This window comes from Corylus avellana, chromosome 3 (assembly GCF_965113065.1).
Source record: "Corylus avellana chromosome 3, dhCorAvel1.hap1.2, whole genome shotgun sequence".
In the NCBI taxonomy this organism is placed as follows: domain Eukaryota; kingdom Viridiplantae; phylum Streptophyta; class Magnoliopsida; order Fagales; family Betulaceae; genus Corylus; species Corylus avellana.
Window position 1 is genome coordinate 20,780,725 of NC_142492.1, and position 70,793 is coordinate 20,851,517.

Consider the following 70,793-nt stretch of genomic DNA (forward strand, 5'->3'; position numbering starts at 1 on the left):
AACGGTCTAGTTGATGGAATACCACCTTCTGGCATAGCCTCCTTCAGTGGTTTCGCCTCCATCCGAGTATCGGTACCGAACTCTCATCTTTACTTATCTTGGGGCCAAAAATACTCTCCTCCATACATGTGCCCTCATTTCATAAACATTTATCTCATCTCTTGTACTTTTCTTTGTACTTCTTTTGGTGCATCTTAGGGCAACATGTAGGAGGGTTTATCATCTTTTTTCTTTCTTATAATCATCATCATTTCTCAACTTTCTTTTCTCAAAATGGAAACCTTTTCAAATATAAACTTGTTGTACTTAGAAAGCGTTTAAATAAATAGAAACTTTCTAGATAATTCTTTTAGAAATCCTTCATGCATGCAACATAACTTCATAATACATAAATAAAATAATCATTTACAATTTACTAAAGAATGAATAAATAGCATGACATGAAGTAATTTTAGAAGGGGTAGTGAATTTACTTACCTCTAGACTGAAGCTAAAAGTGGTATGAAGGAATCTAGTTGCTCCAATATGACTAACACCACTAGTATATCTTTTGAAACTAATTTCTAAAGTCCGCTATCTCTTGTGTTCTTTCTTTCTTGTAGCGCTTGGTCTCGCCCTTTCTCTCTCTGTTCTGAGTAAACACTCTTAGAAAGAAGAAAGACCGAGTAAAAAGCGGAAGAAGGAAGAATATATGCAAGAGATGGGAGAGGAGATGAGTGGTGAAAATTGTGAAGGAGAAGAGCTCTATTTATAGGAGAAAATCAAATACTATTCTACCATCAATTTACAATTATACCCTCATTTTACTATTTCACCTACCACTTACTATTTCACCTACCACTTACTATTCTACCTACCACTTACTATTCTACCTACCCTATACTATTCTACCTACCCTATACTATTCTACCTACTAATCTCCAAATACCATTCATACAATATCATAAATCCCTCAAGAATTAACATCATTGCCTAATATGAATATTAATATAATCATAGCATCAAATTAATATCTCTAAAATAAGACTTTCAAAATCTGAGGTGCTACATATTTACTATCCTATTATTTCACCAATTACCATTCTCTAATTACCACTCTCATAAATTTCCCAAGAATTAAAATCCTTAGCTACAATGGATATTAAAATAACATCATTATCAAAATAATCTATTTAAATAGCTTTGAAAATTCTGGGGCACTACATCCCCACCCACAGACAAGCATCAGTGTGCGAGCGCTACGCCACAAGAGATCCATTGCAAGCACAAGTGCGATTGAGCGCATTGGCCATGCACTCGAGCGTACTCGCACAGTCAGAGTACGGCCCAGATGCGGAAATAGTCTTTTTCCACCTAGAATTAGGTTTTCATAATCCTAATTGAACTAGGGGTCTAACCTCTGAATTTTTTAGGTTTACTAAGGCTTCTAGGACTCCCCTAAGAAATATAAATAAACCTCTAAGAATTCAAGAAAAATAGAAAAAGTTTGGAGAACAAAATTTCACAGCTTTTCCCTCTTTAGTTTAGTTTTAGTTTTTCTTTAGGGTTAGGTTTAGATTTTATTTTCTATAATGTGGAGCTAAATTCTCAACTAAGGTTGGAGATGAAGCCTCATTGATGTGGTATTTTTGTGACCAAAAATATCAATTATAAAAATAACCACTCGCAATATGACGAATCCTTGTAGGATACGGCTATATTGAGGATGTCGGACCTCAAGGACTGCAGGGGTTAATTATCAAAATTAAAAGATCAAAATTAACTTAATTAAAAGAGAGAGAATTGGGTGTGAGAATTTAAAGTGCATAAAATAAACGGAAATAAAAGGGAGTAAATTTATGAGAGAGAGAGTAGGGTATTGACTTCATTACGATCCGCACATCAATGGTTAACCATAATTAACTCTAGCAATTCATTCTATGCATGTTATAATTTCAACAAGAAGACATAAAAATAATCTCATACAATCAACGGAATAGCATAACCCATCTTCGGTTGGCACGGACCGTCTACCTAAATTACACTAAACTAGGGTGTAGTACGATCCGTCTTCTCTAGGTATGGTCTATCTAATCCTATTGATTGCATGTCAATTAAGTACCATTGCATAACCACCATTCTTATGATCACAGAAAATAAGAATGATTTGAGTTCAATAATAGAAAAATAATTTCTAAGACAAGATAAAAATTTTACTAATATTGAATTGGAATTTAAAGAACAATTGCATTTAATATGAAGAACATAAATCAATTGTAGCAATCCTCAGAGTTATACAATCACATGCATAAATTGAAATACTAAAACTTAAATACAATCAAACCATTGTGCTTGGAAAGGGTTACATCAATACCCCACAATTGGGTTTAGCTGCTCATGATCTCCTAAGCTCCACAGACTATTTTACTGAATTTTTGCTCTAGAAGCGGTGTGTCTATTTACAATGTTTAGAACCCTATTTATAGGGATTAGGAGAACCCTAAAAACCCTAGAAACCCTGAGAAAACCAGAGAGCAGTCTCCCAGTCCAATTGGGAGACTGAAATCCAAGTCCATGCTGGAGAGGAATTCTTGCCGTGCACTGTACGCTCGAGTGCACTCGATCCAAGACTTGGTGTGCTCGAGCCTAGCTGGTGTGCACGCGAGTGCAGGCATGCGCTCGATCCTTGATCACAGACGTTCGAGCGCAGTGCGCTCGATCCTAGTTCCAGAATGCTCAGCCCTTTTTTTTTTTTTTTTTTTTTTGTCTTTTTAAGCCCAATTTCCAAAGGTTTGTCAAATGAAACCTGAAACTCAAAAACAAAGCAAAATCAAACAAATAACAATGCTAAGGAATTAACATATGTAAATTAAGGGGCTTGAATGTGCAACATTTGGCGCTTATCACACCCCCCAACTTACATATTGCTAGTCCCTTAGCAATATAAAACAGAAAATAAATTGGAAAACAAAAAGATAAATCCAGCTTTCGTGGGATATACGGTTGCATTTAGCATATGAAACAAGCATTTTAAACCCCTAGGAGTTCCCTAGAGGACGAGTGAAGTCTCGTGAGGGTTTTCCAGGAATGATACTCACAAACATTATCCAACCATGTAATTCCTAAGAATGCAATCTCATGACCATCATGGTTTTCAGTCATTAACAGGCTTAATAAAACAAACACTATCTTCACAATTTCAGGCAATCACAACTTAGCTCCAATCATGGCAATTATGAGATATTACAAAATTCAATTAGTGTATGTGAACTCAACACATAATCAAGGGATTTCAAAACTAATCTCAATCATGCATGGATCAATACTCAAAATTCATTGGACTCCCCATTGAACAAACAACCAAGGCAACTTTTTTTTTTTTTTTACTTAGCTCCCTTAAGCTTTCTGATTGACCCATTTATCGAGTGTTAGGCCAATGACTCCCAAACCAGATGGTTTTAAGGCAATAGGTGTAAAGACACCCCTAAAGACTTACTAACTCGGGTCAAAAAGGCTACAAAGCTAAGCTACTTTTTTTTTGTCAACCAATCCAAACTTCTCACTTTTTGACGCGAACACTCATTGCTTAATGAGGCAAGAGGTCCGGTTACTTGGTGGAAAGTTTTAAATGATCATTTTTATTTATTTATTTATTTATTTATTTTATACTTTACGCCAAAGTTGTTTTCCCAATAAGTTGCCCAACTACATTCCGAATATTAAAACCAAACATTCTTGATTCCAGATTTTATACCCCACAGACTATATGCAAGTGTGCTTGTGAAAAATTAAATTGAAACAAGTAATATTTCATGCTGCCAATGAGAGTAACCCAGTTTTAATTTCTTAATCAAGTGATCATGTGTTCGTCATATTAAGCCCATCAATGAATTTCAAACCACAATAGGAAAATCAATTGCATGCTCAGAACTATCATGTATATACCCACACCCCCCAACTTAAAGTGCACAATGTCCTCAGTGTGTGGAAAATAACAGTAAAACAATGCAAGGGGAAAAAGAAACACCAAACCTGTCACTGTGGCGCAGAAGAAGATGCCCCTGGAGCAGGTGGCAGCTGGGCTACAATGGCACGCAGCAATTCTTGCTGGGCTTCAAATCGTTCATCTGCCTGGCGCCTGTCTTCCGCTCTCTGGTTTGCAAGCTTAGAGCGGAGGTCTTGCAATTCTTTATGTAAGGACTCATACTGTGACATGGTCAGAGTGACTGTAGCTGCTGCTCCCATGCTGTCGACCGGCGCTGCTGGAGGTGGCTCCTCGTGCACAGGCCCATCAGCGTCCCTATCGACTGTTCCTGCCGCAGGCGCCCGATGTCGTCGGGGCACGTGAGAATAACTCTGATTCCACTAGATCAGACCAAACTGAGGATGTATAGAAATAGGTCCATCAGTAGGGGTACCCTCTATGCCTCGGGTCTGAAAGATCTGGGTGAGGAGAAACGGGAATGGAAGTCCCTATGACGCCGAACCCTGCGTGCACCGCACAATTGCCCCATCCCAAAATTTGTGTATCTGGTCCCAAATGAGCTGTGGGATGGAAATCCAATAGCCTCTCTGAAAGGCGTAGAGTGCCGCAAGAAAGGGGCCTCGCCTCTGAGTTTTGTGTCCAAAGGGGCACACATTCAGCTACAGGATGAAGTCCACGAACCATAGGCGGGAAGGTAGCAGGACCTTGCTTATGGAATTGCGGAGGTCATCGGTGTAGCGGCCGTGGCACATGTCATCCACAATAAACTGCAGGGTGAGGTCATTGGTGTAGCGGCCGTGGCACATGTCATCCCCGGCAACGGCGCCAAAAATTGATGTGGTACTTTTGTGACCAAAAATATCAATTATAAAAATAACTACTCGCAATAGGACGGATCTTTGTAGGATACGGCTATATTGAGGGTGTCGAACCTCAAGGATTGCATGGGTTAATTATCAAAATTAAAAGATCAAAATTAACTTAATTAAAAGAGAGAGAATTGGTTGTGAGAATTTAAAGTGCATAAAATAAACGGAAATAAAAGAGAGTAAATTTATGAGAGAGAGAGAGTAGGGTATTGACTTCACCACGATCCGCACATCAATGGTTATCCATAATTAACTCTAGCAATTCATTCTATGCATGTTATAATTTCAACCAGAAGACATAAAAATAATCTCATACAATCAACGGAATAGCATAACCCATCTTCGGTTGGCACGGACCGTCTACCTAAATTACACTAAACTAGGGTGTAGTACAATCCGTCTTCCCTAGGAATGGTCTATCTAATTCTATTGATTGCATGTCAATTAAGTACCATTGCATAACCATCATTCTTATGATCACAGAAAATAAGAATGATTTGAGTTCAATAATAGTAAAATAATTTCTAAGACAAGATAAGAATTTTACTAATATTGAATTGGAATTTAAAGAACAATTGCATTTAATATGAAGAACATAAATCAATTGTAGCAATCCTCAGAGTTATACAATCACATGCATAAATTGAAAGACTAAAACTTAAATACAATCAAACCATTGTGGTTGGAAAGGGTTACATCAATACCCCACAATTGGGTTTAGCTGCTCATGATCTCCTAAGCTCCACAGACTATTTTACTGAATTTTTGCTCTAGAAGCGATGTGTCTATTTACAATGTTTAGAGCCCTATTTATAGGGATTAGGAGAACCCTAAAAACCCTAGAAACCCTGGGAAAACCGGAGAGCAGTCTCCCAGTCCAATTGGGAGACTGAAATCCAAGTCCATGCTGGAGAGGAATTCTTGCCGTGCACTGTACACTCGAGTGCGCTCAATCCAAGACTTGGTGCGCTCGAGCGCAGTGCGCTCGAGCCTAGCTGGTGTGCGCGCGAGCGCAGGCATGCGCTCGATCCTTGATCACAGACGTTCGAGCGCAGTGCGCTCGATCCCAGGAGTGCTGCGCTCGATCCTAGTTCCAAAATGCTCAGCTTTTTTTTTTTTTTTTTTTTTGTCTTTTTAAGCCCAATTTCCAAAGGTTTGTCAAATGAAACCTGAAACTCAAAAACAAAGCAAAATCAAACAAATAACAATGCTAATGAATTAACATATGTAAATTAAGGGGCTTGAATGTGCAACATTTGACGCTTATCACTCATCAATAAAAAAAACAATAGTACTTTCATGTAAGTCTTTATTGTTCGATTTTATGGTTTAATATTTCAATTGTTTTACTTCTTTTCAATGTGTGGAATGATTCTTGGATATCTTTTGTGATTCAAGGATATATTTGATGATTTGAAATAGTTTCACATAATTGATTGCTTGATTTTAATTGCCTAAATAATTGGATATCACTTGTGATTTGTTCTACGGATACATTAGGTGTTTCAATTAAAATTGGATATCTTTTGTGATTTACGGATACATCTGATGATTTGATTGATATTGGATTCCTTTCGTGATTTGTGCAATGAATGAATATATGAGATGGTTTTGATTAACTATTTGAAACATAGTAAAACATATCTAAGATTTTGATTGTGAGAACTTCGGATTAATATTGAAGAACATGGGGTATGTTGTTATGATTTGGTGAGTGTGGATTCTCAAACCTTAGTACTTTATCTTTTTTTTTTTTAAAAAAAAAAAAAAAAATTATTTCATTTATGTTTATGTTTTTATTTTAAAAAACCATAAAATCAAACCTCTTTTGGAACTAAGTTAGGGTTTAATTAGTTTAGATATAAATTTGCTTCCAAAAGCACAATTCCCTGTGGGTTCGACCTTACACATGCAAAACATTATATTGTAAACGATTCGTGTACTTACGAGTATATTAAAATTTGCACAACAAGTTTTTGGCGCCGTTGCCAAGGAATTGTTTGATTTTTGAAACAATTTATTTTGTAAATTGATTTTATCTTTCTACTAGTTATAGTTAAGATTTTAATTTCGCACTTTCTTTCTTTTTCCTCTTTCTAATAAATTTTTTTTTTTAAAAAAAAAAAAAGAAGAAGAGATTTTTCTTTGTTGTTTGTTTTTTATCACTGTTTTGCAGTTCTGCCGAATCTTCATCTGCACATCAACGCACATACGCTCGAGTGCAACTGCAGTACACTCGAGCGCAACTGCAGTACACTCGAGCGCACTCACAACCAAGAAAGTTGTCGATGCAGTTGAGCACACCTGCGCTTGACAACTTCATGTGTCAACTCGAGCGCACCAGCGCTAAAGGCATCACCACTGACGGATCAGCGCGCCTGCGCTCAATCCCATCCAGCCTGCGCACATCCGCATACTACACCAAGACAGATCAGTACCTGAAATTTTGCCAAATTTAATTTTGGTCCGTTTTGTGAGTTTTGTGAGTTTTAGTCTTTTAATCTGTGGTATTTTGTTTAGTTTTATGCTTCTTTATTAGTTTTAATTTTGGTTTTTATAATACTTGTTTTTATTTATTTTTCTTTTCTTAAAAAAAAATGATTAATAGTTTATGTGGGATATTTGCATGCTAAAGAGTGAGAGTGAAACATGGATTTTTCTTTTGATAATTTTATCAATTTTTCTAAACAACATGCTTCCTCTAGTTGTAGGACACCCACTCCTACCAACTACCCTCACATTTTCAACCCACATGAACCATGTTCATTTTGTTCCAATCTATATCATCATGTTAACAATTGTCCACCATTTAGACAATTTTGTGAACAAAGGAACACCAAACGTTCAAGCCCAGGGTTTGATTCAAACTCCAACTTTAACAACCCAGACCGGAGAAATCATTCTAATCTTTCATGGTATGCTCAAGCTACAAGAAATTATCTTCCTAAAGAATCAGTAGTGCAACATTTTCTAATTGCTCACATTGATGACTTAGATGGGAGAGTAGACCAACTCATGGCAGCTAAGTTTGCCTATGCTCCGTTTAAGAATGCTTACGTGCCATCTAAGTCATGTTCATATTCTTATAATCCTACTCACCACCAAAGCAAATGTCCATTCATTAGACACTATCTGAGCATGATTGATAAGCATGATGCTAGCAAGTCTTCTAATGAGCATGTCCAAACCATCACCATGTGTAGGAGTGAGGAAATTGTAGATAACAATGAGGAAGAAGAAAAAGAAGAGCGAGTTGAGCATCTAGAGAACAGTGAGTCCCCAGCAGATCCTGATCGGTCCAGCGACAAGGAAGTGAGTACTGAAGCTCCTGTCTGCATCACTGTACCTCTTAGGACACATCAAGAACCCAAAGCTTCATCTCCTGAATGTCTTAAAGAGCCATCTTATGTCAAGATATTCAAGGACTTATGCACACAAACGCACAAATCTAGGAACCACTTTCCTAAGAAGATCCTTCAAAGCAAGCAAGTCATCTACATAAGATGGCAAAACATCCTTCCAGAGTGCTATGAAGTTTTGAAGAAGAAAGGGTGGAAGAGATTGGTTGGACATCCGAATGATCAGGGGAAGCACTGTAAAGTTTTCTCTTCCAGTTTATTTTCTGCACTTCACTCCACAAGTTCTTTATTTCCCTTTTCATTACATTTTATTTTTATTTCTAACAGCAATTAATCTTTTGATGTTTGTTTCCGTGAAAAAATATTGTTGTTAGTTTTGTTAACAGGTGTTTTGGTGTTTATGTTTGGGGGATGCCCTGGCCTTGTTTAGACTCAGATTTCCTTACTTCTAGTAATATATTTATATACTAAACATTGGGGATAATGTGTAAATCAAGTTTGGGGGTATGGAAAGACACTTTGTCTTTTGTTCTAAAAAAATTTTGAAAAAAAATTAATATATATATTATGCTATATTGTTGTCAAGTTTGAGTTAAACTGTGATTGTGGTTTGTTTTTCATGGGCTTGCTTAACGATTTGTTGGATGACGTCATCATGTCATTAGGAATCTGAGTCCTTTGACTAATTTTTGGGCTAGAGAGACTTCACTTGTTTTGAGTTAAATTATCATGAGCACATTAGCATATATTCTGTGAGGTATGACATTTGAGCTTAATCATGTTTATTTTGAGATTTGTTGGATGACCTATTGATGAATAATGAATAACCATGGCTTGCCAAAAAAAACCAAAAAAACCCCAAAATATCATTTTGAGTTTTCACTGAGGACCTCTTGCCTCATTAAGCATTGAGTGTTCGCGTTAAAAAGTGTAAAGCTTAAGTTGATTGATGGTATGCCTATCTTGGCTTCGTAGCCTTACTGACTTGAGTTAATAAGACCGTATGGATGTTCTACATCTAGTGCCCTAAAGCCATATGGCTTAGGAGTCATTGGCCTAACACTCGTTACATTGGTCAATTAGAAAGCTTAAGGGAGCTAAGCATTGCACAGCCTAAAAAAAAAAAGGTGAAAGAAAAAGGAAAAAAATGCATATCTTGCCTTTGTTGTTTCATTTGATAGGAATTCCTACTAATTTTGAGATACTTGTTTGAGATTTAATTAAAGCCTCATGATGTATGCTAAATTCACTTTGCAGCTATGAGAACATATGATGTCTCAATTTTCCATTTATGAGTTCTTTGATTTTGGATGCCTAATGATTGTAATGATGTTGTTTGTCTTTTTAAGCTTACTTATGAATAAGAACCATGGTTTGTGTGAAATTTCATTCTTTTCAACAACATAGTGCTACAATGTTTGTGGGCATTATTTCTGTTAAACCCTCACGAGACTTCACTCGTCCACTATGGATGGCTAGGGGTTTAAAAAGCTTGTTGCATATACTATATGCAAATGTCTCTCCCACAAAAGAGGATTTATGTTTCTTGATTTCTTTTTATTTTTAGTTTCGTTTTGCTAAAGGACTAGCAAAATGTAAGTTTGGAGGTATTTGATGAGTGCCAAAATTGCATATTTGAGCCCCTTAATTTACATTTGTTAATCATTTAGCTGTGTTGTAATCTAATGTTTTGTGTTAGTTCTTTGTTTTTAGTGTTTTGTAGCTTGTTGAAGTAAAATTGTAGCATTAAAGAGAAAAATTGCAAAGTTTTGAAGAAAGTTGGAAAAAGAGCAATCTGGAGGCTTAGGATCCACCGCACAGCCCTGTGCTCGAGCGTAGAAGGGTTGCGCTCGAGCGCATCCCCACCCACGGACAAGCATCAATGCGCGAGCGCTGCGCCACAAGAGATCCATCGCAGGCACGAGTGCGATCGAGCACACTGGCCATGCACTCGAGCGCACTCGGGCAGTCAGAGTACGACCCAGATGCGGAAAGAGTCTTTTTCCACCTAGAATTAGGTTTTCATAATCCTAATTGGACTAGGGGTCTAACCTCCGAATTTTCTAGGTTTACTAGGGCTTCTAGGACTCTCATAAGCCCTATAAATATACCTATAAGAATTCAAGAAAAATAGAAAAAGTTTGGAGAACAAAATTGTAACAATCTGATCTCATATAGCGGAAAAACTGTAATTATCAATACAAAAAAAATACTGTTAAAATACTTTTCTTTACACAAAAATACCTAAAGCTATGTCGTACAAGGCATTTATACAAATCTATCCGACAGTCTAAACTCTAGACAAAACTTAACCAACTTGGAATCTCTGTACATCTCAATATGAATCTCTAATCACAACTGCATAATTACCTTGATTTTTCCATTCCTGCAAGCACTACAAAAAACTGTGAAGTAGTGAGTCAATTGATTTCCGACAATATAAATCATTGTTGAATCATATATATAGCAAAATGCTAGACAAGTTATAAAACCACAAAAATCCGTATTATTGGATATCAATATCATACTCAGTAAGTAAGAATACTTACAGTGGATTACATGAATGGATCATCAAAGGTAATTACTTGAAACCCGTTCTGCTGCAGTTGGTTCATACCCATAACAATCCCTTCACTGACTTTCTCTCTCTCTCTCTCTCTCTCTCTCGCCTAAACTCTCTTTCTTCCTCTTCAGCTCTCTGTCTTAAATTTCCCATCTCACTCTCGGTTTCTCTTGTGTTCTTTCTTTCTTGTAGCGCTTGGTCTCGCCCTTTCTCTCTCTGTTCTGAGTAAACACTCTTAGAAAGAAGAAAGACCGAGTAAAAAGCGGAAGAAGGAAGAATATATGCAAGAGATGGGAGAGGAGATGAGTGGTGAAAATACTGAAGGAGAAGAGCTCTATTTATAGGAGAAAATCAAATACTATTTCACCAACCCTATACTATTTCACCAACCTTATACTATTCCACCAACCCTATACTATTCTACCAACCCTATACTATTTCACCAACCCTATACTATTCCACCAACCCTATACTATTCTACCAACCCTATACTATTTCACCAACTCTATACATTTCTACCTTCTTATTCTACCATCCTTATACCTACCATTTACTATCCTATTATATCACCAATTATTACAATCATACTCCAAATTATACCAATCAATCATCAATTATCATATCTCTTAAATCTCCCAATAAAATAATTAATATAAAATCATCATCATGATATAATAACCTCAAATCAATATTCATTCCAATAATATTCATAAGATCTAATAAATTCCTCAAGAATAAATATTATTACCTAATATCATCAATAAATATCTCAACCTCAAAGTAAATGCCATTACCTAATATGAATATTAATATAATCATAGCATCAATTTAATATCTCTAAAATAAGACTTTAAAAATCTGGGGTGCTACAAAAATTCCACAGCTTTTCCCTCTTTAGTTTAGTTTTAGTTTTTCTTTAGGGTTAGGTTTATGTTTTATTTTCTATAATGTGGAGCTAAATTCTCAAGTAAGGTTGGAGATAAACCCTCATCAATGAAGAACAACAGTACTTTGATGTAAGTCTTTATTGTCCAATTTTATGGTTTAATATTTCAATTGTTTTACTGCTTTTCAATGCGTGGAATGATTCTTGGATATCTTTTGTGATTCAATGATATATTTGATGATTTGGGATAGTTTCACATAATTGATTACTTGCTTTTGATTGCCTAAATAATTGGATATCCCTTATGATTTGTTCTACGAATACATTAGGTGTTTCAATTAAAATTGGATATCTTTTGTGATTTACGGATACATGTAATAATTTGAATGATATTGGATTCCTTTTGTGATTTATGCAATGAATGGATATATTGGATGATTTTGAATAACTGTTTGAAGCATAGTAAAACATATCTAAGATTTTAATTGTGATAACTTCGGATTAATATTGATGAAAATGGGGTATGTTGTTATGATTCGGTGAGTGTGGATTCCCAAACCTTAGTACTTTATCTTTTATTTTCTTTTGAGTTTATGTTTATGTTTTTATTTTCAAAAACCCCCAAATCAAACCTCTTTTAGAACTAAGTTAGGGTTTAATTAGTTTATATATAAATTTGCTTTCTAAAGCACAATTCCCTATGGGTTCGACCTCGCACTTGCAAAACATTATATTGCAAACGATTCGTGCACTTGCAAGTATATTGAAATTTACACAATAGCAATGAACAAACTCATTAATAGCAAATAAAGAGTTCCCAGTGACAATGATGCCATCAACATAAATTAAAAGAAATAGATGCACATTGGATTTGTGAAGAATAAAGAGAGAATAATCCACTTTGGAATCTAGACAACCAAGACCAGACCCTGGGGGTCTGCTTGAGGCAATAGATGGACTTCTGAAGTTTGAATACATGCCCAGGGAATCTGATGTCAACAATGCCTGGTGGCTATTCCATAAAGACCTAATCTCATAAAGTGCCATGAAGAAAAGCATTAAAGACATCTAGCTATCTTGTAGGCCACTGAAAGTCTACTGTCATAGCAAGTATAGCTCAAATGGTTGTGGACTTAACTACAAGACTGAAAGTGTCAGTGTTGTCAATACCGTCTTGTTGTTGAAACCCCTTAGCCACTATTCGAGCCTTAAATCTGTCAAGAGTACCATCAGCTTTCTGTTTCACTTTGAAAACCTATTTATTGGTGATGACATTTTTGTGAGGTGGTCGAGAGCAAAGGATCCATGTATGATTAGCTTGGAGGGTAGTGAATTCTTCATGCATGGCTTGTTGCTAGTGAGGTGATTTGGCTACTTGAGAGAACCTAGTGGGAGCAGGAGGTAAATCAAATAAGGTAACATAAGAGTGCAAGGCCATCAAGGGATGCTTGGTAGAGTAGTAAAGTTTGTAGTTGGGAAAGGATTTAGGTCTTCTAGTGCCATCCTAAAGTCTAGTAGTCATACAATGATGAGTGATTAGGGCAAAGACATGGAGAGTTGGAGGAGTAGAGGAGAAGGTTGGTGGCTCTGCACCTACTGCAGCTACTGGGAATGTTGTTGAAGGAGACTCGGGATAGGACATGTTGGAAGCAATAGATGAATTGGTGGTTTCAGAGGTTGAAAAGGAGCATTAGGGTTGCTGATGGAATGAATAAGACTGGACACATGTTTAGTAGTTGATGCAGTGTGCACAGGATGAGGAGAATCTGCTACAGTAGCAACAGTAAGTTGTGTAGATTCATGGGCAACAGTAATAGAATTGACAAGCACAGTGGCATGACTTACCTTGGAGAGAGTAGAATCATTTGTAGTTGGCAGTGGCATGGTGGATATCCAATCTTGGACTAGGAATGTGTTCTCATCAAATACAACATGTCTGCTGATAAGGGCCTCTTGGAGAAAGAGGATCATAGCACTTGTAACCTTTGTAATTGGAACAATAACCTAGAAAGATGCACTTCTTGGATCGATACATCAGCTTGTGATTATTGTAATGTCAAAGAAGCATGTAGCAAGCACAGCCAAAAACTTCGAGAAGTGAGTAGTAAGGATTTTTATGGAGTAATTTGACATAAAGAGATTGATGTTTCAACACACTTGTGAGAAGTCTATTGATGAGATACACTGCAGTGTTAAAGGCATCAATCCAATAAGGGATAGGGAGTTTAGAGTGAGCTAAGAGAGCTAATCATGTTTCAACTATGTGCCTATGTTTCCTTTCTACAAGACCATTTTGCTAAGCAATGTAAGGGCAGGTGATTCTATGCAAAATTCCATTAGAATTGAGGAATTGATTGAATTGATTTGATGTGAATTTCCCTCCTCCATCAAATTGAAAAGATTTGATTTTCTTAGATAATAGGTTCTCCATTAGGCATTTAAACTTAACAAAGCATGCAAAGGTGTACGATTTGTTATGCAAAGGATAAATCCAAGAGAACCTTGAATAATTATCAATGAAAATTACATAGTAACGACATCCATTAAGAGAGGGAACTGGGAAACTCTATAAATGATAATGTATTATTTCAAATGGCTCAATAGTTACATTATTAGAAGCAATAAAAGGAAGACACTTGGATTTGGTTACTTGACAAGGTTCACAAAGAGACTCATGTGAAAGAGAACCAAGTACAGGGAGTTTTGCAAGATGCTTGATTTTATTGAAAATAGAAGATGCAGGATGCCCTAACCGACTATGTCATATCTTGGAGAAAGTAGTAACACCAAGGAATGCAGCAAACTTTCTAACTTTATTGGTGGAATTGGACAAAAGATTGGACATAGACCATCCCTACTTTGCCCTTGCAAAAGAGTTTGCCCCGTGAGGTTGTCATTCACAAATAAATGAGCATCTATTAGGATAAACCACTGCAAAATTTGTAGTAAATATTGATGGTCAGAATTGTTTCAATCTTCGACACTTATAGATGAGGGCTTTGTTCCTAAAATAAGGCTTGGCGATGATTTTGGATGGTGAGGTGCCATAACCATCATCAAAAATTGCAGAACTTGAAGAAAAAGCCCATGGTACAATTTTGTTATTTGTTTCAAATGGAGTTTTGAAATAATCGTTGATGAAGAATTTGCCTCTGGACTTCGGAAGAAGCTAGAGAGCTTATACACAAAGAAGTCCCCCACTGACCTTTTGTATTTGAAGTAACGATTACATACCCTCAAGATGATGTATGCCTCTTTGTAATCATCTTGATGACTTTAATATAAGTATTTTGGATTTGAAAAATATTGATATTAAAGTTGATGATGATGATCATTGATTTTGTTGTGCTCACTATTGGATTTCTTTGATAATTTTATTAATTCAATGTTGTATGGTGAAGATATCATCTTTTTAGTAGACGTTAACTCTGCTTTCAAATTCTATGGAGTTGAGGGCAAGATTGAATAGGAAATGTAGTGACAATCAGGTAGACATTTTATTTGTTAAGAGTCGTTTGGAAAATTTCTCAAATTTTAGGGGTTGATCTAGTTAGAACGATCTGGGTAAAGGTAAACCAAGAGGTCGATCTCAGTCCAAGTCAAAGAAGAAAGTTACATGTTACTATTGCAAAAAGTATAGACATTACAAATCATGCTTTTGAAGTTGAAAATGTTTTTGAAGGTTTAGAACTTGTTCTTGCAGTTACCGTTTATGATGGTTGTTTTAACAATAAGTGTAGTCTCCAAGGGGTAGTGATAAGTGCCAAATATTGCATATTTGGACCCCTTTATTTACATTAGTTAATCATTTAGCTGTGTCGTTATTTAATATTTTGTGTTAGTTTTGTGTTTTTAGTGTTTTGTAGGTCATTGAAGAAAAACTGCAGCTTTAAAGGGAAAATGCGAAGTTTGGAAGAAAGCATACTTTGAGAAGACCTAGATTGTGTGGTTAAGTCTAACCAAATCTAAGGAAAAGTTAAATCAGATTAAAGTTCAGATTGGATAAGATTTCGGATCGGATTCAAATTCAGATTCTGCACACGTCTTAGTATTTTGACCATAACTCTCCGCTCAAACGGCATTAGAAAGCTAGCTCAAAATACTACAATTTGTTGTGAAATAGGATTTTCGTAATTCGGATGGTTTCTATGTCAAAATCGCCCCGCAATTAAGAGACACAAATTTGGACGAATCCTATTCCGATTTCAGACTTCTATTTTAACTGGGAGACAGACCTCCGAATTATTTAGGTTTACTTGGGCTTCTAGGACTTCCCTAAGCCTATAAATAGACTTCTTTGCATTCAAGAAAAGACACACAATCCTAGAGAGCAAAATTCTTTTGTTTAGTTTTTTCTTTAGGTTTAGGTTTAGGTTTAGATTTTATTTTTATGTGGAGCTAAATTCCCAACTAAGGTTGGGGATGAAGCCTCACCGATGAAGAACATCAATACTTTTATATAAGTTTTTATTATTCTGATTTTATTGGGTTTTATATTTCAATTGTTTTACTTCTAATCAATTGTATGGAGTGATTCTTGGATATCTCTTGTGATTCAAGGATACATGTGATGATTTGAAATAATTTCATATGATTGATTGCTTGGCTTTTAACTCATAAAAATTGGATATCCCTTGTGATTTGTTCTACGGATACATCTGGTGTTTCAATTTAATTTGGATTCCTTTTGTGATTTGGTCAATGAATGGATACATGGGATGGTTTTGATTAATTCTTTGAAATATAGTAAAACATATCTATGATTTAATTTGTGAGAACTTCGGATTAATATTGATGAACATAAAATATGTTGTTATGATTTGGTGAGTGTGAATTCCCAAACCTTAGTACCTTTATCCTTAGATTTACTTATTTTATTTAGTTTATGTTTATCCTTTAATTTTCAAAACTCAAAAATCAAAACCCTTTTGGAACTAGATTAGGATTTAATTAGTTTAGATATAAATTGCTCTTTCAAAAATACAATTCTCTGTGGGATCGACCTCGCACTTGCAATCCATTAAACTACAATCAATTCGTGCACTTGCGAGTTAAATAAATTTGCACAACAAGTAGCTCAATCGGCTATATACCACGCCTTATGAAGCGGAGGTCACTAATTCGAATCCCCCCTCCCCCTTCCTTTGTGTGGACATGTCAAAAAAAAAAAAAGTGTGTCTTTGATAATGATTGTACATTTCATATTCCTTTAAAAGGAATTGATTTACTACTGCCTATGATTCAATCCATGGTGGTTCAATCTTGATGGGAAATGACATTGCCTACAAGATTGTAGGCATTGGTACAATTAAAAATGCATAATTAGGATTTTGACAAGTCTTCAACATATACCAAATTTGAAGAAGAATTTTATTTCTTTGGGCACTTTCGACTCCCTTGAATATAAGTATTCCGGTGAAGGTAGAGTCATTAGGGTTAGTAAAGGCTCATTCGTTGAGATAAAAGGTAACAAGATTGATGGCCTCTATTTTCTTTAGGGTAGTACAATGATATGTTCAGTTGATATATCTTCTTTAGATAATTTGGTTTCAGCCACTACCTGATTATGACATATGTGGTTGGGTAATGTGAGTGAGAAGGGTATTGTAACACTCCACCTCAATAACATACAATATTGTTTGCTTCTAGCTCCTTCGAACCAGACTTTCTAGAAGGTTACCCATCCTGGTACTACTCTCGCAGAAGCACGCTTAACTGCGTAATTCTGATGGGATCATAATCATCACAACTTTAAAACGCGTTGTTGTCATAAAGGGTGTAAGTATACATATAAGCACATCCCATCACAATACCCAGGCGATGTGGGATGCCACAATCACCCCCTCTTAGGATCCAGCATCCCCACTGGCGACCCTCATGGGATTAGCTCATTCTTAGCGTCCATCCCAGCGAGTGCCCGCTAGCGACCTTCATGGGCTTGTGCTCACTCCCCCTATCTCAGGCTAGGCAATGACTCTAATACTATTTGTAATACTCCACCCCAATGACATACAATATTGTCTGCTTTTGGCTTTCCTGAACCAGACTTCACAGGAGGTCACCCATCCTCCCATCCTGATACTACTCTTGCAGAAGCACGCTTAACTGCGAAGTTCTGATGGGATCATAATCATCACAGCTTTAAAATGCTTTGTTGTCGTGAAGGGTGTAAGTATACATATAAGCACATCCTCATCTTCATACCCAGGCGATGTGGGACACCACTGGTATGACAATCATAAACAAAGAGGGGGCCTGCTTTGTGACTATAAAACATGATCACTTGATATTTGTGAGCATTGTGTATTCAAAAAGCAATGTAGAGTTAAGTTCAATACAAGTATTCACAGAACTAGTGGTACAGTGGATTATATCCATTTAGATCTTTAGGATCTCTCTCAAGTTCCATCAAAGGGTGGTGCTCGCTATTTTGTGATGTTTATCGATGACTATTCAAGAAAAGTCTAAGTGTATTTTATGAAGAAGCAAAGTGTTGTGTTGGTCACTTTCAAGCAATGGAAGGCATTAATAGAGAATCATGCTAGGAAGAAAATCAAGCGACTCAAAATCAACAATGGCACGAAATTTTGTGATGGTGAATTTAATAAATTGAAATATTAGGGGGGGCATTGCACATTAGTCGGTCTCTCGCACTTAACTATCACCTTAGCCTTTCTTGGATCCACTGATACCCCTCCCCCAAACACCACACTTTCAAGGAATGACACTATTTTCCAACCAAAACTTGCATTTCTTGAGCATACCATATAATCTATTCTCCCCAAGTATCTACAATATTGTTTGTATGTGTGCTCTTCGTGACTCTTGAAGTAGACAAAATGTATCAATGAAAACTATCACAAATTTATCCAAGTACTCAATGAACACGCTATTCATCTCGTCCATAAATATTGTTGGAGCGTTAGTCAACCCAAAATGCATGACTAAGAACTCATAGTGGTCGTACCAAATTCTAAACATTGTCTTCATTACACCCTCGCTCCTAATCTCAATTGATGGTACCCAACCAAATATCCATCTTGAAGAAAACTTGGGCACCCTGTAGTTTGTCGAACAAATCATCAATTTGAGTTGAAGGATACTTGTTCCTCACGTTCACCTTATTCAACTCTTGATATTCAAGATACATCCTCAGTGTATCGTTCTTCTTCTTCACAAATAACACTGCCGCTCCATCAATATATTATAGAACAGATAAAGCCATTATCCAGTAGTTCTTATAGTTGGACCATAAGTTTCTTCAACTCTACCGACGTCATTCATTATGGTGCCTTATACGCTCTAAGAACAGTTTGTACAAGTCATTGTTTTCTCTTTGTCAACTTTTCAATAGTGAGGAGTGACATGCGACCATTAGGTTACGTCATGTCCAATAAAGAGAAAATATGTGTCCAGACCTTTCAATTAATTAATTAGTTTACATTAGACACACTATAGTACTAACCTTACAAAGTGGTTTTGGTAACTTATTAACCTTAACCAGCAATTTGATAGGGTTAAACCTCATGGACCAATAGAGCATGTTTCCTTTTCTTTTATTAGTTTTACTTTTCACCTTGGAAATAAATTTGAGGAAGTCCCAGAGCAAACTGTTACGGGTCTACAGTCCCATGGAATGAGGACTTCATGTTGAAAAGAGAGATGGCTTTGCTAGAGGAAGGAATTATGCAGTAGCAAGACTCTGTTTTCTGCAGAATAAGAGATATATTCTCATCAAGTCTCTGTCTAGTAGTAATACTCAGCTACTTTGTATCCGTTAATTCTATTCCATCTCTACTACTACCATGTAATCATTTATATTTAAACTGATAAGTTGATTAATTAAGGATCTATTAAGGGTTTGTGATTTTAAAAATAGTAATTTTAAAATGTAAGATATAAAATTACGCAATTCACCATTTAGCTTAATTTAAGCTTTAAAATTCTACATTTTCAAAAACATAGATTCTTATTTGCAATTTGAAAACTAAGATATTTTTGTGCTTTTAAATCGAAATTTTTAAAAAATGCAATCCCAAATAATCTATTTCTTGCAATTTAATTTAAAATCACACATTTTGACAATTTTATTCAGCAATCGCCCATGATAAGTTTCATCCATTGTAATTGTTTTTAAAAGATAAATGTTAAGGATTAATAAGTTTTTCATATTTAACCTATATTTTCTTACAAATTTAATAAATCAACTATTAGATTTGTGAAGTTTACTTACGTAGGATTTATATAAGTTTAAAAATCTAATTGTTAATTTGTAAAATGCGAAGAACCAAATATGAAAAGAATATATATATATATATATTATCCAAAAGAGATCAAATCTCAAAAATTTTGAAATCGCAAATTCAATCCAACACTTATAAAACTTAGCCTCTCGCATGGTAATTTTGGTGTTCTAGCACACCCATGCTTCTTTCAGGCCAAAAATCAAACACCTTGAACGCATATAAACCACAGCAAATGGCAAGGACAAAAGCAAAAAGCAAGAATTTAGGGCAGTTTCCCTCGAATTTAAAAACATGATTGGTGAAACATGTAAAAACCCCATGAGGCTGCCCCATTATCAGATTCAAATATTGGCCGGGTGAAATAGAGCCCTCGCACGAATCAATTCTGGTCTTACGCGAGAACCCATTGGAACGGCCTACAACAAAGAGACAAAATCCAACATAAATCGAAAATAAATGTACAAACACCTTTCTTCTTGCTGCAAGAGACTTGCAATGAATATATGAAAGAAAGGAATTGGAATTTTTCTATATGCCCGCAACGGAACACGAGCGCCATCAGAGGCTGCCCGGTTCTCTCAAGGCACTCTGCGTGTTAGGGTTCCTCTTCTTTCACTTTTATAGCGAGATGGGTTGCTGCGAATTCTCTATCTTGCCCTTCTCGTTTTACTATAATGCCGGCCAAGTCCGAACGGGCTTCACTAGTCTCTCTACCTCATGCTCCAGCAACAAATGGATCATTTAAATGTCAAACCACATGTAAATATTTTTTCCTTTTTTGTTTTTCATTCACTTATTATTATTATATTTTTTTCTTTGAGGAGAACTCAGAACCCCTCTCCTAAAATATATATATATATCATTTTTTTCATTTTTTTTGTTTACTTTTGCATGTGTTTTAAAAGTTCTTTAGATTTATAACAACGAGGCACATCAAAAACATCTTCCGGCTCAGGGGGAGGGAGAGAAACCCCATTTTCCTTGATCTATTTCCCCCACTCTTTTCCCCTCTCTTTCCTTGATCTGTTCCCCCCTCCCTTCCCCATTTTCCTTCCCCCCCTCTCTTCCCCGATCTGTGTTTCTTTTCTTTTTTGTGTTTGTTTTTGGATTTCGCTTCTTTTCTCTGTTGTTGTTCTTTATCTGCTTATTTATTTTTTCTTGCTAAGTATTTGTTTGGGCACACTTTGTGGGTACCGCTCATGGGGTATTCACTCAAACTTCCCCCCAATTTCTTTGAGTACGCCACCAATCTCCTCCGCACCAGCTTTGCCGCTTACTGTCTTCTGCTGGGTCTTTTCACGCGTCCCCTTCGCGATGTGCTTCCAAAGCCATCTACGCATCAATTTCCGGCAAGCACGCGATCAGCTTTTCTTCCGGCTGCTGTCATCCGCCTAGTGTGCTCATATTTTAAAATTTTTAGTTGTATTGCTTTGATTTTCCCTGTACTTTTCTTGTTTTTATTGATGCTTGTAATAAGGCCATGTCCTCTTTCTTGAGCTACTCGCTTGTTATTTTGGTCCAGACCCCTGGGGTTGTGGATGTGAACGATATTCTGACTTTCGGGTTCAGGAGTATGTGTGTCGGCATGGGGTTCTTTTGATCCCAGGGTCGAGGAATAAGAGCTACCTATGCATTAGTTTGTGTCTGCCTAGCGCAAATCTGTTATTCCAACTGAAGATTAATTATAGGTTAGCGGATGTTTATTGTCTTTGCTACGCATCAATTTCCGGCAAGCACGCGATCAGCTTTTCTTCCGGCTGCTGTCATCCGCCTAATGTGCTCATATTTTAAAATTTTTAGTTGTATTGCTTTGATTTTCCCTGTACTTTTCTTGTTTTTATTGATGCTTGTAATAAGGCCATGTCCTCTTTCTTGAGCTACTCGCTTGTTATTTTGGTCAAGACCCCTGAGGTTGTGGATGTGAACGATATCCTGACTTTCGGGTTCAGGAGTATGTGTGTCGGCATGGGGTTCTTTTGATCCCAGGGTCGAGGAATAAGAGCTACCTATGCATTAGTTTGTGTCTGCCTAGCGCAAATCTGTTATTCCAACTGAAGATTAATTATAGGTTAGCGGATGTTTGTTGTCTTTGATGTGTAATATTTTAGTTACGACTTTGATCTTTTAGCTTCGGCTAGGATCTTTCAGAACGTTATGTTCTGTGATTGTAAGAGTTTTAATGCTCTTGATTCCTCTATTAATGAGATAAGAATGATTTTCCAAAACATCTTTATTTATTTATTTTTTTTTTTTTTGAGAAATCAAATTTAATCTTTAGATTTTCCCATGATTTCAAGTTTAGTCTTTAAATTTTTAAGGGTAAAGTCTATATCCCCTCAAATTACTAACCAATTGACAATGTCTCTCGAAACTTTTAACTGCAATAATGTCCTCCCAAACTACCAAAACATTGTCAATGTCAACTCAAGGCTATCAAAAAAATAAAAATGTCCTTATATATTTCTTAATAAGACAAAAATATTCCTATAAATTCAATAATAATAATAATAATAATAATAATAATAATAATTAAAAAAAAAAAAAAAAAAAAAACGAAAATTTTAATAAAAAACAATTTATTATTTTTTTAAAACAAAAAAATTTTAATTTTGTTTAAACGAATTTATTTTTTTCAAACAGAAATTTTTATTTTTAAAAAACGATTTTTTTATTTTGTTTTAAAAAACAAAAAAAAAATCACGAAAATTTTTAATTTTTTAAAAAACGAAAATTTGTATTTAAAATTTATAAAAGAAAAATAAATAAATAAAAATCAATTTTTATATTAAAAAAATCAAAATTTTTATTTTTTATTATAAAAAAGATTTTTTTTTTTTTTTTTTTTTTAGGCTTTTTCTAGAAGTTTTAGTATTTTTTGTTTTTAATTTACTAAGGGTAGTTTCGCCATTATGAGGACATTGACAATACTTTGGTAGTTTGAAGAGGACATTGTCACAATTGAAAGTTTAAAAAAATATTATCATTTGGATAGTAGTTTGAACTTTCCCTAATTTTTAATTTCAACAATTTGATCCTTAGTTTTTTCCAAATTTTAAATAGATCTCTCTCTATCAATTTATTGTCAAATTTAACTATATTTTATTTGTCACGTGCTAGATTGATCAAATCGTGCGAATGGTGTTCACACCGTATTAACATTTAGGACTAGATATCAATTAAATCGGTGACAATAAGAGTATTTTTTTTCTTCGAATTGAGAAAGTCAATTAAATCGGTTAATTGACCAACTTCATACTTACATGAATAAATTTTGATTATTTCAATTAAGTTAGTTAACTCAAAGTCAATTAAATGCAGATCGTTAAGTCAATAAGTTGAAGAATTTTGATATTGGGTCAAGCCCATTTTTATGGGCAAAAATTATTTTTCGGCCAATATGGTTGCTTTTTGGGTTGAACAAATGTTTATGAGACATGTTTTTGGGCTAAAGAAGTTATATAAAAAACTATTGACGGCAAAAGTCAGTTCCGCTTTGTTTTGATAAACGTTTTTCTATGATTTTGGCACTACACTATTCATCTCACTTTTTCATTTTTTTAATATTCTCTTATTTTTTTACATCACATCAATCATTTTTTTATTACTATTCAAATAAAAAAAATCACTACAAAAAAAAAAAAAAAAAATTATTTTTCCATACTAAACATTCTTACTTGTTTTTTCACATCAATTACTTTTTGCTACAGTATCGAACCAAAACAAAAACAAAATCGTCTATCAAATGAACCCTTAAGTCGATTCGCTTAACCAATGAAATAAAAATTACCGCCTACCAAATGTCAAAACAATTCAATGCTAGAATAATTGAAGGTCTAATTTTAAGACGCAATTTGATCCATCTCCCTTCATCTCTATAACATGAATTTTGACAATTTGAGCTCTAAAAGGGTTTGTACTTTTTCTTTCATTCATTGTAGGCGGCCTTTGTTTTAAGGGGTGGATGACATGTCATTGATTGACGTTGCAAAGTTTGTTGACCTGGCATTGATCTGGCACACAAAAAATGTAATCAACAGTTCTCAAGTTAAATACACAAAAAATGTTACACACTGCTACCATGCCTTACAACAATTTAAACTGATATCATCCGAATATAATTCCTACTTAATCAAGATTATCATCAGCTGATTCATCCATCTACCCAGATGTACTCCAATTTATTTCTTTGTTGGATTATTAGAATTTTGAAATTCCTCTTCACATGGCTCAAGAGGAAGGCCAAGGAGAGTGGTTGACCACTCTCTAATCTTTCTTATGAGCTTAGAAGGATAGGCCACTGGTGTGAATACTACTCATTCGGACAGATTTGGTAGGCTATGTTTTCCATGGCTTTTATCTCAATATCTAGGCCAAGACACACTTCCTAGTTCTAATGTTTTTCTTCCATAGCTCTTCCATTAACGGAATTGAGCCACTTTCAACGTTAGTCTCGCCCTGAAGAGTGTCTATGCTTTTCAGCCTAGCCAAAAGGCAATAACAGTTCCTTATAAATCACATTAACAAGATTTCCTTCAGATGGCACACATGGAGAATTCAAAGTAATGCATGCCAGCTATACCTTCATGTATAATCTTCATCATTCTCATTGCTCCAATAATCCAAAGCCATTGGGTGGCCATACCTGAGGATCAAAAAAGGGGGAAAAAACTTTTAAGTGGATAAAATACTAAACCAGTAAATAAGGAAAAAGAAAAGAAGTTACTACAGATTGCTTGTTAGTTACCCAGTTACCCTATGACAAGTGGATTGTAGTAAATACCCCACGATGATCTAAAACCGCATTCATTCAAGTTTTTTTTTTTTTTAAGCAAGCAAGGGAAAGGGGGATTCATTCAAGTTATTAAATCTTAATACTGATTCAAAATCTTGTAAAATATCAAATCATTAGACTCCTAGAACAAATAAATGAGACCGTCTTTAACCACATTATTATTTAAGCAAACAATGTAGTACACGCCTCTCATTTTAAGTATTGACGCAAATTTATTCGATACCTTGATGTTTCTTAGGAGAAGTAATAGTGAACTAAATCAGAACAAGGGTCAAAATAATTGCAAAAGCCCAAAGATTGACTTGAAACATTTCCGTGAGGCCATCAATACCAACAAAGTAAATAAAACCACACATTCACCAAAAAAATTCTATGAAGAAAGTTCTTTCAAAACTGAAAGTAAAATTAGAAGCAATGCTTATCACAAATATTACCGGGCTGAGGGGGAACAGATTACAAAATCACTAAATTCTGAAAATAAGCAGCGTGAAAAACACTTACCCGGAAAAACACTTTTCCTTGAATAAGACCATAAGGAACAGGCCCAAAATGGCGTGAATCACTTGAGGCATACATGTTATCACCCTGAATCCAAACGTGCCCCTTTGGGACCTATTTGTTCAACCCATATAAATAAAGCAACCGATTAATCATCTTAGAATTGGTAAAAAAAAAAAAAAGATGAAAATAACTAACAAGGAGAAGATGATCCAGCCATAGGAAAAAGGTCAAGTTGCTGCCTTTAGATTGAATTTCAGTTTTGGCAACTTAAGAGCTTTTCATGTGTTGGGCCATCATGCAACATCTGATCGAAGCAAGATCTATATGCTTTTGAAACTTATAATATAAGTGTCTACAGGGACAAAAAAAAGTTTTTAAATGCAGTCAATAGCTTATGAGCTATGGTCATTTTTATGTGTAGGGGCAGATATGAAACTTCATAAAATTCCGAAGCATAATTATAATTTTGGTATTAACTTATTAATTATGTTTTAACTTCTAGATTATTTTTAATAGTACTTGAGTCTTTTATTGGGTTTTACTAAGAATATGCTTACAAGTTAAACCACGAGTCTTAGTTTCAGTAGATTAAGAGTCAATGAGTACTTATCAAAAAAAAAGAGTCAATGAGTAATAGGTGTTTTGAGGATTTTGAGTGGACCTTGGAGGAAATTTTATTGTATTGTTTTCATACTTTGTATCTTTGGACTGTAGCACATTTATCCTCGATGTCGATTAGTTATGATGATTTCCTTACTCGTTTTTCCTTTTCTAGTTAAGTGATCATTTTGTATACTACCTGTGTACTTTGGGGCGCCTTACGCTTTTAATAAAACTGGTTATTACTTATCAAGAAAAAAGAGTCAACGAGTTTCTATAAATATGCTTCATTGTATTCAAGGAATTCAAACTTCGATTAATGGAATATCAAGTATTTTGAGTCAATCAGTCACATTGGCCTTAGTGCTAGGGGTGGGAATTGGCTCCCTTGGGTAATTGCTGATAGTTTCCGATGACCAAATGACAAGTGCCAGCGGTTCGAAATGCCCCCTTGAACCAACCAACCATGTTAGGGCTCTCTAACTACAGTGACACCAATGGTGCAGCCAGCTTATCAGTATGAGTGGTGCCATGAACCCACCACCAGAATTTAGTGGCAGAGAGTGAGATCTAATCTCACATCCCACCACCATATAAGGCAGCGGTTGGTCAGGCTGGGGGAGAGTCGGTTCCCAACACCCATCACTTGATAGCCAACCCTCCAATTAACTGGTAGGTGAGCCCCTTTCAAGCAATGTTCGAAATTGACCATCTTCAATTGAGTTGGTCGAATTGGGAAGGGTTGGTGTTTTGACCAGCATCACTTAATAACATACAATAATATGTACCTTTCAACCATACTAAATTTTACCTTATCCCTTACTGATGTTCAGGGCACCAAGTCAAAGCCCCTATCTTAGTACTGCTTTCTATTCCTGTGGATAGGTACCATTCCTTGTTTCTTTCTAAATAGAATTTAGAAGTGGAAGAATAAGTCCACGACTTAATAAGTAAACACTTGAAAAATCCTAATAAGTTGTAAATATGCTTTCAGCCAAATTAATGATTTTTGAAACGTGTCAGAAAATTTTATAACTGATGCTTGTATTGTTAATACTTCCTTCCATATTTTAAAGCCACGATTAATGATGGGAACAGCATAAGAGCATTGCATTGGTAAAGGTTTTGTGGGGAAATCATGAAGTAGAGGAGGCATCTTGGGAGCTGGAAGACGAGATGTGCAAGAGATACTCAACCCTGTTTAGTTAAGAAAACTAAATTGCAATGTACAGTTGTATAAATCAGTTTGAAATCAAAGTTTTAGTTGTGATAGGGTTGTGTCAGAGCGATCACCCCTGCAGACCCTAGTAGTAAATTTACTATCAGAGCAGCAAAAATGAATTTAGTGGATTCTAGGAATTGATTTACACCAGAGCAATAAGTTAAGATTGATGGAATTTTGTGGATAGCCTGATAAAGGGATTTCGATATAAGAACCCAATTTTAGTCACAATCCTTTGTGCACCATATAATTGTTATTTAAGTCTGTATAGAAATACGTTAAGAGTTTAACCAAATCATTATTCAACAATCTTAGGGTTTTTGAATCAATGGTTAGGCCCTTAACAATTGGTACCATTGCAGGCACCATGTCACAAGTTCAAGTCACGAAGGAAGCGGCCTAGAAGTTGGATTAAAATGTCTTGGTACTATGTATGGATATAGTGTTAAGTAATTGAGTATCGATAAGTGAGTGGCACTGTCAAAAGAAAAATGGCTACTAACGTGTTAGTATCGATAGAGTGGGCCGCTTGGACGTCAAATCCAAAAGCATAGTGAAATGTTATGATCTTAAGGGTTAAAAGTTTAACCAAATTAGCATCCAACAATGTTAAGTCATGAGAATGGGTATTCCAAGTGTTAAGAGTATATGTATACTTTAACATCAAGCTATTTTATTCCACCTTCTTCCATTCTTATTAAAGGCATTTCATTTTTCCTAATGTAATAGCCATTCAGCGTTCCAAACGAACCCTAAGTGTTCATCAACTTCCGCGTATTCATAAAAGCTGCAAATATGGCTGTTGGGCATTCAGGACTGTCTAAGTGAAGCTTATTAGCCCAAAAACCAGTATGCAAAGGGTCAAGGGGTGGCAGTCAAATTCAAGATTACAAATCCTAGCATCCCAAATGGAGCAAAGTAGAATAGTTTGAGGATCATACCACAGCGGATTGACACCTGTCAGTGTGCAGGGGATCCACAAAGAAGGTGACCCTATCACCCTCCATGCCCACAACCCGCTTGGTGAGCGTCTTTCTGGGGTCCACAGGGGAGCGAACGAGCACGACATCTCCGGAGCCGACCTTCCCAAGCCTGGGCGACAGGTGCTCGGTTAACAGCACGTCACCGGTAAGATTCAAGGTCGGGAGCATACTAGGACCGTACACCTGCAGCCACATGATAAGTGCCCTGTTCTTCACAAAATCAACAACAACAACAACAACAACAAAAAAAAAAAAAAAAAGGGAGAGATTGAAAAAAAGGATAGGGTAACAGACGAGAGTAGGGGAGCAGAGGTAGTTGTTGGTGACGTGAAGCAAGCAGAGGAATTTGGCTACGATGGCGGTACGATCCAACGCCTCCTTCGCTACGCTTCTCCATTGTCTCATGTAATTCACTAATCTCATCTCTCTCTCTCTCTCTCTCTCTCTCTCTCAAGCTGTGTCCCTCGCCAAAGCATATAGATATTGTGAAAAGAAAGGGCTCGATAAATTTACCATAGAACCCACGTGTCAAATCCAATGGTGAATTTAAAAATGGTTAAATACTAAATTAATCTATGTGGTTCCATTATTTTTTTTTTTTTTTTTTTTCATAGGGTTTTATTTTTATCACAGGAGGTCTTTTTGTGGTTTTGATAATAAACTAGTCTTTCGTCAGTTGACCGTTAGTTGACTTAACTGAATTCCACGTGACCAATCAAATGTTGACACGTGGCACCTACTTAATTTTTAAAAAAAAAAAAATTTGGGGGTGGGTTTCGGCCACCCCCTAGGCTCCATGGGGGTGGCTCGGCCACCCCCTTGGCTCCAAGGGGGTGGAAGCCACCCCTTCCACCCCCAATTTTTTTTTATTTTTTATTATTATTATTTTTTAATGTTTTTGAAAAATATATATATATTTTTTTTAATTTAAAAAAAAAAAATTAAGTAGGTGTCACATGTCAACATTTGATTGGTCTACATGGAATTCTATTAAGTCAACTGACGAAGGACGACTAATTTAGTCTATTATCAAAACCACATGGACCTCCTGTGATAAAAATAAAACCCTAAGAAGAAAAAAATAAAATAATAAAACTCTATGGACTAATTTAGTATTTAACCCATTTAAAAAAGGTTAAATATTTTTTTGCTTCTTAGGATTGCAACTCTTTATTTTGTTCTCCTTATGATTTAATTTTCATCATTAGTAGCTCCGTTAAAATTTGATATAAAACTTAATAGAAAGTTACGTTAACACCAATCAATTGTTGACACGTGTCATATATTTAATTTTTTTGAATATTTTTAAAAAATTAAAAAATTATATTTAAAAAAAAATATATTTTTTAGGGTGGTTTAAGGCTATGGAGGTAACCGGGCCACCCCATCTGGCCGGTTTGGGAGTGGCCAGCCAACCCACGGATCATAAGGATCAAAAGTTCTCACATCGCTATTTAACAAGGCTATGTGGATACCCACCTCCGCAACAAACAAACAGCTGTTGCAGACAAATGGATGCCCACCTCCGCAGTAAATAAAAAATCTTATTAAAAATTTTGAGCAAGAAGTTGAGGGAGGAAAAACGATTCTTCACCTGGGTTGCCTCTGGGTTGTCGGAAGAGGCTGGCGTTGGTGGACTCATAGAGCTCGAAGAGACACGAGTTTTGGCTAGAGAGGGAGGTTTGGGCTCCTTGGGGGTCACTTGGGCTTCTTGGCCACCCCAAAAAAAAAAAAAAAAAAAATCTTTTTTTTTAAAAAATAATAATTAATTAATTAATTATATGACACGTGACGACATTTGATTAGTGTTGACGTGGTGCTCTGTTAAGTTTTGAATGAAATTTTAACGAATGCATCATCTTAGTGTTAATGAAAACCACAGATACCTTCTGTAATAAAAATAAAACCCTAAGAGTGAAAAAATAAAGTGTTAAAATCATAAGAAATAAAAGAGTATTAAACCCTTTTAAAAAAAGAGTGAAAATGAACGCCAAATGAAAATAATAATAATAATAATAATAGCATTTCACTACTTAATTTTGAATTAACACTACTTCCTTAGAAAAGTCACTCTCTGAGTTTTTTTTTTCCTGTATGTTTCCAATAAATAAAATGTTTTTAGTTATTTATTAGAAACTACTTAAACATTGGTAAACGTGTGTGATACTTAATTTAGCATGTTATTTGGCTAAATATGAGCATTTATGTTGACGTAGTTTGTGATTATTATGAATATGAAATTCCTTAGTAGGAAAGAGCTCACAAGAGAATAAGCTGTCACTGACATCCGCACAAAATTTTTTTTTTTTTACTTGAAATGAAAAAAAAAAAAAATTATATATATATATATATAAGAATTTAAGAATGTTACATCTAACGGTATAAATGATATCATATCCTCTAAGGAAATTGATCATCTCCAGTTTATTTAAACCGAAAAGAAGCCGGTCCATGTTAATGGGAGGATAGAATTGTAATTTCACATTTACATGGATTGGCTCTTCCCCAATTAAAATAAACTAAAGATGATCCAAATACGTCCTCTAACCTCTAATCGTTGATAAAAATGGTTAATAAATTTGCCTCAGCTCATAGTAATAATTGAATTTAAAATGGTTCTTGAATGACAGATGTATGGAGTAAAATCATTTTTTAAACCCGAGATGATCCAAATACATCAACTAACATTTTCAAGAAGGAACTCAATCAACTGAAAACCATGCCTTATGAAGCAAAAGTCACTAGTTCTAATCTCTTTCCCTTCTTTCATTCCCCTTATGCGGACATGTCAAAATATATATATAATATACATCCTCTAGCCTCTAGGCACTGTTAAAGCTGTAATATAAACTCGATTTCACTCATCATTCAAACACAAAATCAAATATCTGTGTTCGTTCTTGTGCAAAAGCACGCACGTATGCTTGCATGACAGTGTCTTGTGTATTTGCAAGAGCATACAATGGTAATTTTCACTATTACATCAGGAAATGTAATTTTGGAAGTGCCAAAAAATAAATAAAAAATATACTGCTCAACATCATAATTGGTTACCTCCAAGTATATATTGTACGACTAAGACGTATTGTTATTTTATTATTAGGCCATTTTCCAATAGAGCTGTAATTTGAATAAACAATATAACGAGCTCAAGTGAAAGCTCGATTGCCTATAAAGAATATACAACCAGTCACAGGCAACTTGTTTATGGTGAAGCAGGGACTGATGTGCAGAAAATGGTGGTCCTACTGGCAGGGGGTTGAAGACAAAACCTTTCTCCTCATGCTCCAGGACCCATCATCAACAATGGATATTCTATCAAGCACTAGCTTGTTTGTCAAAACATATCCAACTAATCAATCCGCTCAAGATTGTACATCACCATCTCCTCAAGAGCTACTCTAAAGGCACTTTGAGGAAGACATTGGAGATTTTGGATAGCAAGATCAGCCTTCTCTTCAGCTAATTGTTGTGCTCTCTCAATGCCCCCACTACTTTTAATCAATCCAATGGCTTCATCAAGGGAACCAGGCTCACTAAATTCAGATTCAATTATTTCTCTCAGTTTTGGCTCTTTCTCCAGAGCAAAAATTACAGGTGCAGTCAGGTTCCCTTTAACAAGGTCACTGCCTGCTGGCTTCCCCAGCTGCTCTGCTGACTGCGTGAAATCCAATATGTCATCTATGACTTGGAATGACAGACCAAGATTCTTACCATATTCATACATTTTCTGACTAATACTGCTGTCAACCCCACTAAAAATACCAGCTCCTTTGGTACTAGCAGCTATTAAGGAGGCTGTTTTGTAGTAGCTCTTGAGCAAATATTCTTCGAGTTCGGTGTCACAATCGAACAAGCTAGATGCCTGCTTTATTTCGCCACTTGCAAAATCTTTAATAACCTGCGATTGCAGTAGTAAAAGGACAAATAAACTACAGGTTGCAAGTTTCTAACCTCTATGCCCTCCTAATTGTGAATTGAAAAGGCATTTAGAGAACACTTTTTAAGGTGGTTTGCAAAGGTTTCTGATATATGAAAATTGATGGAATTTACCTGGCTGATGAGCTTAATGACTTCCAGGTTTTCAAGATTTGCAAGATACCATGATGATTGTGCAAACATGAAGTCCCCAGCCAGCACCGCCACTCTTGTACCATACAGTTGATGAACAGTTTCCTTCCCTGCAAATAAGCATCTTCAAATTGATAGGGGAAAATGTAAAGGAACAAGGAGGGATGACAAAGAGAAACAGCAAATTTGTCACAAATTCAACTGTGGCAGCCCAGATGGGGTGCAGCACCCTGGCTGTTCACCACATTTATCCTTGAAACGGCATGATCATGCTACTCCACATGTGGTGGTTTAACTTATTTAGTTTTTTAACTTGCATTTATGGAAAGATTGGGCAGTCTTTATTTCTTGGCCCAACATAATAAGCTGCCTGCTCATACAGAGTGTAATAGATAGATGTCCCTTGGGAACCCAATCGCCCCATTTTGTCTTGAGAAAAGCTTAATTTTGAGTTTTGTAGCACATTGAAATTAATCTTCTTTGTCAAATGTAGTAGGATCATTGTAAAATATTATGAATTCATCCCATTCAATTTTCCATTATCATCGTGATGATTGTCTCAATTTTCAGTCATGGCTCTCACCAACTGAACATGTTGCAAAACAACCAATAACTGCAACCACAAAGAGGAGTGTATGTAGATTCAAGATGAAAGAATTTTGAAGATGTAATTTCCATGGATTAAGAGAGTGAGTAGAGATATGACAGCATATGAGCTTAAGCGCTGGGGAATACTCCATTCTGCACAGATGCCTTTACAGCACTATCTAAGACATTTCTTCAAGAAGACAATGCTTTAGGGAGGAGGGAACTGCAAGTTCATATAGCAATGTTAAAACTTTTCATGCAGTAGATTGCATGGAAATGTTCAGCTGGATCTCAACAGGTAAGTCCCCATTAACCCACAGAGAGAGAGAGAGAGAGAGAGAGAGAGGATATAGATGCAGAAGAACATAGGAATCTGAAGAAAAAAAAAAATTCACGTCAAGTATTTTTTGACTGGTTGAATAGCATGAATATCTGTGCAATAGTTATCTATGAAGGTTGATACATGTGTTGTCACATGAAACATTTTCTCTGTCTCTCTTTTGTAGTATCATTAAAAAGCAAACACAACGCAAAACTAGAAACAGGAAGCTATATGAGAATTACCAAATATCTATAGGTTTTTTTGGTAAGATCAGCTACACCCTTTTTGCTCTTTCGGGACTCAGTCTAACTATATGCATTTGACCACCTATAGAACCCTTCTTCCTTTCCACCTGGGAACAGATATTACGAAAGATAGTTTTCTAATCACAACAAACACTGGTAACCTTTATTCTTATAAGGATGTCTTTCAGTGAACTTATCAAAAAAAAAGGATGTCTTTCAGTGAAGTACAGAGAAGAGCCTCACATAATTACGAAACATTTGTTCTTCAGATTCCACAATTAGGAGTACAATGCCAAAACGTAGATCTGGAAACTAACAATACTTTTGGCACGACATACAAAGAATGATTATGAACATTATAATGCTCTTTACCGGATTGAAACTTCTCTCACAGCACATTTTAGATAAAATATTTGTTAACCAGAAAACACCCACTAAGGTAACTGTCAATGGCCAATGTTTTGAAAAAAAAAATAAGGGGTATGGAAGTTCCAAAAACATGGGTGTGCTTGAAGCAGCATGCAATATAATAAGTGTTGGAATAGCTAAACTAGCCCAGCTCTTATGGACAGGTGTAAGTGTTGGAATAGCTAAACTAGCCCAGCTCTTATGGACAGGTGCTCGTTTCACAAAAATGTGGTGTCGATATGATTTAAGATGTGACTTTCACGTAAAGAGTCAAAGTTTACCTCTCCGTATGTCGCTATCATCTAGTACATCATCATGAATTAAGCTTGCAGTATGGATCATCTCAATTATCTCTGCCAAACGCCTATGCTCCACGGTAAGTTCCCTGGAGTAAAGCAGTATTAAATGAAACTTGTGTTTGTTCAAAATGATATAGAACAGAGTGTTTTGAGGACATTGGATAATACTCACTTTAAACCAACTAGTTCTGCTGTTGCTCTTGACACTAGGAACACCAAAGCTGGTCTCATCCTCTTCCCACCAGCACCAAATATCTGCTCTGCAGCAGACATCAGAACTGGGTTTTCTGCACCAACAATCTACCATAAAATATTTCATCAGATACAATACTAAGAATAGATATTCAAATGATTGCAGACATGGGTAGCTCCACATAAGTGAAAATTGGACAAATATAGGACAAAGCGATGGCTCCAGTATTTTTTAAATTACTAAGTAAATGGATGAGGAACATCATCAAGCAAGCTTTAAATTCTTACCCTTTTTTTGAGGACATAGGAAGCAAGATTTTTGAACTAATGTGTAGAGTATCTCCGCCAAGATACAATTTTAGGAGAGAATCAAACAGTCCTATGACAGGATTAAAACCTTCAACTCTCAAGGTGTTACAATCCAATAAAGCATAAATAACGATGCATATTTGTCATGGTAGAGGGGCAGCACCATAGAGATAGCCATCGTAAGATGAGTTAAAAGGTTTTAGAAAACCCATATGATGGAACTTGTGCGATTTGAATTTTTCCTATGTGCTATATCGTGTAATTCTTTGCTTTTATATCTTCTCTGATAAGCATAAATGGCTGCTTAACTGGAAATAATATCATGTTCATAATTTGATCATAACCTAATAAATTGCGAAGACGGGAAAAATGATCAGAATTATTCTTTACTACTTAATTACGTTTTTAGATAAAAGTTCAGTTCTTTCATGGTAAAGAACTTCTAAAACTTATAAATATTGATATAATAGACAGTTCCATAGAATCACGCCAAATAATGGTATACGAAACACCAAAATACATATGACCATCACCATCTCTGCCAATGACCAACCACAACAACCACAGAGTACTTGGGGGCATCACTGCACAACCATAAAAACCGATCTCCATTGCCACCTCGTCTATGGTAACATTACACAGAACAATGCTATCACTACCTCTTCTACGCTGCCTCCACCATCATTACCCGCTTCAAACTTGACCTTTACCATTACCAATACCAACAAAAGTGGCTCAAGAATACTTTCTTGCTCCTTAGTGGAGTATTGCTTTCTCACATGAGCACATATATACAACTTTCACTTCTTGGGAGAAAAAAGAAAAGGTTGAAAAAGCAATCTCATACGCCAAAATAATGTAATAAACAGTTAACCGCCCATTATTTTCACGCCCTAACTAGTTGCAACAAATAGAATATAATCAAACTCAGCACGCGTTAATCAACCAACCACCAACAAAAATTAGAGTCATGACAGCATTCCTAGGAAAAAGTATACGGTATAACCACACTCTAAACCATAAAATACCTAAAATTAGAAGGCCATCCAACTCAAGAAATTTCAGGAGTACTCACTGACTGAAGATTTTGGTTGAGAATCTGGAGGTCCTCCGCGACCACTTCAAACAAATTTGTCAGTGAAACAGGACTTCTCGACTCTTTCTTGAACCCCAACACTGGTGGAGGACCTTGAGCTACCCCTGTATCTTTGCAGCATAAACGAAAGCTATCATCCATATTATTAGCACATATAAGACAATAACACAAGCAGCAATACCGTGTCCAAACCAAATCCAAACTATGGTTTAAAACAAAATTTAGTACCATTAAGCAGAATCTCGGGGGTCTTCGTGGAAGACACTCTACACTGAGCGATGCCCCGCCGTCTACCAAGCAGTTTCCTAGCCCCATAGCCTCTACAACTTCTCTTCCGACTGGACTGCGCATAATTCCTCACTGAAGACCGGTTAAACGAAGCACTGGAAGAGCAGCCAGAAGCAAACAAATCAAGCACAGTCCTGGCGGAATCAAGGTTGTGGCATGTCATTGACATCATTCTGAGCCAGACCCAGAAAGGAAAACCACAAAATCTCACTCTCAAATCAAAAACCCAGATGCAAAATATGCTCAAACTTCCGGCAGCAAGAGGGTCGCCATTAAAAGGCAGAAACTTTGAATGAGATTTCAAATGGGTCTTCGGCTCACAAAGCTTCTCTCTTCAGAGAGGGAACACAAGTGGGATTTATATTGAGTGGATCCAGGAAACCCACATGGCGTACGTCGAATTTTAGTTACGTTTGTGTTGGGAGGTATGAGTGAGAGGCAACGAACGGCCTTATCTGTGGGTCAGCTTCATGTAATAGCAGTTGGTGGTCAAATGGGAGCCAAGCAATCTACTCCTTTTTTAAGTATTTGGGGAAGATCTTTGGAATCAGGTTTTGCCATGTCATGCGTGTTGCCTAGTGATCTTTTTAATTCAACAGCATCTCTGATTAGTACTTAGTATATGCTCCAAATCTCAGATATTGTGTATATTTAATTCAGGAAAAAATGCACAATCAGTACGAGTGGTTTACCGATTTACAATTAACTCTCCTTCCGTGGTATTAAAATGAACTCAAAGATCTTTGAAATATATCAAAAAAATAATTTAGTCTCTACAACCAAATTTCATTCACTCACTTAACAGATTATGATAGCATAAAATGTTAAAGCCAACAAAATTGTGATACTTATTATATTTAAGTCAGTGTCACACTAACAGAATCTATTAAATTAATTAACGAAATTTGACTTTAGGGACTAAATTATTTTTTTTTACATATCTTAGGAATATTTGAGTTCATTTTAATACTATAGGGATCTAATTATAAATCAAGTAAACCACAATGACTAACTTTACATTTTTCCTTTTAATTAATACCAATTAAAAATTAGGAAAAATTATACCTATCTTTTTCAAACATTCTCGTACTTGCCGCTTTGTTGGTGTCTCTTCAAGTAATCAATTATGTCATGTCTCCTAAGATTAGTGAGACAAAAATAAGCTTAAAAATTATCAATAAAACTAAAATATCATTATACTATACGTTCGAAAAAAAAAATTAAAAATTAAAGAACAAATTAAAAAATAATTGTTTTGAAAAAATTAAAATGACCGCCTTGATTTTTCTCAGTTTTTGTTTATTTTTTAGATTTTTTTTTAAATAGTTTTTTATAGTTTTAATAATTTTGGGATGAACCCCGCAGATCCAATCGTGATTTTCAAAAGTGGGAGGATGGGAAAAGAACCAAAAGAGAAAATGTAGCGTTTTCCATTTTCTTTTTTTTTTATTTTATGAAATGTAATTTTGTTATCGGGGAGACATTGACATTATTTTAGTAGTTTAGGGAAAGACATTGACATAATTGGTAGTTTGAATTTCACATTAATAATGAGATGGTAATTTAAGAAAAGTATATGTGTTTTTCCCTCAAAATTAAGAATAATTTATTTTTATAAAAAAGCTACCATCCAATTAATAATATTTCTTAAACTTTAGATTGTCACAATGTCTCTTCAAACACTAAAGAATATCAATGTTTCCTCTAAGGCCAAGAAAAAGAAAAAACAACCTTAAAACTTTTTAAATAAGATAAAAATACCCCTCTAATTTTATTAAACAACCCTAAATTTTTTTAAAATAAGAAAAAACCCTCGGTATTTGCCAATGGACTCCAAAAAAGTCTCATACTATTCATCTCAAGTTGATACTTTTTTATATCAAATATTCCTACGTTTTTTTACACGTCAATCAAATGTTATTAGAGTCTTGGACCACTTTTCTTTTCCCAAGCCATTGACAAAGAGAGCCCAGAGATTCATTGTATCTCCTGCAAATCATTTGAAAGATAATAAATGGGTTTGTGGACCGAAGAGCCTTTGGTACAATTTATTCCCCATGATTTATTAAATTTCCGGTCGGCTCATTAGGGGATGAATCATATGGAACACGTGGTGGAACACTGTGGACCAAAAATAAATGATATACATACTCTTACTCATCAAGATTGGTGGCGAGAGACCGATAGATCATGACGACAGCATAGATAAGTGGCAGCAAAAGGGAATTGCAAGGAGAGGGAAAGCAAAGTATGGCTTGGGGAGGGATTTTTCTGTTTTTTAGGGTTGTTGTTCGAACGAGGAAGCAAATGAATATCCTTTCTCTAGAAATAGTGTCGTTTTGATATGAAATTTTTTTTATTTTATTTTTTCATATATAGGCAGAGGAGGTGAATAATATTTGTTACGCTTACATTGAATCCAATATCCGCTCGCATATGGGAGGATAGTGGGTTGGACATTCACGCGCAACCCATGCGAGTGGGCGGATGTCGGAGGCAAGCATATTAAAAACCGGTCCGCAGTCTTAATAATAATAATAATAAATAATAGAGGAAAAAATAAAAAGCGGTAGAAGATGAATTATTGAATTTGGGTGACAACCAAATCCCATGAAGGAGTCAATGACCTATTGTCTGACATATATAGTACAATTGAATCCAGTGTGCAGTTTTTCCCTTTCTTTTTCTTCCTTGGGGGGACCAGGATCCTGAAATTAGGGGTCAGATCTCTTGAAAGAGAACCAACGCCTACCGTAAAACCACATGCCCCGTTAAATAAATAATGATCAACTTTTTTAAAAAATAAATAAATAATAAAATAATAAAAAAATATATTTTTTTTTTCATTATTATTTGACCCTTGAGACTAGCAGAACCGAACCATCCTAAGGGCTACTGTTTGGTCATGAAGGCTCTGTTTGCCTAAGGAACGAAACAGTACTGTAGTTGTACTGAAAAGCCACTCTCCTATTTTCAAAAACACTGAAAAGCCCCTCACACACCCCAAATAAGCTTTATTCCTATATAACCAAACCACCGGAAAAGCCCCTCTCCTATTTTCTTTTTCTTTTTCTTTTTCGTTGAAAGAGAAAGAGGAGTTTTGGAACACTGTTGGAGAAGAAGTTGTAGATGCAATTTTTTTTTTTTTTTTCTTTTTCGTTGAAAGAGAAAGTGGAGTTGTGGGAGAAGCCTACTAGAAGAAGAAGCTGTAGATGCATTTTTTTTTTTTTTTCGTTGAAAGAGGAGAGAAAGAGGAGTTGTGGGAGAAGCCTACCGGAAGAAGAAGCTATAGATGCAGTTTTTTATTTTATTTATTTTTTAATTTTTCGTTGAAAGAGGAGCCGTGGGAGAAGCGTTCTAGAAGAAGAAACTGTAGATGCAGTTTGTTTGTTTGTTTTTTTTTTTTTCTCTTTCGTTGAAAGAGAAAGAGGAGTTGTGGGAGAAGCCTACTAGAAGAAGAAGCTGTAGATGCAGTTTTGTTTTGTTTTTTCTGAATTTTTCGTTGAAAGAGGAGGAGGAGTTAGGGGGGGTGGTTCGGTGGTTTGGTTAGATAGGAATAAATTTCTGCAGCTTATTGGGGTGCGTGAGGGGCTTTTTAGTACATTTACAGTACCGCTCCGTTCCTTAGGCAAACTGGGCCGAAGTCACCTCAGATCAATAATCCATTTGGCAAACTTTTTTGCCTGAGAAATTGTAGCTGATGTGGTAAATAAAGGAATTTACCGATTAATAGATTTTTGAAATTAGTTATAATGTTGGGTTAGGAATTCCTCAAGGCCCATGAGAAGCCCAACAACTTAATTCGAGCTCAATGAAAGCCCTGCAGCTACAAAGGCCCAGGAGGGGCCCAACATGACCTCTCTTTCACATTCAGGTAATAGATTTCTGTTCTTCCTCTGCACTCAAGAGAGCTTCTTCTCTAAAAAGGGGTTCTTTCCTATAACATTTCTCCATTTTCTCCCGTTATAGGTTAGGAGCACTAACTTGGGCGTGGAATACCTACAGTCTGAGGACTAGTAGCCTGCTAACGACCCCTCTTTTGTTTTTTTGCAGGTATTGAAGAAGGCTAAGTTCATAGGACAGAGTTTTCTTCCAAACTGAGTTGGAGAAATTTCCTCCAACTCAATCTATAAAAATAACATATATCATTTGAATATGTAAGATGTACATATTTTTTTAATAGCAGGGACAAAGTTGAAATAAAATTTACTAAAAACTCATGGACACAAATTTCCTCCAAACCAGTCTAAAGGAAATATCTCCTCAAACCCATTTAAAATAGTTCCAAGTATCTATAAATATTTAAAAAGCACATTAAATTTAGTGTAAGTTAGTAAACTGCTATTAATGACGTTAAGAATTTAATGTGTCTTTTAAATGTTTATAGACACTTGACACTATTATCAATGAGTTTGAGGATATTTCGTTCAGACTAGTTTAGAAAAAACTTATGTCCAAAACTCATTTGCACCTCACGTGTTTATTAAAAAATGGATACATCATTTTTATAGATTGAGAAGAATTCATACACCCCAATTTAAAAGTTTAGCGGATCCAACAAGTATAAAGTGTAAAGTTAGTAAAGCTTCAATGAAGAAGACAATAAAGTAGAGCATATTTTCATGATGTTTTATGTCTTTGCCTTTTCAACCTATTTGATAACAAAATCAAAATCAACAAGGCATGCAGGCAGTTTAAGTTAATTGATCATTCATATTTGGAAGTCCAAGCCATTATGTCTCTCTAATTAAAAGCTTGTCCCACATCGAAGCTTTTTTGTATGATTTTCTCAGTAATATATATATATATATAAAGACACAAACATCATTTGTTATATAGAGAATCTAAATCAAAACATTCACAGCTTTTGCTAATTCTCTGCTTCATTAACATATTTCATATCCACGTGGCTACATACTCTTAGAAAACTACAGGCTAATTTCATGAAAAGTTCATCTTCCACACAACACAACAACTTTCTTACTCCGACCAACTATGCATAAATGCAGTTCACATAACCTGCAATTCGACAAAAGATAAAACTTTTCAGTATTAATTATTCATCGTGGAAAAAATGCTTATCAGTTAAATTTGTTTTGTTTTGGAAAATTTCTGGGTCTTACTTGGATCAGTGATGACAGTGAGAGCAGAGCCCCTGAAATCACAATTCCAGTGGTTTCTTCCCTTGGATTGATAGTAGAGATTCATGGCTATAGAGGCATGGTTTAGCAGGTTGTCGGGATAGTAACAGGGACAACCTCTCTGTAGAATCCGGCAATCCACCTGAGAGCATGCGTAATTTATGTTTGCCAAAAGAGTTGCCTGGTCAGATGATGGCTTCGCCACACACCAAGTTTTCTGCACTCAACAATATAAATGTTAAAAAAATAAAATAAAATAATCACTAATTATGTCTTTTTATATATATATATATATATAAAAAATAAAAAAAAAGTGTGATATAAAGGTGAAATAAAATTTGAATTTTTGTGAGAAAAAAAGTAAAAAAGTTAAAAGGTAAAAAAAAAAAAAAAAAAAAGCTTATTTTTTCATATTACCTGTTCATTTGCCGAAGTCAAAGTTCCCTCTGCAAAATAATAAGCAGGAATTTGTCAAGTTTCCACTTGGATGCATTGAAAAGTAAAAATACTGTACTAGGAGCCACACTTACTGGATTATTTTAATCAAAAAAGTTTAAATTACACATTTACAATTACCCTCTTGCTGTAAAAAATTAATAAAATAAAAAAGTTTGCACATTATTTTAATGGATGAATCATTAGTAATTTTTTTTTTAATCTAATAATAATTTTCATCGTTACTTAAGGAAATGTGAAAGTGCATGTACCATTTCAAAATATAAATAAATAAATAAAGTTAGAAAAGTAGGGCCTAGCTCAGATCTAAATATTGGGTACTAAACTAGATTTAAGAAATTTATTTCCAGTAATTTCAAAGGAAAAAGGGTTTGTGTCTTCTAGTAAAGAAAAAAAAAAAAAAAAAAGAAAGATAAAAGGTAGGTGCCTTTTGGAATTCTCATAGGTTAATGACTTATTTGGGATTGTGTTTGAGAGGTTTAAAAGTGCTTTTAACACTCAAAAAATGCGTTTGAAGAAAAAATTATTCATTTGGTAAAAAATTTAAAAACGCTTTTAATTGTTCAAAAAGCCTAAAAATTGCCAAAAAACACTTTTGGCAAAAGCTTTAAAATGAAGCTTTTGCCCAAAAGCTCCTTTTGACTTAAAAACTCTATTTTTTAAACGCAATTCCAAACAGGCTCTAAGTAAAGATGTGACTTGTGTGTCTTTTCTTCATGTGGGGGGTTATATGTAATTTACTTTTCATTTTGGAGTTATATATGATCCAAATGGGGTGAATTGAATATTGAAATCTAAAAACATTTATTGTAGCATATAAAAGATCCCATGTACTCAAGTAATTATTTTCAAGAAAATTAAATAAAAAAAACAATAATTTAGTTTAGGGTTTAATTAATACTCCTCCTTCCCATTTATCTTCTCTTGATTTTCATACACTAAACAAACTTAAAACATCTGAACCAAATCCTGGATTTTTTTTTCAAAAAAAAAAAAAAAAGATATAAAATGATACTAGAATGAAATCACTAAGATATAATAAAATAAAAAAACTCCAAAAAATTTCCTCTTATTTTGAAATCATCACCAAAATTCCTGATCTCCTTGGAGACCATGAAAAGCCATCGCCATTTTCTCCACAAAAAACGAAAACGCAAACAAAAAATGCCGGATTTCCCTTGAAATCATCGAGAAAACATGAAAGTTGAAGGGAGAAAGCAAGTGTAAATGGATGGGAGGAAAACCTAGGAGAAGTGGGATTATTTGTAATATATACCTGAAATGAAGGACAAGAGCAGAAGGAAGAGAGAGAGAATCGTCAGCTTAGGCATCATCATCGTATGGTGTACTAGGATGCTCTGCTGCTGCTGCCAAGAGTACTCACTGTGATGAAAGTAGAATGATGGGGAGAAAGTGCTGAGTTGACAGATGGGAAAAGTGTTTGGGTTTTATTTATTTATAAATTGATCGAAAAGGCAAAGCTGTAACGGCTATAAATTATATCGTCATCATTCCATGGGTTGAGCCGTTACAGAACGGAGAGAGAGCGGGCAAATGATGTGACTTCGTGTCTTCTTTCTCACCATCATTGTCCTATTGACTATTGTGCTTCCTTTGCCTCTTGGCCCTGTTTGCCCCGAGAATGGTAACTTTACCAAGATTTGATTGATATGTTAAATAAAAAGGAGAATTGAGAGAGAGAAGCCACAACACTTCCTTGAAACTGTCGGCGGACATCACCCCAAGGGGCAAGCAAGATTGATGCTTCGGCTACTTTCATTTTGATTTTGTCAAGGGTGGCTCGGTTACTCTACTATTGCTATAAGTTTTTTTTTTTAGTTTTTAGTTTTCTATAAAAAAAAAATAAAAAAAATTGATTCATATTACATATTATTTTTCATCCCACCTCCTATTCATATTGTTTTTACAAAAATTTATTATTAAATTTGTGAGATTTATATGTGAATTTTAGAAATTCAATGATGGATTCATTTATTCATTGTACGGAAATGAGATGGAAATATTTTTTTTTAGTATTTCTCAAAAAAAAAATAAAATTATTAAGAGTACTTTTGAAAAAAAAAAAAAAAATTGTCAATTAGATAATAGTTTGATAAATAGGATCATCAAATGAAATGACGTGGAGCTGATTAGTGTTAAAAGATGGATAAAATTGTCTCAACATTAAAATTATGACACTTTTCCCCCTCATAGGCTCATATTTTATACTAATGGGCTCATCTCCATCTCAAATTTGTAGTTTAAAGGGAATGTAGACTTTTTTTTTTTTTTTAAAAAAAAAAAACATTTTTTTTTACAATTTTTTTTTTTTTAATTTTTTTAAAAAATCAGTTCAGTCTCATTCATTGATAAATAAGTATAAAACTCAAATAACACAGAGCAAAAACTCTAAAGCAACTATAGCCGAAGCTACGAGGTTACAAGCGTCAAAGATGACGTATTACATTCTAGACTCAAACAAAATTCGTTAACTTATGACTAATTTTCAAATTAAACAGCAGATTTGCACCAAACATACTCAAACCAAAGTAGCTCTTATTCCTCAGCACTGAGGATAGAGAACCCCAAGCCAAAGCTTATCGTTCTCAACCCGAAAGTTAAGATAACGTTTACATCCACAACTCAAAGGTCTGAACCAAAACAACTTTTTATGTTATCATGTAACTAGAGAATGTTAAAACTTTTTTTTAAAACTATTATTTTTGGCGGCATACCAATTTGGCCACTAAACATTGATTAATAATTTGGCCAAACAAAATAGAGATGGAAATAGAATAAGACAGCTACTGAATTGCCAAGCACCGACGAGTAAAAGAACATGAATTCACTTTGGTCCTCATATTAGCAAATAGAATCCTACATTGTTATTGTTGTTGTGCCCCTTGTAAGGATTCCGAAAGGATTGCCTCTTTCGGATCCATTTTGCTTTGCCTTTGATTATAGCTTTTTTTTTTTTTTTGGTTATCTTTTATGGGCCAAATCATTTATCTGACTCATTTCTATCAGTTTATTTGTTTGAGGAATTTCTTTTAATTTAGTCTATAAAAATAACATGTGTCCATTTTTTTAATAAGATGTGAGATGTACATGAATTTTTAATAACATTTATTTTAACTTTATCTATACTATTAAAAAAAATATGTGCATCTCACATGTTCAAGGGACACATGTCACTTTTATAGATTAGGTTGAAATAAATTTTTCTAATCAAATTTGGAAGAAACCTATGTCCATAATTAAACGTATACATTTTCCATGTTAATGCATTTATCACACAATAATCAGGTGAAAGGGATAGATACATGACCAAATGATACTTTACTGGCTACTAATATCACAACCAAACACAATTTAAGAACTCTATTCAAATGCCTTAAGAGAACTCAACTACTCAAAAAAAAAAAAAAAAAAAAAAAAAAAAAGGAAAAAAAAAATGGACTCAACTAGATTTGCTCAAGCCATCAATTTGAAGAAAATACAACCCAAAAAAAAAAAATTCCCTAAATTAATTGTTAATGCCTAAAACCCTAACCTCAATATTCCTTCATTCCGCAGCAATATAGTTGAAATCAAGCAAAATTAGTACAAGGAAACGAAAGATTCAAGCTTGGTAAGATATGTACGTGGGGTGATTCAATTTGATGAAGAACTCCAAAATAAGGGTGCTCAACAGTCAAAATCAAAATCATTAAGCATCATTAATGCTTTCCTCTGTAATTTCGCCCTTTTTTTGTCATCTAGCCTCTAGGATATCCTTATCCTGACAATACCCAAACAGAATTTTCATTCAACAATTTTCGCCGTTTCTTTGTTTAGAACGAGATTTGTTTTTTGGGTAATTAAAAGAGATGCAGGTTAAACCAATAAATAAATAAATATAGACCCTTATGCTACAACTGGATGATATTGTAACCAATTCGATTGTAACAAGAATCCAATAAACAATTGGAAAATTGTTTCCCAGAAATTCCAATTCACAATGCTCGGAGCAGTAGCAGTCTCCACTCCATTATGGCTTTCAGCTCCAGCTCCAGCTCCTTCGATAACCTGCGATTCCATTCCCAGAATTTGCTTTCTGAGAAGAATTCCGAATCCAACAGTGTCATTGTGCCAAACCCAGATTTTTTCTCTCTTTTCCACATACCCTCTCCATTTTTCTACCTACAGAGACGGTGTAACACAGACCCAGTTCTCTCCAAATGCTTCTTCTTCATCTTCAGGTAAATTCATTCCATTAACTTCTTCGGTTGCATAAGCTGTTTCATATTGTCATTTGTTATTTTCACTGAAGAAACAGCTATTTCTTTTTCTTGAAATTTAGTTGCTATGTGGAGAAATAGCTGATTATGGATTATATTGTCACTTTTCTTCCTCATTTTCCAAATGGGTTTTACCCTATTTGCATGTGAAAGAACTGATAGTGCTATGTTAGATAGTTATCAAGGGATAACTCTCTCCATGTTATCAAGAATTCAAACCTACATTCAAGTGAAGATAAGGATAGCATTAGTTGTGATAAAGATAATATTAGCTAGCTATCTTACCTGTAGACCATTTGTAATTTGAATTTATATTTGTAATCTCTATGTATCTCCTGTAACAGTTCTATCTATATATACAAAGCCTTAACCACAATTGATGGTAAGGTAGTATAACCCAAACACTAGAGTTATATTTCTATCACTTAATATTAGAGCATTCCTAGACTAACGTCATTTTTTTTTTCTCTCTCTCTGTTTTTGTGGCTGCTTCATCCTCTTCCGCCAACCCAATGACTTGTCTCACCATTCCCTCTTCTTTCCCTCACAAACTCATGCAGGCTAATTATTATCTCGTTTGGAAGCTTGCTATCTTGCCTATCATCAAAAGCCAAGATCTTCAAGGCTATATTGATGGTTCTATTAAGAGCCCTCCTCCAACCATTACCTCCAAAGATGATGCCGGTGAAATTTCGTCCCAAAACCTAGCTTGGTTTCAATGGCACATGCGTGATCAACTTGTGCTCATCATCTTGATCTCCTCTCTCACTGACAACATTGTTGTTCATGTTGTTAAGTGCCTCACTACATGGGAATTATGGCTCATTTTGGAAACTATGTTCATTTCCAAAACCCGTGCTCGCTTGATGACAAAAAAAAAAAAAAAAAAAAAAAAAAAACACACCATTACATTTAGAGGTTGCCATTCTCCGCTTCCGGTGACCTTTCTTCACGTCACCCATTACCAGCCTAGCCCCGACACACCTCTTCTGATTTTTCACGGCCCAACTCAGCGCCACTGCGCCTCCTATAGTCTCTCACGAGCACTTCCCAGCCGAGTCATATTCATTGTTGAGTCCTGCAAGGAGAAAGGACATAATATCATCATCATCCATTGGCTTATCAAGGGCAGTCAAGGTATCAACCAGCTTGGTGAATTTCTGAAAATTGTCGGTGATTGACATGCTTCCCTTCTTGAGAGTGGTACGCTGAAGGTGAAGTGTCATCGAGCGAGCACAGGCTTTGGAAATGAACATAGTTTCCAAAGTGAGCCATAATTCCCGTGCAGTGAGACACTTAACAACATGAACAACAATGTTGTCAGTGAGAGAGGTGATCAAGATGCTAAGCATAAGTTGATCACGCATGTGCCATTGAAGCCCAGCTAGGTTCTGGGACGAAATTTCTCCGGCATCATCTTTGGAGGTAATGATTGGAGAAGGGCTCTTAATAGAACCATCAATATAGCCTTGAAGATCTTGGCTTTTGTTGATAGGCAAGATAGCAAGATTCCAAACTAGATAATTGGTTTGCATTAGTTTGTGAGGGAAGGAAGAGGGAATGGTGAAATAAGTCATTGGGTTGGCGAAAGAGGATGAAGCAGCCATAAAAATAGAGAGAGAAAAAAAATGATGTTAGTCTAGGAATGCTCTGATATCATGGGATAGAAATATAACTCTACTGTTTGGGTTATACTGCCTTACCATCAATTGTGGTTAAGGCTTTGTATATATATATAGATAGAACTGTTACAGGAGATGACATAGAGATTACAAATATGAATTCAAATTACAAATATGAATTCAAATTACAAATGGTTTACAGATAAGATAAGCTAGCTAATATTATATTGATCACAACCAATGCTATCCTTATCTTCACTTGAATGTATGTTTGAATTCTTGATAACATGGAGAGAGTTAACTGATAACTCTAAACAGGCTGGAAATGTAATCATATAAGCAACCCACATTTTTTGTGCAAGGAAAATACAAAAAGTGGATGCCGAAATCTTCTGCTTTTGGGTGGTACTATCCAATATTTTGGCAATTAGTGATTTGAAATAGACATTAAATGGAATTTATGGAAATGTGAGGCAGTTCCAAGTAGTTGAGGGTAAAAGTTAGGTAACAGCCCGTTGAGTACTGTGCCCAATTTAGTTGAGAATTAGACCAATGAATCTGAGGATTATTTTTGTAGAAGTTGTCTTGAGGAAAAAGATTACAAAGGCTTTCAATTAGTCCGGATAATTTGTTTCATCCATGAACTTTGCTTGATCATGGTATTTAGCTCTAGTTTATCACCCTTGGTTCTGATATAGTTACAAATATTTTTGGTTCCTGATTTATTTTTAGGTAGAATGAAATCAGCACTGATTTATTTATAGCTTAATATGCGGTAAGAAAGTGATTCTCTACCGTTAATATCATATTTGATGAAATCTTAGCATGTTGGAAACCCTATACTATTTCCATGGGTTATGACAATTCGAGAAAATTAGAAGAAGAAAAAAAGTGTCATGGCTTACTTCTAATTTTCTCAAATCGTCATGGCTTACTTAAAGAGTGTTTTGTTTTCTGTGAATTCTGATCGCCAAGGCTATATCAGGTACAATTGGGTGTCATCAGGAAGATGTTTGACTTTCAGTCTAATGTTACATTGGAGGGAGAAAATGATGGTAGCTGGATTGATATGGAGAAACTTGATACCAAATCAGTGTTAACTTGTGAAACCTAAGTAATGAAGAATCGCCTTCCTAAGAAGGCCAATGCAAGGGTTGAGTGAAAAGCTAACAGAAATGATGAAGATTCAAGGGGAGATATTGGTAACAATTTTTCATTTTGCATTTTGATGAAATAAAAGAATTGTCTTGTCTCAGACTCTCAATGAAGAAGGTTCCATAAACTTTGTCAATCTTTAGGACTATGCACTAGTTTCATTCCTTGATAACTCAGTTTCAAGAAGGTGGAATTGTAGGCATTTGACAAACGAATGTCTACTATTACCTGGACTGTCATCATGAAATTCCTCTCGATTGACCAATTAAATACCATGCTCATTTAAGCTAATTGAGTGGCAGTACCAAGATCAACTGTCACGAGAAGCAATAATATACTAAGTTTGGACATACGAGTTTTACTTTGCCATGTCTTTCAAAACCATATTTTTTGGTCGTATCTTCTATATTTCATTGTATATTCTGAGACATTTAAAAAAAAAAAAAAAAAATTAATAATTTAATGCTATTAGACAGTTGTTTATGTGACCAACTCTGAGTCCTTGCATAAGCTACCAAGAACTGTGGTAGATCATATTTAAGCTAATGCATGCACTTTAAGGTTTAAGCGTTAATTACTTTTAATTAAACATGAAATTTGCATGCCATGGTTCTCATTATGCCAGTTTGATTAAAGAAAACTTAGAGAATGTTTCCACTAAAAGTAAAAGATAATCCATCTTTGGCCTTAAAATTGACATGAATTTGGAAGTTGGGTATATTCTTGTATTAGAAAATTTTGATGATAGCCCTGCAGCCAGCAGAAAAAGGACCTTGATTTCTTTGAAAATGTCATGTTTGATAGATTTTAGATGGCATATTTTTCCAGGTTTCTATTTTAGAGGACGGATTTTCCATATTTCAATTATTTACTTTTTATCTTATAGCATCTGATCACTTGTTAAGCTGAGAATCTGGTTGCATGAAAACTTAACTTTTCCTTTCTAGAGAAATGGTCAAACTCTTAAATAAAATTTTAAGATGGAAGGATGAAAGAACTCAGCTTATGAAGGATTGGATTCCGATCGTTTTGCTAACCATATTAGTGAAGTAGAGGCTGATGTTATTTAAATGAAAAGATTGGAAGCTTTTGAGAGAACAGAAGTATATGCTAATGCTATCACATTCTCTATTTCTCCTCTTTTTTTTTTTTTTTTTTTTTTTTTTTTTTCTCAACTCTTAAATTGTATTCTAACAAAATTATGACATCTTTTACTCTTTAAATTCTTGGCTGCAGTTGGAACTGCAGAATACACCGAGGAACCAACAACAAATGTGAAGTTTCAAAGGTCTCTCAGTTTGCCAGGATGCTCAGGTTCATTGTCGTTGCTTGGAACTGGTCAGTTTCCTTAGTATCATACAGCATTCATTTTAAGAAAAAATAAAGCTCATTCGTAGAACCTATGAAACATACATAAAATGTTAGAATATTGGCTATTATTGTTACTGTTTTTATATACTTGCAATGGCTTATAAGAGAAAAAACAGAACAACAAAATATTGAAGAAGTTGGAGCTCTTCCTGTTCTTGTGTACTTGTGTATGGGAGCAGGATTATAGATATTTTATTTGAGGCAATTTTCGTTTGCTCTCCAAATGCAGGATATGACTGAGTTGTTCAAACCTGTTTTGAGAGATAGGCTATTGGTATTGACCGCATATATCTTATATATCTCGTACAAGGCATCTTGTTATTCTTTCCATTGTAATTCATAATACTTGCTGAAAGAATGAAGGGACAATTACTTTGGAAAATGCCACTCGTTAGAAAACTTATGACACCACTGCATGAGCTGCAGTGTTGGTGGCTTTTATAATTACATTAAGAAAATCAATGGTTATTGGGGATCAAAAATATGATGAAACCTTTTTATCCATCATTCAACTTTGATTTCATGAAGTACTGTGGTAGTGCTAACCCTAAGGATTAGCATGATTGGTTGGGGCTCATTCCTTATAAAATGGAGGTCATTGGTTCGAAGTTCCCCTTTCTCCCCTAGGGGTCATACTCACTCATTAGAAAACGCGTGGCAATGATATTCTTAGCTGTTACATTTTATTCTTTCAATAGCTTTGAGCAATCAAAAGACTACTAAACAAGGAACTTGCTCTCTTCATAGAACTCTGTATGAAGAGAGCAATTGGTAAGTGTTTTAGTTCACCTTGAATACCAATGTGCAGCTGTAAGAAGTCTTTAGATTTTAGTAACTTTTTCTTGAAATGCTTTTTTTTTTTTTTTTTTTTAACTCAAGTAACCCTACCGTTGTCTAGAGGGGTTCGAAGATAATTTTGATTGTCTGGCTGTGGAATAATTTCAGGATACAGGGAGAAAGTTTTTGCGATCATTGGTGTTAAGGTCTATGCTGCGGGACTGTATGTAAATCTGTCTATTTTAAATCAATTGAATGCTTGGAAAGGGAAATCAACAGCTGAGATTCAGGGGAGTCCTTCCTTGTTCAACTCAATTTTTAATTGTAAGGACAAAAAAATATATATGTTCATGCTTTCTTGCTCTATGAGAGAGAGATGTCGCAAAAGTAACTTTTGAAAGTTGATAGTGTCATTTTTCTTAATCACAGCTCCTTTTGAGAAATCATTACAGATTGTTCTGGTCAGAGATGTTGATGGTAAAACTTTTTGGGATGCCTTAGACGATGCCATCTCCCCACGAATCAAAGCACCCGCTGCCATTGATGAATCTGCTCTGTCCACATTCCGTAGCATCTTCCAAGGGCGACCCCTTAAGAAAGGAACTTTCATATTTTTGAGTTGGCTGGATCCATCGAAAATGCTTGTAAGTATGACTTATATATGCAACATTGCTACAAGCATGCGTTGTACATAGATGTTTGCGCACTTAAGGCATCTTCTTCCGCCGCGCCCCCCCCTCGCGAAATTCTTTACACATTCATTCACATGGTTTTATAGTGATTTTGTTATGAACTGATCCATCAAGATTTATTGTCATTTTCAGGTTTGTGTCTCATCAAATGGGCTTCCATCTAGTGTTGATGCTGAGATTGAGTCAGGGAATGTGACTTGCGCTCTTTTTGATGTATTTTTTGGAGATGCACCCGTTTCTCCCTCCTTGAAAGATTCAGTTTCCAAGGGGTTGGCAACAATCCTCAAGTAGATGCGATGAGCTCGTTTCTTAAATTACTTGTTTTTCAGATATACTGTATGTAATTCTTGATTACTTGAGCTCCTGTCAATCTAATCAGCATATGTTTACCTGGCTGGGAAATTGTTGTAGAATTTGAAAGAAAAGGTACATTTCTGAACCATCAGAGTAACGCTCACTAGATTTTGGTATTGGTTTCTTAATAAAGTTTAATCTCTGGATTCCTTGCATATTCCCTCATACTTTTGCATGCTAAATTTTGCAAGCGGTTGAGCAGCAGTTGTTTCCCTAGTTGACCAAGCTACAAGTTTTTGTTTTTAGACCTTTTTTTCCCCTGTTCTGCCTAGTGCCAGGTAATTGCTCATGAGAAAAAACTTTTGCCGTCTGAGTCTCTTAAATCAATCTCTGAAATGCTGTATCACTATGTCAATGTATGGCATTTTGTTGGTCTAGTGGCTTCATTAGGTACTGGTGCAGAAGGTATTGGGGGTGGTGCAAGGTAGGCCCATTAGTTTGGGTTTGGAAATAGGTTGAGGTCTGTCCTCGCTTTGCAGAAGCAAGAAGACTCTCAATGTGAATCCATCTCTCTTTTTTTATTTTTTTAATGGAACTAGAGAAACAACAAAAACAGCTGAGACAACTAAAACAGTTGAGGCTGGGGGATCCTTTCCATTGTCAATGAGGATAAATAGCCCAAGTTGATGGGAGATGGATGCTACCATAGTGTCTTCTGGAGGTACCCCATTTTACCACATGGTGGATGTAAAGTTGGCACTTCTGTTGACTTTTCTAACTTTCCAATTTGAGGAAGTAGGAATGGTGAGGAGGGTATCTGAAATGATGGCGGAAATGTTCTAGTTAGAAATGAGATCAGGGTTGAGGATCAGAATGATTGTAGAAGAGTCTCATTTTGAGATGAAAGATTTAAGCCTTAGAGAGACTATCAGTTGAGTGGCCAGCAGGGCTGCAAGGGCTTCTCCTATGCTGGGATCACAAGAGGGTCCCGAACCAGAACATACCTGAATGATTTGCTTGTAAGAGTAAAAACAAATGGCTGCTTGCATGGACAAGCCTTCATGGATGACAGTGTCAAAAATGATCTTAAACACAGGTTGGAGTGATAACGATAAACCTACGTCACCTCATCCTTCTCTCGATTTTATGGTATCAGAGCTTTATTGCTCACGCAGATTTATTTTGATCTCTACATGGAGTAGGCTCCCATTTTTGAACAGGAGGGTTGGTAGACTTATTTTTCGGAGTGGAGAAGTGCTCCAAAGAGACTTTTTTGGTTTGTCTTGCTATTGTATCATGAAGTTAGCTGAGAAAGCTTTGTCGCAAACCTGACCGGTAGAAAAGCTTGATATTATGTCTAAACCATGTCTTATATTCTAAGTTACGGAGATGCTTGAACTTGAGAGGTACTTGTAGATTGCGACTGTACTTAGGGGCTTTGGCAGAGACTTCTTAAGAAGATTTGTATTGTGACTTGATATGATTTAAGTCAAGATGGATACTTGTGGACATGTGACTTGGAACATATCAAGTCAGTGAGTCTATTTAAGTTTCTTTTCCTTTCTTGTTTTTGGTTGGCACGCATGGGTATTTTTTAGCCAACTTTCATAACCGACTTTGGTTCTTTTGAAAGGAGTGATATCAGAGAGCGTGCTGTACATGGAGAGAAACTAAGAGCTTTTTTTTTCCTTTTTATTTTTTTATTTTTTTTATTTTAATTTTATTTTTCCACTCGTTGCGGGATTGCACAAGCGAGAATTTTTTCTTTCTTGTTGGAGGCACTACAACAGGAGAAAAACGTAAGAAATAAATGAGAGAGAAAAACAGAGAGACCAACTGCTACTTGTTTCTAGAAAAAGAGAAGGTCGTACTTTTGTTTTCTCATTTGGAGATCTTATATGTGATAATGAGATATGGGTGTAGTAAGGCTTTTGGGTTCTGAGTGATTTTCTATTCCATTTTTCTTTTTTAAAAGATAACTAGGGTATATAAGGCTTTCCCTCAATTAAATTTCTAAGTCATCGTGCAATGCACCCCTTTCACACAGGTCAAGTAAAGCTCAAGCTTTCGCTCATGGGCATGACCCAAGAAATTATTTGTACTAAAAGGGAGTTGAATCTTTGACTTGATACTTCATGAAGCACCAAAGCCAAATGACTTATCACTTTAGCCAACTCATTAGGGTTAACTGTATTCCATCTTTGATAGTGATTTTCTTCGTAATTGATTCCGTCTATGTACTTACATCATGTTAACGAAACAACCTAAATCTATAACAATGCAATAGAATTGCAGAAGCTGCTTAGGTCACTTGGGCAATCAGGACAGATGTCTTACACTAATAGCTTTGCTTGTAGAAATTGTCATTAAGAGAAGATTAGCAATCTGTTACAACTGTGTCTGATTTTATCTTCTCAAGCATCTTGACAACCTCAGCCATTGTAGGCCTCATGGAGGGCTCTGGTTCAAGACACATCAAGGCAATGTTGAATACGTTGTTAATCTCATCCTCTGGACAATTTTCTAAACTACTGTCGAGTACATGCTCCTCCCTCTTATGTTCAACAACTGCCTTCACCTGCTCAAACATTAACAGAACAATTTCAAACAAAGTGAATCACCATATCAATCCTTTAGAGAGGTGCAACATTCAAGCACTTTGCAACAAATAAATGCTTTAGACATTTTTAATTTAATTAAGCGGGTCAGACCTCTTAACCATAACTCTCTAATTTTGTATTAGGTTCGTGTCGAGTTCGCGGGTCATGTCAAAATTTGTCAGCCCTACTTTTAGCCAAACCTTTTGGGATAAATGATGATTTAACATAATATTAGAGCCCGAAATTCTAAGTTCAAACTCTTAATCCACAATTTAATTCCCATTAAAATTATATATTTTACATGCTTAAGCAATCTGATAAGCGGGAATTTAACAGTAACTTACCCATGACACAAGCTTAGTTCCCTCCTCCATAAATGCTTCATCAGTCGGTTTTTTCCCTGTCAAAAGCTCCAGCAAGACAACCCCAAAACTGTAAACATCCCCTTTTGCCGTGGCTCTTCCAGTATCAAAATATTCTGCAGAACATAAGTGATGAGAAATTAGTATTACTAGGCACACAAGATCCAAGATCAGGGGAGACTAACTATAAAGGCTTGGTGGTTGATACCAGGAGGCAAATATCCAAAAGTTCCAGCAACAAATGTAGAAACATGAGTCTTGTCTGGTTCCATCAATGTTGCCAGGCCAAAATCAGACACCCGAGCCTCCATGTTCTGATCCAACAATATATTGCTTGACTTAATATCTCTGTGAATAATGTGAGGGATGCAATCATGATGAAGGTATGATATTCCTCTTGCAGCACCTACTGCTATTTTGTATCTGGTTGCCCAATCCAAACCCTTCTTGTTCACAGCTCTTCCTGCAGTACCATAGTCTACTGTTAGAGCAAAGGAAAACAGAACATAAATGGAAAATTTAAAACAAACTGGGTTTATGTACGTGTGTGTGTGTGTATATATATATGTGTGTATTTTGTGTTAATATGAGTGGGTTTATGTGTGTGAAATGAATGTATATAAACTCGATATCTGTTTAAGATTCGAGTTAATTTAACTAAAAACTCAAATAATAAATCTTAACAACAATTAAATAATTAATAATTACTATGAATTTATAAATAAATTAAACAATCGCGACATTTACTTCATATATGAAATCAATAAGTTAATTGAGTTGAGCTTGAGTTTGTTTGACAAATAAATGAACATAGCTTGAACAAATTATTTAGCACGGTGATAAGCTCGAGCTCGGCTCGTGTCTGAAAAAAAAAAATAGAACAAACCCAACTTGAACATTCAATACTCGATTCGATTACAGCCTTACAAACAAGTTTCCATGTCAATGAACATAAGAAAGAAAGATATTAATTCAGAAAAATATAAACAGAAAAAAAAAAAGCTTGGGTTTGAAGCTAGAAAAGCATACCATGCAGGAAACTGTCAAGGCTTCCATTAGGCATGAGCTCGTAAATGAGAAGATTATAGTGAGAAGCAGTGTAATATCCATGAAGAGTTACAATATTGCGGTGCTTTATGTCTCCCATTGCTTCCAACTCTCTCTCAAAACCTCGATCTCTTTCTGCAGTTCCCCTACTCAGTCTTTTGACAGCAAATGCTGTTGATTCATTCACAGCTAATCTGTAAACTGTGCCATATCCTCCACGCCCAATGATGTCCTTGTTGCTCAGTTTCAGTGTCTTCTTCAACAACACTTCAGATTTCAGAGACTGCATCATTGGAGACCTGAACATCACCATCTTCCCACCTGCATATGCCACGGAGACAAGATTCCAACTCAGAATCTCCGCTCTGATATCGTGTTAATTCTGTATATAGATGTATATACCTGAGAAGCCATCTTCATAAACCATGTGCCTTCTTTTCCATCGCCTATAGAGGAGGACTGAAATGATGATCTTTGATATAACAAAAGCAACGCAGCATATTGTTATGTACAGTGCTAAGACCACAGCATTTCCCATTTACAAATTAATAGAGCTTCAAGGCTAGATGAAGTATTGCAGAGACTTGGAAAATGTCTCAAAATTTGATATGGAAAATATCCAAATAAAATGTTAATTGGAATCAAAATATATATATAATCAAGTTGAGGGGTGAATGAAGGGAAAGTTTATGAAGGAAGCAGCTAGAATGGTTTTGATAAATGATCATTTGAGACAGATGGGGGGCTCTTAGCTTTATTATCACGTGAGGAAGGGACAGCTTTATTTTTGTCCGTGTACCTTTCTTGACATTTTCATTTATGTACGTATCCGGGCATGCCGACTCCATGAAACGTGCTACATTTTAATTTGGTGAGTACGGACCAGAATCTCTAGCAATTTTTTATCTGAGTAGAAAATATGAGAGAGTTTCTATGAGATTTATGTGTCCCAACAAGTGAATGGGTTGTGTGAAATTTATTGGAACAGATAGGGTTTATAGAGACTTGTTCACATTTACTGTCTGAATTGAGAGAACTCGTATGAAATGAGATTTTTGGCAATTTTTTAGTTGAATTGTTAGTAATCTATGTAGAAAATGTGAGAGAGCTTGATGAGGTCTACCTGTTCCAACAAGTGAGTGAGCTGACCAAAACTTATCGAGGCAAATGAATTTTATAAAAATTCTTGTATATTTATTGTCTAAATTGCTATCAATCTAAACTAAGTTCGTAGTATACTTTATTGGGTGAATGTATAATATAATATAATATAATGTAGGTGATAATCACATGTAGACAATAAGTACAATGGAAGGTACTTTTATGGATAATGTCATGTGGCCGCAAAAGTTGAATGCCTGGAACACGGTGGGCATGATGAGAGTGGTGAAAATGGAGCAAAATTCAAAGAAGGGTGACAGCACATCCCACCAAAAGGTGAAGGGCAGCAAGAATGCAATCATGTGAGATTCTACGCTGTAACCATTTATTCTTTACCACCTGTCTGGCTGTCCTTGCCCTTTGTGTCAGTTGAGAATTCACGAACCCGAAACAACATCCTCTTTTAGGGATAAGAACACAACATCATCAGTTTGGGCAAGTAAAAGCTTTTATAAAACTTCAATTCGAGCAGTAAATTGTTGGGGTTTGGGCTTGGTAGGTTCGGACTTGGATCTCAAAGAACACATGTCATTTTATAATACTGAGTTAGAGAAATTTCTTTCAACTTAATAATTTGAAAGAAAACTTTATTGGTCCAAATCCGAATCCCTTATTTTCCGGACTTTTCATATTTGACCCCGCCAACACTTTCCGCTCCACCACCAGATCAGCACCCATCCCACCCACAACACTCACCACACTCCTTAATTCTCGCACAAGATTGTATAACTATCTCTCGTGGAAGGCTCAGGTAAGTCCCACAAGTTCACAAATTTTTTGGATTACTTGTCCGCCGTTTATCAACCATTAAATGTAACTGCTTCTCCTTTGCCTTTTTGTTATGAAGTTCTTATTTCTTGTCCTCAGCTCGAGTAGAAGCTCGCAACTACGTTCACACAAACTGTTGTCATATCATTCAAAAAAATTTCAGAAATTTAGAATGAAAGAAGATTGCCCACAGAAAAATGAGGACAATGTGATATTTATACTCTAAGATAGTGAAATATTTTTGCTAGGGAAAAGAAATCAGAAATGCAATTCACAGCCTCACAGGTGAAATTGGTGTACAAGGACTCACAGGTGAGTGGCTTCTCTGTCAAATGGAGAGGATATTGGTTGGATTAAATCGTTGACTAGTCAACACTTGGTTTGGGAAATGGGGGGAGTCGTTAAACGCACAGTGTTGGCTTCAGCACTCCAGATCTGTCAAGACATCGAAAAGATTTTAGATGGGCGGCCGATATTCCATTGAAGAACCTTTTCCATTGTGTGCACGCAAGGCAGTAAACTTTGAATGGGTATTACTTAGAAAAATAAAAGGGAAAACTTTAGAAACCTCTGATATGAACTTTCTTTTTATACCACCATTCTAGAGTTTTTAAACTCTAACAAACTTTAAATTTCTTTTAATTACACTATTATGTTAGGATTTTCTGTTAATGTTTTTATCAAAATGCTCAAAATACCCTTGTTTTTGTTTAATTAAAAAAATTCTGAAAAGAAGTTGCAAAAAGCACGTTTTCATTTATTTGTTTTTATTTTTATTTTTTTTTGTGTCTGCAAACAAGGCATAAGATGAACACCAAGATGACATCTCTGAGACGTGTTAAGAAATATCTATTTTATTACTAGCTTCAAGAATGAGATATATGTACTTACATGTACATGATAAAAAAAAAAACAAGTAGAAGTAGATAAAACCTAGAGAAACCTCCCCTTTCCGGGAAGAGATCCTAACTATCCCACAGTCCAGGCCACTTAAGATAATCCATATTGAACAGCTCCTGCATTCCTGTGAGCAGCTACAGCAACAGCTGCAGCGCCAGCTGCACCAAATTGTGACTGTGCCTGCAGCAGTTTTGCATCGATGGTAATTCGATCATTCAACTGATCTCCCTTGGTTTGCGGTTGGATATATGGATTAGTGTTGACATCCATTGCCATGCCCGAGGCTGGTTTGGCTGTAACATTGCATTGTTGGGGTTTGGCTTGTGACAAATCTCTCTCCTCCTCAAACCCAGATTTCTCTTGATTCGCCGTGTGAGTCTTTAGAAACCACTGTTGAGTTACTGCCTGAGGAGTAAGAACTGCATTTCTATCATACATCCTTGAACCATATTCATCTTTCATACTTCTCAAATCCTCATAAGGCAGTACTGGTCCCACAACTCTACCAGGCTTTGCTGTTCATAGAAAACAAAAAAAAAAACATCACAATCACACTAGAGAATCTGGGCAGATTTCAGAACTCCCTCAAGCATGGCATTATTGTTGCTTAACAAAGACAGGAAGCAGAGAAACAAACATAGAGAATGCCACACCTATTGGAACCCTTGGTGGAGGCCGTGAAACTTTAGATGGATTTCCAGAACTTGCATCCATTGACCTAAAATTCGATGAAGCCTGCTCTGCAATTTGCCGGTTCTGATGCGAAGTCAAATTTTTCTGTGTGCTAGGAGGAATTGTATTTGAGTGAACAGTGGACCTGCAAATAAAGTTCAGTAAACCACACTTATCAGGATATCCTATAGCAAAATCACAATATTCCTGTAGCGGTAAAATCATTCCAAATTTAACCCTTCCATTACTGAGTTAACAATTAGACTCGTTTGTAGTTCCACTCTTCCAAAAGGCATAATTTGCCCTAATGTGAGGGAGCCCAGGAAGCATGGGTGTGTGTGCACACGAGCACACACAGAAAGGCCATCTATGATGGCCTGTTGAGGGTTCCACTCACATACTTTCCATGTATGGGGGAAAAGCCTAGGCAACACAAACACTCGCTGAAGTTAGATTGAACTTGTGCCTTTACCGTGGGAGAGAGACATGCTTCCTCTCTAAAGGATAAACCGGTGAACTTTTACCACCATTTTCCTCAAGATGTGCAAACTGCTTTCTGAACTGACATATACCACTGCAATGAAGTAACATGCAACAAATCATCATAAAAGTATAAAAAAAAAATACATTTAGAAGAAGAAAAAAAAACACGCAACAGTTCTCAGTGAAAATAATTTTTAAAACCTAGGATATAGGAAATTTGAGCCTTCAGTTCCATTCACGTAGTCTTTGAGCAGCTGAGGATGGTATTCTAGTATCTCTCGGTATATTAGTTCTCTGATGTCCTCCTTTATCACCCTTCTTCTCTCAAACTCGAACTCCAACTTTGAGATTGGCTGAGCAGAAGGTTCTCTCTCAACTTTGGCAAGTCCCTTAAAGTAAGGATCAGCCAATGCCTAAGAAGATAAAAAGAAAGAAAAGGACTATGATATTATTTTGGGCAAGAAAAGGCTTTAGAAAAAAAAAAAAAAAAAAAAATCATTAAGAGGCTTCATAGATATGCTGGCTAGATGAATCTCAGACAGTACTCAAACAAGAAGAAAAATATTGAACACAGACCTCTTCGGCAGTTGGCCGATCCTTCGGATCAAATGCTAACAGCCTCTGCAATAAACGGAGTGCAAGAGGATCTGCATTTGGAAATTTCTGTTGAAAGGGCACAGGAGGTTTTTTCCTCATTTCTATCAAATATTTTCGCGACTTCTCATTTCGAACCTGGATATGCTCAACACAAATCTAATATCAAGAGCATCAAAAAGCAATACTATAACTTGCATAACAACAGAGATAAAGAGACAGAGAGATGTATCTTACCGCTGAAATGGTTTCTGGTGAAGGTGTCCCAAGAAGATCAGTGATCAAATCTAATTGATGAATAATACTTTTACCAGGAAATAAGGGCTTCCCCGTCAGTATCTCAGCGAAGATGCAGCCAATACTCCATATATCAATTGCAGGTGTATACTGTAAAAAAGATATAAGAACAAGTCAGACTAACAATTTATTTTTACCAACTAAGAAAGTTGACACTGCAATTGAACTGTTTCAGAGAAACTGGCATAACCTGACACAATTACCTGAATGACAGATATGTAAACTTCCAAGACAGTTCAACAGTCCTCCCTGAACAAGAATTATTATAATCTAGGCATTACTGCTTACTATAAGCACTTAGGAGACATTCTAAAAATGTGATTTTCAATGTTTATACCCATCTTTTCTGGATAGAGGATAAACTACGTAGAGATGCTAAAAGGGATGGGATAAATAAAGAACAAATATACCATACTGCTTATATCATACCCATTCAAACCCTGGTCTAAAATCTTTCCGCTCATAGGTGCTCGATACGCATGTATAAAGTCCTAAATAACTTCCAAATACAAGATTGGAGTGAAGTTGCAATTCAACCAGCAATCAATTGAACTTCAATGAGTCCAGTACATTATAACATCCAATATGAGTTTCCACTTCAAACTTCATGCCACATCACCAAAATTAGGTTTAAGTTTTCCACTGTTTTCAATGGTACTAAACAAATAACTGATATTTAAATCTCTAATATGACTCGTTTGAGATAATATGGTGAATGATGTAAGAAAAGTGCTCCTGGATACATACCCATCAAACTCAGTAAAAACTATTCTAATGTGCCTCTGAAAAACGCTTTACTAAAAATTGAAGAGTGGTAAAGATCTCTGCAAAATGAATTAACCAGAAACAATCATGCAAGATGATGAATTCTGGAAACCGAGAGAATGTCAAGACTATACAAAACAGCATGCATAACAAATTAAATCCATCAACATAAATGACATGAATTTGGGAGATGCTATCCATCTGCTAACATAGGGGTAGTAAAGCAAACGAGGAAACTGCACATAAGCTGTGCATGGAAGACAAGCCATATACCTTTGAGAAAAATGATCCACACAATTCCGGAGCCCTATACCATCTTGTGGCAACATAGTCCTGCAAAGTAAATTGAAAGAAACAGCATAAAAGATGACGCTTCACTCACTACTGGGAATATATATATCAGCCAATGCCTGCCATAAAGCTAAATATGTAAGAGTATAGGAAAACAATGTACCGTCCAAAATATTGTTGTTGGCATATCACTAAATGCAACTCTTGCTAATCCAAAGTCACAAACTTTGAGTTTGCAATTTGCATTTGCCAATATATTTTTCGGCTTAAGATCTCGGTGATAAACATTTGCTGCAACCAATCAACCTAAAACATGTCAATGCCCACAACAGATTCCAGACAACCCCCCCCCCCCCCCCCCCCCCCCCCAACAAACATTAAAAATAAAACTAAAGGGAAAAGCAACAACCACAGAAGGAAGCACATAGAGCAAGAGCGCACACACATGCCAAGGAAATTACCAGTATGCATATATTTCAATGCACGTAGCATCTGATAAAGAAAAAACTGATGGTGTTCATGCGTCAAGTCATCATTAGCTTTAATCACTTGGTGAAGATCAGATTCCATTAGCTCAAAAACAACATAAATGTCTTTGAACTCTCTCTTTGATGGTGGCAACATGATGCGCTTAATTTCAACAATATCAGGATGCCGTAAGAGCCTGAGCAACTTTATTTCACGCAGGATCCGTATAGAATCAGAGATGTGCTCAAAAACATCATGTATTTTTTTTATTGCGACTTTTTCGCCAGTATGTGTGTCAATTGCTGCACAAACAACTCCATAGCTTCCCTTCCCTATAACTTCAAGAATTCTATATCGATTTGCATCACCATAGTCAGTAAAAAAATCAATCTCCTTCAGGTCCTGAAAAATGAAAAACCTAAGTCAAATTTGTGTGTATTATTTGGATCTTAAGTCAGATGATTTAGTCCAGACAACAAATAACTATCAAAGAATTAACGCTATATACAGTGTAAACAGGGAATTAACCCTTTCTCACTAACCATACAAAACTAAGAGTATAAGGCTAGCAGTGCACAAAATTCATACATGCACTACAGGTCCCCTAAACTAACCATACCCACAAGAAAATAGCCTGAGATCAACAAAATCCAAACATTGTTCTAAACAATAATTTTCAAGTATTTCAGTGTTTCATGATCCTTGTCGCAAATCCAAGTTTCCAACCTCATCGGTCAATCACATAGCCAAAATGGGCAACTTTCAATGATCCATAAAATTTTAACTCAAAGCATTAATTTTGTTTTAAAAAAAAAATACAGAATATATGAGCTCCCAACAAAAAAAAATAATAATAAGGGAATAGAATCTGGCACTAGAGAGAAATAAAGCATAACAATTTGCGGTAATGAAGTATCAACCAGTAATATAAGAGACCAGATCCGTTTCTTGGAATTGAATTACAGAACCGTATATATAAAAAGAATAAGAAAGCCCATAAAGAAATCCACATAAGACAGAATCAATAGTTTGCTTTTAGGTCCTAGCAAAAGCACAATTGTTTATCCAAATCAACTGAATAATTGTTTATCCAAACCCATCAAAATCAAATTCTTACGGCCGACACACATCAATCCAACACCCACATGTTCATTTAAAGATCATACTGTTCTTTTAAGTTTGACCATAATTTTGTTTTTTTTAATAAAATAAAAAAACAACAAAAGAAAAGAAACAGAATCAACACCCTGTAAAGCTATATTTGGCACAGGTTATGCTTCACAATATCCAGTAATTCAATTTTCTATTTTTATTTCTCTTTCTTTTACTTAGGTCTGCTCAATTTACATCCTACGTTTTATTCATCGTCTTCGATCACAAGTATAAGCTTACCTAACAACAACAACCCCCCCCCCCCCCCCCCCCCCCCCCCTCAAAAAAACAAAAAAAAAAAATCAGTCTTTCACATTTCCCAGCATGCACTTTCTCAGCAACCAAACAGATCACAACCCCAAATCAACCAAATGGCGAGAGACAGAGAAAGAAAGAAAGAAAGAACGAGAGGGAGAGGGAGATAGAGAGACCTTCTTTGGCTGATTTTGCAGCATATTCTTTGTTCTTGCTTTTTCTTTCAGATCAAATTGGAAAATTTCAATAATTGAGAGCAAAACTTAACCGCATTTGCCCCAGCAAGACCAAATCCGGATCACGAGCCCACAGTCCGCCCTCAGATTTCGCCCGAAACGCTTCTTAACGCTTCTTTACACACATACACCACATCCAAATCTCAATCCCCCACCACTGAAATCCCAGATCCACCAGAAACCTCCCCAATTACCAATAAACTAGTTCAAACTCGACCGAGAATCGTCGAATTTGAGTTGAGAGCCACGAAATTGGGACAATTTGGGGATTTTGAGTGCCGCACAAACCCTAGTTTAAATAAAGAAACTGGAGTAGCAGTGACACAAAGAGAGAGAGAGAGAGAGAGAGAAAATGAAAGGAAGGTGTGGTTTATATACGTGGGAAGTCTCATGGAGTTCTTCCTTATCCACTCATTTTCAAGCGCATTTTGTAAGAGGATCTCGCTTGGATGCTGCACTGCCTTTTCTAGCGTTTTTTAATGCTTCATATTTTAATTTAATTTTAATTTAATTTTTATTTTATCAAAAAATAAAAAGCGAAAATGAAATTAAATTTGACTCGGTTTAATACTACGTTTTATACTTTTATGTTACCTCGTTTTACTAGGCTGATGTGATAATTAAAACGCTAAAAAGTATTGTCACATTAATTCAGTAAAATTGAATGAGACGTGTAGCATTTAGCGTTTCTCTTTTTAAAATTTTTCTTCTTGGTCTTAAAATTTTCCATCAACTATTTTTTTTTTCAAGAATTATTTTTAAAAAAAAATTAAATAATAAATATTTAATCATATTCGTATTTATTATCTTATTTTTATTTTTCAAGAAAAATAAATTTATTTTAAATATTTTGTATAACAGTTTAATTGTAAATTTACAAAAGGTTTAAACTCTATGCGCGTGAGAGTAAGGCCGTCAATTTTTGACACCATTTATAAACTCAACACAAAATTAAGGAGTTCAAGTTTATGTGTTTAGCCTATTTCATTAAATAGATCAAATTATGATGGATGTATTTTTACCCTAAATTAAAACTTACAAGAACAATGTAAACAGTTAGCAATCCTAAATGTTGTCGGTCGGTTTCGAATCATCTTATATTCATTACTCGACATGATATTTAGGACTGTCAATTTTTTACACGACTTACGAATTTAACATGAATAAAATACAAAATTAGTGGGTTAAGATCGAGAGTCTTACCCGTTTAACTAAATAAGTTATAGGGTAAAGTCCACTTAACCTCTTTAAACTATCACTCCAATGACAATTTACCTCTCAAACTATCAGTTACGACAATTTACCCTCCAAATTGCCAAAACAATGACAATGTATTCCCAATGCTAGCAAAATGATGAAATTACCCATATAGAATTTTCAATAAGACAAAAATGCCCTTAAAATTTTGAAAAAAAATTAAATTAAATTTTAGTATTTTTGTTTTTATTTTAATAAGGGCAATTTCATCATTTTTTAAAAAATTAGAGATACATTGTCATTGTTTTTATAGTTTGTGGAGTAGATTGTCATTATGGTGATAGTTTGAGAGGGTTGAATGGAGTTTACCATAAATTATATTAAAATTTACCTATAGAATCTTATACTTATTTTTCAACACGATCAAAACACAATACACGAACACGAATTGCTACCCTTCCACAAAAGCCTAAAGGAAATGTGAAAATCATCTGTAATTTTTGGTTTTGGTAAAGGCAAAAGTTTTTAGTTGTATTTTAAAGTGATGAGTATCCCTTAGTTGTTTATAGGGGTGGGACCTACTCGTTGCTCTTGGGAAACGAATATCCCTCCAAAATTTTAAAATATATACTTTTTTTTATAAAATGTCGGGGGTATTTCGTTTCCCCACAGCATCGTATGCGGCAAAAATACCTCTTTAGTTAGTTTTTTAAGGTTTATTTTTTATTTTTGTCATAATATATGAGTTAAGAATTATTCTCATAGGAAACAATTTAAATATAACCAATTTGCCATGACATAAGTTTCTGGAGGGATTATATATATTTATTTACTTGTTTATTTATATAAAGAAAAATAATAAAAGCACAACTTTGACCCAACTTTTATTTTAGTTTAAAAAAAAAAAAAAAAAAAAAAAAAAAACTACGTGTGGAGGAGAGAGAACCTTAATCTAAAGAGCAAGAAAGATTTGGTCTATAAGTTGGGCCAAAGTTGAGTTTAAATTGTGGCTGTATCACACCTCTTATATAAATATAAGTTCACCCCTCACACTAAAAATCCTAAATCCGCCCCTAGTAGTTTAAAAAGTAACCATTTCTTTTTAATTTTCGAAGTCGTAATCCGCTCATCAATTCGTTTGTAATTTACTAAAATGTAGAAATTGGCTTAAGAGTGTTTCTTATCGCTACCCATTTGAGTATAATCCAATTGAATGGCAATATATTTTGCCTAATTGGCTATAGGTTAGTGTCATTCCAAAAGATTACGATTACATAAATGATTTTAATTTTTATTTATCGTTTTCAGATTGCCTAAGATGAAAATAGCTTTTGAAAGTACATCCCTTCCTTCGATAATATATAATTCAATCAAACTATATATATATATATATATATATATATATATATATATATATAAAACGGCCTTGTGGGTGAATTTAAAGGTGATAATTCGCCCCTAAATCTTGATGGTTCTAAAGGTTTTTTTAGTTCTAAGAGCGTATTTAGAAATGTGATTTTACAGGTTGAAAGTGTGATTTCAAATTAAATTAGATAAAATATCTCGTTAAATAATGTATTTTGCAAAAATTATGATTTAAAAACACACAAAAAAAAAAAAATTATATTCTCAAATTAGAGGTAAGAGTTGTGTTTTAAAAAAAGCAGGATAGTGAACATACAACATCCTCATGTCGAACAGGGTAGTACACTAGTACATTTGAAAGGCCAAGGGAAACGACTAGTTCATGATTAACAAGACGTTTTCAATATTCTAATTTTATATTGGTTTTTATGGATTATCTGCCTACAAATGATTTGAAAATATCAACATGTACATGTGTTGAGAAGTTTTGAAAAGTAGAATAGGAAAAGTAACTTTTACAATAACAAAAGAGAGAAATTCAAAAAAGGGGCTCAAGTATACATTTACAACATGTTGATTGCATTTGCTTATGGTCCACTTACGTTTGTAATTTTAAAAAATGCGATTTGAAAATAACGATTTTAAAATATGTGATTTGAAAACGTAATTTTTAAAAACGCAATTAAACACTTGACAAAATTGCAGCTAAAATCGCAGTTTAGCTTTTTAAAATTCTGTATTTTTAAAAAGGCAAGTTATTACCTGCGATTTAAAAACATAGAAAATATACGTTTTTAAATCACAATTTTTTTAAAAATGCAATTCCAAACAGTTTACTTTCTATGATTTGGTTTAAAATCGGATTTTTTATCTATGAAATCGCAATGCCGAATGCACCGTTAGTGACTCGGAATTCTACTTGTAAAATTATCAAATTCTATAGTTTTGGTAACCCAAAGAAAACTTTGACCAAAGACTCATCAGGTTTGGATTTAGTTACCAATATTAATTGGATTTAGTTCAATTAATCTTTTGCTGCAATTTTAATGTCAAGTCATAGTTGCAGCATCTCATGAATTTTACAGATATATAAAAGAAAAAGGTAAAAATGTTGGGGTATTATACAGATCCTCTTATAGGTGTATAATGTAGCGCCCCGCCCTTAAATAAATTGTTGCAGTGGAAGAATACCTATAATAAATTTTATTTTTTTTTTAATTTTTTTTAATTTTTCTTTTGAATTGACCTTATAAACTCAACAATAAAACTATATATATATATATATATATATATATATATATATATTCCATTATTTATGACGGCAAAACACATACATATAGGTAGGAGTGCTTAAACTGTTATAACCAGCGGTTATTGGCTATAACCGCAATCGCAACCACTTTGGGCAGTTATCGATTTTTAATAACCGCAAATGCTTAGGTGGTTAGTATTTATTTTATAACCAATGATTAACGGTTATTCAATCTAATAACTGACGGTTTTATAACCGCTTTTTTTTTTATATAGGCTTTTGAGCATTTTAAGTGTTTTAGGCATTTAATTGTCCAAAATGTTCCAAAAAAGATGAAAAAAAAAAATGTTTTTTTTTAGCCAGCTAATGTTTTTGAATAAGGTTTAGCCCAAAACATCATATAGTCATAAATAGCTCAAATCCATTAATTCAAATACAAATGAAAAAATTAATATAAAATATAAAATTATAAAAATTGGCCCACAAGCATTATTAGGTTAATAGCATCGAGGGATTGTCCCCAGGGAATGGTCCTTCAGTGTAATGCTGAAGATTGATTCCTTTGGAGCAACCTAGGGAACTGTTCCCAATTTATTAATCTCTTAATTTCATTTCATCTTTTGTGTACATGCACATCAAGCTTAACTCTAATCATGGCTTTATTGTTTTTATAACCATGCAACATTTAATGTCGTTTCTTTAGCACAGTTCATAACTCATTTAGCAACACTTGTAAAATCTTCTAAACACATTTAAATCAACCATTTATTTCATAACTACCATTATTTAAAGCTAGTGATTCAATTAATCTGACAATATCTTACTTTAGAGCATTCACAATGGAAGAGCCAAATGTTACTTTTATCTAAAATGGCTAATCAGATTTATAAAAAATCTCGTACATTAGATTAGCCAAAAAAAAAAAAAGGATATTTAATTAGAAGAGCAAAAAAAAAAAAAAAAAAAAAGTTAAATGTAGCAGCACTTTTCAATGGAGCTATTTTATTTTTTATTGTTTATCTCATCTGTTTTTTCTTTTTCCCAAAACTTTTCCAAAAACGTTTTTCCAATAAAGAGTAAAAAAATAATATTTAAATGATATAGATAAAAATATAGTTAATCGAATGTAAGGGGCCTTTAAAAATTCATAAGCTAAACTAGATAAAGTGAGTTTTGAGAAGCCATTTTGCATAAAAATTTGGCTCCTCTATTGTGAATGCTCTTAGTAATTGAAAACCCACTTCTTCACCACCCATATGAACAAAAATTAGTTATAAACTGGTTTGTATGGACAAAAATTAGCTACAAATTGATTTGTAGCAGTTAGACTGGTTTTGTAGCAAATTGCTACAAAACCAGTCTAAAAAATTGTCAAATGTCCTTTAACATGTGATAAGCGCGTGTTTGCTACAAAACCAATCTAAAAAATAGCCAAATGTCCCTTAACATGTGATAAACACGTGTTTTTTAATAATATGTGCTTCTCGCATTTTTTTAATAGGACTAATAAAAAAATATGTGCTTCTTACATCCTTTATAGACACTTGACAATCTATTATACCCGTTTGTAGTTAATTTGTTTCCTTACTCTCCCTCCCCTCCTAAGATACTTAAGCCCACCAATAATTTAAACTTTAAGTTGATGCACACATTCTCATCTTATTAACTTGGAATCACTTTCCTTTTTTTTTTTAATCAAAATATTAAATTTCCACTAAAATTGCATTAACTTTTAACCAACTCGAAAAGGGTTGGCAGGCCCAAAAATACTATTTTATTTTTTAAGGGTTACAAGAAAAAACACGTATGAAATGGAGTAGGCTCATCAACAACAAGACCCAAATAAAAAAAGCAATATAAAGATAGAAACAAATTCTAGGCAATGAAACTAACAAAGATTCGAGCCTTTCTAAGGCTTGCAAGAAGCGATAAATAAAGACGATAATTCGGTTAAAAGTCCCATTCAGTAAAAGCAATATCTACGTCAAGTGATTATTGCAGGGGAAGTATTACTAATAACCTCCCAAAACAACATCTACATGCTCGAGTGAGACTTGAAGGCAACTATTGTAAGTTATTGACCATTTGAGAATAAATCAAATAAAGAAAGCAAATTGCTTTCATTCATTGTCAAATGCTGCCAATAACTTTCAAAAATGTTTGCAATTGAAAGATTTAAGTAATGCACATTGACCCAAAGCGTTTGTATTTGAAAACTTCTGGCTCAAAAGCTGCCTTCATTACATCATTATTCTTGTCTCCTGCATGCCATTTGCCATCGTCTTAATCTATGATCGACCACTTTTGGTCATCTTTTTGAAGGTATCAACTAATCCAAATATATATATATAGCTTGTGAACCTACAAAGTTGCCGGTCCAAATTTGTATTACCAACTTCTTTGTTAAATAATTTTAGAGAAAAATATAAAAAAGTCTCTAAAATTAATAGTAGTTTGCGATACATAGTTCCACAATGTTCAAAGGTACTAAAATAGTCCATCAAACTATCAAAGTGTGTCAAAAAAATCACATCTTTTTTTATATTCCTATAATACTCATATTCTTTTAAAAATTAAATAAAAAAAATTAATAAAATAAAAAATAAACTAAATTATTTTTTAAATAAAGAAGAAAAAAAAAATCCAAGGGACGAATAAATACAAAATAATTTTTTTGAAATAAATAAAAAATTAGTTATTATAGTTGGCTTTAATTACAAATCGCTCGTGCGGTATAAAAAATATGAATAAATTCAAAATCAAACTCTTTTGTTGGCTCAACTGGTAGTCACCTCTTTTTTTTTTTTCTTTTTTTTTTTTAAATTAATTAATTTTTAAAAGAATAAGAGGATTATAGAAATATAAAAAAAGATGTGACATTTTTTCTAAATTTTATAACTTATAGAAAAGTGGCCTACGTAATAGACCAGCAAGCTTCATGGATCATTGTGCTCTTCATCGGGTAGGACGAATAGTGGCATGTCAACGACAAATATATGCATGCAACTTTTCGTTTTGAACCAATTTGCATTTGGACGGACTCAAATCCCTTCAACACAAATATATGTCACACTCCAATAAAGTAATAATGCCCGATGGCTATTTGGATGGACTCAAATCCTTTCATGTAAGATATTATATGGATGGGAGATTTCATGTATTTCTACATATCCACAAGTGAGATTTACTTCAACATGTGTTGTGTGGATTACAAAATTAGTATCCATATACGAGGGTAGAACTAAAATTTCAAGAGAACGAAAATAATAAAAAATTTTAGAGGGTTCATGTCATAAAAATACATAAAATTTAAGTCCTTTGTGGTTTAACAACTTTA

The 70,793-nt window shown here is 35.0% G+C and overlaps 6 protein-coding genes across 10 annotated transcripts; 1 reads left to right on the forward strand and 5 right to left on the reverse strand.

The window, feature by feature from the left end:
• Nucleotides 1-23,620: 23,620 nt before the first annotated feature.
• LOC132173278 (Peptidase S24/S26A/S26B/S26C family protein) lies at nt 23,621-28,439 on the reverse strand. 3 transcript variants are annotated; one of them, XM_059584728.2, is made up of 5 exons: nt 28,280-28,439; nt 27,944-28,168; nt 25,181-25,291; nt 24,467-24,529; nt 23,621-23,897 (listed from the first exon to the last, which is right to left on the reverse strand). In XM_059584728.2, the coding sequence occupies exons 1-4, from the start codon at nt 28,406-28,408 to the stop codon at nt 24,491-24,493; spliced, it is 504 nt and encodes a 167-aa protein (XP_059440711.1). In that variant the 5' UTR covers nt 28,409-28,439; the 3' UTR covers nt 23,621-23,897; nt 24,467-24,490. The 3 variants fall into 3 exon arrangements, with proteins under 3 accessions (XP_059440711.1, XP_059440712.1, XP_088370174.1); XM_059584729.2 differs by having other exon boundaries at nt 27,944-28,190; nt 28,280-28,369; XM_088514048.1 differs by having other exon boundaries at nt 27,944-28,439.
• A 2,592-nt stretch (nt 28,440-31,031) lies between these two features.
• On the reverse strand, nt 31,032-36,285 carry LOC132174824 (solanesyl diphosphate synthase 2, chloroplastic). 2 transcript variants are annotated; one of them, XM_059586513.2, is made up of 6 exons: nt 35,744-36,285; nt 35,495-35,619; nt 34,091-34,218; nt 33,901-34,004; nt 32,039-32,166; nt 31,032-31,886 (listed from the first exon to the last, which is right to left on the reverse strand). In XM_059586513.2, exons 1-6 carry the CDS (start codon nt 35,973-35,975, stop codon nt 31,338-31,340), a joined length of 1,266 nt encoding a protein of 421 aa, XP_059442496.2. In that variant the 5' UTR covers nt 35,976-36,285; the 3' UTR covers nt 31,032-31,337. The 2 variants fall into 2 exon arrangements, with proteins under 2 accessions (XP_059442496.2, XP_059442495.2); XM_059586512.2 differs by having other exon boundaries at nt 35,495-35,625.
• A 4,331-nt stretch (nt 36,286-40,616) lies between these two features.
• On the reverse strand, nt 40,617-43,033 carry LOC132176074 (Carbohydrate-binding X8 domain superfamily protein). The gene is made up of 4 exons (XM_059588194.2): nt 42,677-43,033; nt 41,362-41,390; nt 40,927-41,161; nt 40,617-40,822 (listed from the first exon to the last, which is right to left on the reverse strand). The coding sequence occupies exons 1-4, from the start codon at nt 42,735-42,737 to the stop codon at nt 40,797-40,799; spliced, it is 351 nt and encodes a 116-aa protein (XP_059444177.2). The 5' UTR covers nt 42,738-43,033; the 3' UTR covers nt 40,617-40,796.
• A 2,013-nt stretch (nt 43,034-45,046) lies between these two features.
• FAP3 (Chalcone-flavanone isomerase family protein) lies at nt 45,047-51,808 on the forward strand. Its single transcript, XM_059587084.2, has 5 exons — nt 45,047-45,641; nt 49,694-49,795; nt 50,774-50,929; nt 51,035-51,249; nt 51,430-51,808. The coding sequence occupies exons 1-5, from the start codon at nt 45,401-45,403 to the stop codon at nt 51,586-51,588; spliced, it is 873 nt and encodes a 290-aa protein (XP_059443067.2). The 5' UTR covers nt 45,047-45,400; the 3' UTR covers nt 51,589-51,808.
• A 2,034-nt stretch (nt 51,809-53,842) lies between these two features.
• LOC132175212 (Protein kinase superfamily protein) lies at nt 53,843-56,289 on the reverse strand. Its single transcript, XM_059587083.2, has 5 exons — nt 56,003-56,289; nt 55,583-55,921; nt 54,762-55,016; nt 54,536-54,669; nt 53,843-54,169 (listed from the first exon to the last, which is right to left on the reverse strand). Exons 1-5 carry the CDS (start codon nt 56,136-56,138, stop codon nt 53,969-53,971), a joined length of 1,065 nt encoding a protein of 354 aa, XP_059443066.2. The 5' UTR covers nt 56,139-56,289; the 3' UTR covers nt 53,843-53,968.
• Nucleotides 56,290-58,365: 2,076 nt separating this feature from the next.
• LOC132173814 (mitogen-activated protein kinase 19) lies at nt 58,366-64,014 on the reverse strand. 2 transcript variants are annotated; one of them, XM_059585427.2, is made up of 10 exons: nt 63,583-64,014; nt 61,993-62,401; nt 61,695-61,822; nt 61,514-61,573; nt 60,416-60,565; nt 60,161-60,316; nt 59,786-59,997; nt 59,574-59,675; nt 59,083-59,246; nt 58,366-58,944 (listed from the first exon to the last, which is right to left on the reverse strand). In XM_059585427.2, the coding sequence occupies exons 1-10, from the start codon at nt 63,604-63,606 to the stop codon at nt 58,520-58,522; spliced, it is 1,830 nt and encodes a 609-aa protein (XP_059441410.2). In that variant the 5' UTR covers nt 63,607-64,014; the 3' UTR covers nt 58,366-58,519. The 2 variants fall into 2 exon arrangements, with proteins under 2 accessions (XP_059441410.2, XP_059441409.2); XM_059585426.2 differs by having other exon boundaries at nt 60,161-60,337.
• Between the last annotated feature and the right edge of the window lie 6,779 nt (nt 64,015-70,793).

Excerpts from the sequence above, each read along its gene's own strand:
- LOC132173278 (XM_088514048.1), bottom strand. The coding sequence starts at position 28,408 with ATGAGATTAGTGAATTACATGAGACAATGGAGAAGCGTAGCGAAGGAG. Across the intron at positions 25,292-27,943 it reads ACAGGTGTCAATCCGCTGTG|GTCCCAAAGGGGCACGTTTG; the intron begins GTATGATCCTCA and ends TTGAACAAATAG. Across the intron at positions 24,530-25,180 it reads AAGGAAAAGTGTTTTTCCGG|GTATGGCCACCCAATGGCTT; the intron begins GTAAGTGTTTTT and ends TTTGATCCTCAG.
- LOC132174824 (XM_059586512.2), bottom strand. The coding sequence starts at position 35,975 with ATGATGTCAATGACATGCCACAACCTTGATTCCGCCAGGACTGTGCTT. Across the intron at positions 35,626-35,743 it reads CCCCGAGATTCTGCTTAATG|ATACAGGGGTAGCTCAAGGT; the intron begins GTACTAAATTTT and ends TATGCTGCAAAG. Across the intron at positions 31,887-32,038 it reads TCATTAAGCTCATCAGCCAG|GTTATTAAAGATTTTGCAAG; the intron begins GTAAATTCCATC and ends CTGCAATCGCAG.
- LOC132176074 (XM_059588194.2), bottom strand. The coding sequence starts at position 42,737 with ATGATGATGCCTAAGCTGACGATTCTCTCTCTCTTCCTTCTGCTCTTG. Across the intron at positions 41,391-42,676 it reads GCTCTTGTCCTTCATTTCAG|AGGGAACTTTGACTTCGGCA; the intron begins GTATATATTACA and ends ATTATTTTGCAG. Across the intron at positions 41,162-41,361 it reads TGACTTCGGCAAATGAACAG|AAAACTTGGTGTGTGGCGAA; the intron begins GTAATATGAAAA and ends TGTTGAGTGCAG.
- FAP3 (XM_059587084.2), top strand. The coding sequence starts at position 45,401 with ATGCTCGGAGCAGTAGCAGTCTCCACTCCATTATGGCTTTCAGCTCCA. Across the intron at positions 49,796-50,773 it reads ATTGTCGTTGCTTGGAACTG|GATACAGGGAGAAAGTTTTT; the intron begins GTCAGTTTCCTT and ends GAATAATTTCAG. Across the intron at positions 51,250-51,429 it reads TGGATCCATCGAAAATGCTT|GTTTGTGTCTCATCAAATGG; the intron begins GTAAGTATGACT and ends TGTCATTTTCAG.
- LOC132175212 (XM_059587083.2), bottom strand. The coding sequence starts at position 56,138 with ATGGGAAATGCTGTGGTCTTAGCACTGTACATAACAATATGCTGCGTT. Across the intron at positions 55,922-56,002 it reads TTATGAAGATGGCTTCTCAG|GTGGGAAGATGGTGATGTTC; the intron begins GTATATACATCT and ends TGGCATATGCAG. Across the intron at positions 55,017-55,582 it reads CCTTGACAGTTTCCTGCATG|GAAGAGCTGTGAACAAGAAG; the intron begins GTATGCTTTTCT and ends ATGGTACTGCAG.
- LOC132173814 (XM_059585426.2), bottom strand. The coding sequence starts at position 63,606 with ATGCTGCAAAATCAGCCAAAGAAG. Across the intron at positions 61,574-61,694 it reads CAACAACAATATTTTGGACG|GACTATGTTGCCACAAGATG; the intron begins GTACATTGTTTT and ends TTTACTTTGCAG. Across the intron at positions 59,676-59,785 it reads TCAAATTTCCTATATCCTAG|TGGTATATGTCAGTTCAGAA; the intron begins GTTTTAAAAATT and ends ACTTCATTGCAG.